A 72,089-nucleotide genomic window follows, 5' to 3' on the forward strand; every position below is an offset into this window, starting at 1 on the left:
TATCAGATAAATGCTAATTTTAATGGATGGAGGAGGTGATACTTGCAAAGTGATAAAATTTAACACTTTTTGTTCAATTTTCAAACTATGCTTAGTAACAATACAACATTAGTTACAATTAAATTTTCAGTTTAAAGCCTGCATTAAAAAGTATGCAAATACAAGAGAGTAAATAAAATTGACCCTTTTCCTTTTCTATTTAAGTGAAACTAGTTTCTAAAATTTCACATGTATCTTCTGAATGGTACCCAAGAAAAAGAAAGAGTGTAGATTATGTTTATTCCTTCTTAAGCAAGCAACTGTTAAAAATGAATGAAATCAAAGATTATCAAATCATCATTTTAAAAAAAATTATAGTAACATTCCTAAAGTCCTCAAATTTATTTTTTTTCAAAATTATTACAGAAAAATTATATCAATGAATAATTTTGAATGTTAGGATGTTAGTGCTGATTTAAACAGACCTGTAAAGATCATGTCAGATAGAAAGAAAATTAGAAGTGTTTCTGTGGTACAAAATAAAATCAATTTCCAAACACCTGATATGGATAGTTAACTAATTGAAAAAACATATCAATTCTCCATAACAAAGCATTGTCATTTATGTTGATACCACAGAATCTTAACTAATTTAGTTCTAAAATCACACGTGTAATTTGATGAACCGATTCCTGACTAGTTTTTTCAATTCACTTTAAATTTTCATGATAAATGGATTAATGAAAAAAACAATACAAAAATAATAAAAATGTATGTACTTATAACAAAAATCATATGATAACAAAAATATATATTTTTTTGAAAATATCAAAATAAACAAATGTACATCAATAAAATTTTCACAACCAATATAGAGTTATCTCGCATACGATACATGCACATTGAAAATCAGATCTAGAGTTATTTCCCTTGTTACATAGATTATCACAGAAGTTTTTGAGATTCTGAAAAGTATAAAGGCAACAAAAGCTAGTGTAATAAAAGACAGTACAGTTTGTGTCTACAAATAATGGTGGACTACATTTACTGGCCTTAAAAGATTATATCATACATCACTTAGTTTTTTTAATGAGTTTTATAATATTGTAAAATAGCACTTTTGAAGATTTACTGTTTGTTAAGATAAGTAATTGAAACATAAACATTCTCACTATAATGGTAAATGTGTACCATTCATACTGAATAAAAACTTAAATATATTTACTCTAATCAATCGACTGCATTCTTTCAAAAAATTCCACAATTGATGACTTTTGAATTATAGAATAATATACATTTTGTACTTCATAAGGTAGAATATACTTCATTAAGTTTTTATCATATGAAAATAGCAGGTATTTCATTTAAGAACAAGATTTACTGAAAATTTAAAAAAAATAACCGTCAGTTTTGATAAATTGATTATGCTTATTAATATTCAGATCATAATTTTTTTCTCTAACATTTATTACTTTGCATCAAAACATAATATAAATACAGCTGAACTATAACTATGACAGAATAAATTTTTTGATAGGATTTTTATTATTAATCTGGAATCCTGATAATTTAGGTCTTGTGTTAATTTCATTTGGCATAACTGAATAAGTAATTATTTTCAATCTTGTTTTGTTTTATCTCTCTCTCTACGAAATGAAATTGAGAGAGAAACTAAATAATTTAACTTCCTTCTTCTTTAAATAATCAAAATATTTAATTTTTATTATCCTCTTTTAAACAATAAATCATACATTAATTTTATAAATTTATACAATTTTAACCTTTTAAACAGACTTCAAAAATTATTACAGGTATTTTTTATTTCAAGAGTAATCTAAAGGAAACATTTTATGGTGATAAAGTATTTAATATGATTTGATAGTATTTTGGATTCCAATACAAACTTTCAAGGAAATATTTTTAAAAATCAATAAATTAGACCTATTTTGCATAGTATTTGTAATTCTGTACATGATCATTTTGACTAATTATGAGATATGTTATGATTTGCTACCTAGATGTAGGAGAAAACAATAAAATAAAAGGGTTCAGAATTTTTGAACATAAGATCATTCATTATTAACTATTTTAAAACAGTTATCTAACTTAAAAGCAAGATTTATTTTGATTTTTTTTCCTACCTATATCAAATGTTTTTGGCAAGGTTAAAATGCAAATTGGAACATTTTGGTTATTTTGAATGTCTAATAAAACTCAAACGATTCTTAAAATTTGTAAGAAAATCTGTACAACTTCTTCAGTTAAGAAAAATGTCAATACTAACAATATTCAGTCTTTTTTTAACCATAAGAGACCTCAGGGGCTATATTGGACACTGTATTACCTGGGAATCTGACAGCTTTGAACCCTGAAAGACTTAAGGGACCTGCCTACTGGACCCTGAGATACCTGGGAAAGTCTGTTAACTAAACCCTGAAAGACCTGTGAATCCACCTTTAATGGACCCTGAGTAACCTTGGAAAGTGCCTGTACTGAACCTTGAGAATAATTTCAACTCACAGACAATGTATTACTGAAAGAAGTTCTAAAACTGGTCATGTGGAGTTTTGCATAGGCCAAGATGTCTGGAACAAAGCTATCAAGGTTTTAACATTGACCTTCAAACCTACTTAAATGACAGAGCACTGGGAAAAGTCAGAAATTGTTCAGACAGCTAAAACTAACATTACCATTTCAACAATAAAATATTACAAAAATAAACAAATATATATAACTATAAATCACAACCATGAACATATAAAGTCAACATTCTCAGCACCGTAGACTTGCAGAATTTACATGTTAAATTCTTAATTCGTGTCACAACTCTTCCTCGGAATACAACTACTTCTTGATGTTCTTGGTCTGTTCCAACACAGTAGGTCAAGGCCATTTACTGATATTTTTCCTGTATTTAGTAATCGTCTTTTATCATCGATCAGCACTATTGTCACTTATCACAGAACTGAAAAAGAGAAATACAACAATACAGGAAACACAGAAATTTAAGCTTTCTTATTCTATTGTATACTGGAAATTCACTCTGAAAAAAAACCCCAAATCTTTATTTAAAACAATGAAGTATTTCCCTTGTTTGGAAGTATACTGGTAAAAACTTGACTGCAGTCCAGAGCAATGGTGGTGGATGTACATAGAAAACTAAGTTGTTAAACTGTTTTTAATGTGTAATTTTTGGGTCTTTTATAGCTTAATGTAAGCCAATGATACCTGTTGAAGGTTGCACTTAGACCTATAATTGTAAACTTTTTACTCATTGTGACTTGGATGGAAAGTTGTTTCATTTGATCTTATACCACATCTTCTTATTTATATTGAAATGGTTGTGACAGAAACAGGTTTCAATAAACAAGACTGAAGTATATCATTTCTTCTCAGTGCCAAAAGTGATTCAATTTAAAACTAAAAGTGCTTCTCCTTTAAATGTTTTGGTAATTTGTGTCATTGGGTTGTTGTCTAATTGGCGTTTAGCCTGCACCTCTTATTTGATTAAAATATTTACTACAGATATCATTTTAAAGAAGTTGTAAAATGAGTTAAAGGGTGCCATTATTTAAAGCAACCACTTAAAGTGGCTAATAACAGACTACCCTTTCTTCATATCCTGGATTTTTAATGATGTTCAATAGACAGATTCACATTTATACTTTTATCTGCCTAAAATAAACTAGAGTAAGTTTTTTTACTGACTTTATTATGAATTTGTCTGTATTTATAATTTTGTACTTTAAATTCCTCACAAAGAATAAAGAAGTCATTTACACCGACAACCACATACTTTATCTTAAAATGTTCTTAATCCCAAATCTTTTGTTGTATAAATACCAGTCCCACATATATTATAACAGTTAAATAAAAGCACTTATTATTTTAAACTTCTTAACATGTATCATCATTATCAATTCTCACGGCACAATTTTGTCACAACACAAAACTAATTGAATTGCCAAAATAGTTAAAAAAAAACCAAACATTTGGTCAAAATTAAGACTAATTTCTACATAAGGTTAAAATTAGGTTAAAATACAACTAATCTATTGAACTGGTTACCTTTTACTTTTCTTGTTAATTTTTCATACTCTCTACATTCTCTAGGTGCCCTTTTTATAAAATTTTGCGCACTCCAAATGCCCTTTTTCAATTAAATTAGTATGCCTTTTTTGTGGGAAACACTTAAAGAGTACCGTTATGTAAATGTTCTTTACCCTCAAAAGCTGTGCTTTAGTTTAGATACAACTCTGCATTACATTTGTCATAATCTTTACATCAAGCATTTGTACTCTCGGTATTGACCAATACAATGCTTACCCATGTTACAATGAGCCTAGGAATATGACACATGGAAAGATTAATTCAAGTCTTAAAACCTTAAAAGATATCCAGGTTTGCAATATTATCATCTGTACAATTAATGCTTATCCTTTAGTTTGATTGTTGGTGCAATGCTGAATGCCTCTAATGTTTTAACTTTCCATGTCTTAATTTGTGTTGCTTTGATATTTCTCCAATACACCTTATCGCTAATCCCGGCTGACCCGGCAGCTTGAACTTTTGACGCATACAACAATCACTTTTCCATTGTGGAGTCAGATATTTTGTTTTGTGATGTCAAAAATTTACGGGAACCTGTGTGATATCTAGTAATGGCGGACAAATAGCGATAAGGTGTATTTACCCCAAATCTCAACATTAACAAGTAGTAACAAAAAGCGTAACCTAACTAACCCAAAACATAACAAGTGTCATCAAAGATAAAAACCTTACCTATTATCTGAGGCAGCACTTTTGGTAAATCCTGGTGTGTAGACAGTTGTTACAGATATCTTAGACTTATATCCATAATTATCATTTGTGTCACCATTAACATTGTTCTTGGAAGCACTTAATGAAGCATCAGTTCGTTGTGGAGACAGTCCGGCTGAACTGTCCGATTCATCAGCTGAGTAAAAAGATGTCTTTTTAGAAGTACTAGCACCACTGTCTCCTTGAGAATTAGATTTAACGATTTGTTTCTTAGGTCCACTCCAATTGTTATAAACCTGATTACGCTTAGAATCATCTTGTTGTTTGTTTGGATAAGACAGTAGACTTGTTTGTGGCCAGTTTAGTCCTCCTTGTAACATGTAAGCATTTAATTGCTGAGGCGTTGATGTAGGTGTTGAGTTCTGAACACCCATCATTCGCATGTATTCACTCAGATCATAAGACATGTTTGGCACATTGTTATTATACATAGGACCTCCAAACCCTGATGGAGCTCCATAAGGTAAACCATACCCAGGTTGCTGAGCAAAGAACTGAGAGAATTCCACTGGGTTAAAGCCTTGTTGGAATCCATTAGGTGGAGGCAGAGGTGGCGCTGACAGCATCCCATACTGTTGTTGTTGTTGTAATAACTGCTGATGATACTGAGCCTGCATTTCTAATCTCTGCAAGCGTTCACGAGCTTCTAACTCACGAGTACGTTTAATATCAATATCAGCCTCCATTTCCCTGCGCCTTTCATCCTCTCTTTTTTTCTCCTTTTCTGTTGCATCCATGGTGATTTGTTCACTGATATGTTCTCTCTCTTTTCTACGAACAGTATTATCGAAAGTAAACTTCTTTTTCTTATTTTTAAGTTTTGGTGCATGATTATCGAATTCTCCAGGTCTCTGTTCACCTGGTTGTACTTTATCATACTCCGGTAAAACAACAATTTGTCCACTCTTACTAACGTATGCCACACCAGCACGTTTCAAATATTTCTGATCACTACCATCCTCATTATCAGTATCTTCGTTACTTTCAATGTGGCCGTTTGATTCAAACATGACATTGTTATTGACAATTCTCTCTTCATCTGAGCTTTCACTACTCAGAGACACATGATCTTGGTAACCATTAGGTACCATGTATTTAAAGGCACGATTTGACAACTGTCCATCACTTAGATTTGGTCGACTTTCTACCGGAGTGCCGGAGAATGATGGCGTAGATGAGGATGATGATAAAGTCCAGTTCATTGGTTGTTCATTAACATTATCTAAGTCCTCAGATTTATTTTTCTTCAATACCTTCCCAGAAGCTTTACTTATAGAACCAAATGCATTTAACACACTTTTGTGAACAGAGTTTTTGAATTTTTTAATGCTGCCATGTTTTTTCTTTTCATCGTTTTCGATGCTTTTCTTGAACTTTCTCTCCTTTCCTTTTTGTTTCTTTCCTTTATAATTAATTTCGTTAACTTTTGCTGGAAATACTGATGATTTGAAGCCATTAGACTTTCCAAGGCTTGATGTCAATACCTCACTGTCAGATATATTGTCATCAGAATCTAAATCTACTTCTGGAGTCCAGTCTTTTGATGCATAAATAGAATTACGGTAACTATCCTTCTGAGAACCGATGCCACCCCCAGGGGTCATCTGTCGGGGATGATGTATAATTTCACCCTTTTGTTCTACCATATTGCCGTTTGTTAAGACTGGAAGACTAGGCTTTTCACCTTTATTGGTGGTAAAAACTTCTTTTGGAGATTCAACTTGAACATTTGTTTCTTGTACACTAGTCTCTCTCTTTTTAGTATCCTCTTTTTTATATTCCTCATTCTGTTTACGAATGCTATCAGTTCGTTTCACAGTAACCTGATCTGTATAAAACACGATATTAGCTTCACTTTTTTCTTTTTCCTCTGCCTGAGCAGCTTTTAATTTTTCATCAATAGTTGGCCCAGTCTTTGCCCTATGATCACGCTCATAAGCAGCTTTTGCAAGTTGCTCCCGAAATGCCTGTGCTGGATCCATAGGTTTTTCTTTGACTGGTGTGGCATGTTTAACAATTTTAGTGGCCTTTGATTGTGCTGCTAGTTTTATATCATGTTGCAAAAGACTGTTAAGTCGACGAATTGCGCCATTCTGATCTTCACTGTTACTTGATGACTGCACACTATTTGCAGTGCTTGTTTCAGATGTAACAGAATTTTGACGCTCAAATGAAGATGATGATGATCTATTGGGTTTCAGTGCCACTGGTGGTGGTGTTTTTACGGGTAAATCTTGATTGTTATAATTTTTTGCACTTTCCAATGTGTTTGAAGTAGCATCAAAAATCAATTTCTCTTCAACTCTATTGTCTATATCACCATTAATTGGTGGTGTTGAAGTCATGACTGGTTCTGAGTTTTGTCGCCTCATGGCACGATTTTCTGCAGCCTTCTGAATTTGTGATAAAAATTTATTCTGTTCAGTTTGTAAGGCTGGCTTGTTGAAGCTATCTTGACGAACTGGTGGACTACGAACTTTTATAAAGTCACTAGCACTATTGGCCCTTGGTAGTTCTACCATTGATTTGTTTAATCTTTGATTAGTATTGCGTAATATCCCTGATCCCGGAGGTGGTGGGGGTGGCGGTGCGTTAGGCGGTGGAGGTGATGTAGCAGGAGCATATGACTTTCTGCTACCACTAGCAGAACTTGACGATCTATTAATAGAAACATTTTTCCTTGGTTGAGCATCATCATAATCTGCAGGTGGCTCCCTGTCCACTGAATATGATTTTAATATAGGTGGTGGCTTATTAGGTCTGGCAGGTGGTGTATGCATATTACTGCCTCTCGGTGTACTTGGGGCTGATTTAGATCCTGGTGCAGCTCTGGGTGTATTTGGGGCTGATTTAGACCCTGGAGGAGGAGGTGGTTGATTTGGAGGTGGTGGAGCTCGACTTTTCTTCTTACTGACAGCTGATCCAGCACTATGATAACTTTTGGCTGATCTAGTAGATGGCGCTCTTTCAAAGTTTGATTGTTTATCTTCTGCGTATGCTGATAGATCTTCAATCTTCCTCCCTGTTTTTCTTTCTAATTCAGCCAGAGTTTGATTACGTCGATATTCAGCTAACTGAGCATAAGTTAGGTTTTCTGAGTAAGGCATATCAAAGGAACTTTTAGCAGGAAGAGTTACCTTCCTTGGTCGATCATCATTATATTTAGGTTCATCGGGATGTTCTATAATCGTATTCTCTTTAGAGTAAAGAACAGATGAAGCAGAGAGTTGTCTGCGATGACCTTTGACATTAGTATTGTTATTACCACCACCACCATTAGTGTACATTGATACAGGTCGACGGTTCAAATCTCCATTTCTGTTGTCATTGGGTATATGTCCATTTGACCTTGGAGATAAGTTCCCATTTACATCCTGACTATTTATACCGTGTTTTGAACCATCATGAACCACTTCCCCATTAGTAATATTTCCATTATCATCTTCTAAACTTTCCGAACGGAAGATTTCTTTATATTCTGGATGAAAATCACTTAATTCCTGAGACACTGGTCTTAATAATGATTTGGCAGAGGAAGGAAGCACTATCGGCAATACTTTATTTTCAGGATTAACATAACTTGGTCCCTGTGGCCCTAACTGACTGAGTCCACGAGCACTTGGTTGTGCACTGGGTCTAGCTGGTGGACCTTTTGGTGTTGTTGGTATAGAACGAGAGCTTTGGTTCTGTCCCATAGTGTCTCAGCTCTCTAGTGACCTATAAAATATATAGAGTAAATCTAAAATTACAAATTTAATTTTAGTCTAATCAATTTTATAACAATGATTAGAAGGTGTTTCATATAATGTAACAAAAGCATAATGTATACAATGTACTCTATTGTAGACTACATACAACTTCAACATGACAGGTTAAAACACAGATTTTGTGAATTGGGTCCATTGCTATAAATGTTTACTATATAACCTTAACTAAAACCCTGCAAAGTTTGATGCTTAACCACAATATGAACAAATGTTTCAGAAATTGACTGGACTACTCAAGTTCAATTTATAAATAACAAGTAACCTAGCTTAGACCAATGATCAACACATCTTTAGACAGTCAAAAGAAGTACTTTTTTTTTTAAATTTGACTTATTAATTCAACCAAGTAAGTAAATTTAATAACAGGCAAAAACCTCTTTTAAATGCATTGTATTTTTACATAAACATCAAAACTATAATCGTTTGTTAAAGATGTCAATTCTGGAGAAAACTTCATATTTTCTCAACATGCCATAAAATGACAAATGTCTATATTTTATAATCTATCACGTTTCTTAAACATTCCTTCTATTGTAGCAAACTAAATGTTGAAATAAGCAATAGAAAGAGAGCTACACCCTGTTAATACTATACAACAATACAAGTATACATTAGTAATATAAAGACTTATCCAGGGTAAATGTCCAACTTATTATTTATTTTTAATTTAAATACATCTATTATTAGTTGTAGGACAAGTTTATTTTAATATCTGTTTATGAAATTTCTCATTTTAATCCATAAATAATAAAAGGGTGCAGCTACCGGCCTGGGATGAAATTGAAAACAAAAGTAATTGTGAAAAATAAACATAGCTTATACATTTGTAATTCAGTGGTAAGGGTTGGTTGTTGTCTATTGTATTTTGTTTCTTGTTTTTAGTTGAATGTTGTCTGTTGTATTTTCCTTTTTGTTTAATGATATATTATATATCAGGATGTTTCTTTTCGTGTCTGAATTGTTTTTATATTTGTGAAAATGATGTCAAAATGTTTTGGCCTTTTGATAATCTAACTCTAGTTTTTGTGTTTTGCTCATTGTTAAAGGTAAAGTGACCTATAGTTGTTTACATCCACATCATTACGTCTCTTTAACACTTAGACGACAAGTACCTATGGTATAGAGACAACCTAAGTTACTATAGTCATGTCCAATTTCCATTACTTGAAGAGGAAAATCAACAATGTTGGAAGTCTATTCCCTGAGTTACAAATCTTTGACATAACATAAGATAAACAAACTGAGTAGTAATTCAGGAGCTGTTATCATATTGACCACAATTGTAGTGAAATATAACAAATAAACATCTTTTAATTAATTGTTATTACAATGTTGACCTCAATGTGTCAATAGGTAGTCACAAAACAAATATAAAACCTTTCAATTTATTGTCACTTAAAACAGAAATTCATATTAAATATTCAAATCAACAATAAATATGATTTCTGAATACAAGATATGAGGCAATAACAAATATATAATTCTATAAATAATACTTAATTTGGAACGCTGATGTTTGCTATCAAACTATAAAAGATACCTAACTGAAACTGATAGAGATCATATATGAACATGTCTTAAATCTCTTTTCCTTCATTTTTTATTGATTCATTAAAAGCACTATTTATTTGAAAAATCTACAAAAAAATATTTAAAAAGGCTAAATTATGACAAGTGAAGTTTGAAGTTGACTCATAACACATAAACCCTATATATGTCACTACCATAACTTTACTGTGTGGTAAACATTTCATAATCTTGACATGTCAAGGAAATAGTCATTCTGGAGTGAAAAGTTGTAAATAAATTTACATAAAAATTAATTATAGTAACAAGAGTGCACACGCTGAAATGTCTCGCCTTCTTTACTAATCATTGATATTATGTTGATAGTCCGAAGTATAAAGCTTAAAGCTTTATTACAACTGTCTCATAAACTTAACATTAACCAAGATAACTAAACAAAGACCAATGAACCTTGAAAAAGAGGTTCAGGTCAGATGAACCATGCCAGGCAGACAGGTACAGCTAACAATGCTTCTATACAACATATATAGTTGACACATTACTTATAGTTTAAGAAAAATAGACCAAAACACAAAAACTTAACACTGTGCAATGAACCGTGAAAATGAGGTCACGGTTAAATAAAACCTGCTTGACTGACATAAAGATCATAAAATATTTCCATACACCAAATATAGTTGACCTATGGCATATAGCATTAGATAAAAAGACCAAAACTCAGAAACTTAACTTTGACCACTGAACCATGAAAATGAGGTCAAGGTCACATGACATCTGCCCCCTAGACATGTACACTTAACAATCATTCCATACAACAAATATAGTAGACCTATTGCATATGGTATGAGAAAAACAGAACAAAACACAAAAATTTAACTATAACCACTGAACCATGAAAATAAGGTCAAGGTCAGATGACACCTGCCAGTTGGACATGTACACCTTACAGTCCTTCCATACACCGAATATACTAGCCCTATTGCTTATAGTATCTGAGATATGGACTTGACCACCAAAACTTAACCTTGTTCACTGATCCATGAAATGAGGTCGAGGTCAAGTGAAAACTGTCTGACAGACACGAGGACCTTGCAAGGTACGCACATATCAAATATAGTTATCCTATTACTTATAATAAGAGAGAATTCAACATTACAAAAAATTTGAACTTTTTTTTCAAGTGGTCACTGAACCATGAAAATGAGGTCAAGGACATTGGACATGTGACTGACGGAAACTTCGTAACATGAAGCATCTATATACAAAGTATGAAGCATCCAGGTCTTCCACCTTCTAAAATATAAAGCTTTTAAGAAGTGAGCTAACGCTGCCGCTGTAGCCGCCGCCGCCGGATCACTATCCCTATGTCGAGCTTTCTGCAACAAAAGTTGCAGGCTCGACAAAAACCCAGCAATAATTGTTTAACAAACAATCTAAGCAATGAAATAACTTGTATAAAAGATGTAGGATAAATCTAAGAAGACAGCTGGCTGCAACCCAAAAATGCAGAAGAAACACAAAGTTACAAATAAAGGTCATCAAAGGAGAGGGGAAAGATACCAAAAGGAATTTAAACTAGTATGTCAAAAAAATACAAACTGACAATGTCAGGGCAAAAAATGTTAAATGAAAAGGATCAATAGACAAACTGTACATAAAATACTACATAGAAAACTTTCAACTGAGCGTCAGGAACCCCATAAAAAAAAAGGTTTAACATTTATAAGCACAGTACTAAATGCCAAAAACAAATTCAGTAAGTTCAAACTGTACATGCTCTTTATAAGTCTCTTTCTACAGTCACACTTCAAAACCTTCTACACAGTCACACTCCAAAACCAAGTTAAATATGAAACAAGAGATGCATGTGCCGAGAGTTAAGATAAACAAATGAATAAATGGGTACTGATTCTACTGAGATGCCTCACTCAAAGATAGAGAACTGTAACAAAATTGTGCAAAGGGAAGTAACTTTCTCAGAAAAAGATAAAAGGCAAATCTTCTGTATTCACAATTGCATTCCAACACCAATTATCTAGACTGCTTCAATTTGACATCATTACTTTTGTTGAAGTAAATACATTGACCTCTTCAAATATTACATGTTGTATTAGCTAGGCTAGCTGTTTTACTAATGTAAAATATCCAACAATATATTGCATGTTATTGATATCTATGACTTGATTAAGGGAAATAATCACTAAGCAGGGAATATAAAGTTTCCAATATAAAACATAAAACTGCCCTCATTATACATATATCAAATCCAATATTAATTTTTCTGACAGTTTATATCGGTCATCACCGTTAACTACAATACTTGTTATCTGAGATTTATGGGAGGACATTGTGATTGTGGTTTGTTGGTTTGATTAAAAATTTTAATACCCCACCTACAGGAAGGTTACTGACCGCTGTCCCCTCAATCACTGGTTTCAGGTTACTGAGCTTCATTATGGAATTAACAGTTCAATAGAAATGACTTTCACCAGTGTAGGAGTTATACATAAAGAATGTCAATCCCTATTAAGGATGAATCAAGCAAATATAAAAAAGAAGATGTGGTAGGATATTGACAATGAGACAACTCTCCAAAACAAAAGTCCATTTCTTAATATGTGGCACCCAAATTATAATTATTCTGGTAAAATGATAATAATTAATGTTTTACAAAGAGAACTAAAAAGATTGATACTTTAATTATCGTCCAAATTTAATAAAATAATTCAAATTAATAACTTACTTGCTTATTTGCCTTTATCATTATAACTTCAATATTACTTAAATCACCCAGTGAATCATATCTTAAATAAAATATTATAATTTAGTTACTATAAGAAAATATGCATATTAAATGGTGTAAGGAACACTCAAATATTGTTAGCTATTCATGTATTATAAAAGTTGGCTGCAAACTTGACTTTATATTAGGTTGTTGTCCCATTAACACATTCCCTGTTTCTATTCCCTATTCTATGTAAGTATACTGACCATTGAAACATTACAAACATTAAAATCCACAGTTCATCTATAGAATTGTCACTACTAAGTTTACCTATCCAAGTATATTAGCTAAACTAGGTAAGGCCCAATATCTAAATTCAATTACAGAAGTATAGACTGAGCCTTATCATTCAGTAAACAAACATACTCCTTCCTTAACTCATTAAGTGTTAACATAATTGATAAATAAAGTTAACCAAAGAAAGTAAACAAATCACCTTCCTATATACATAATAAATAACTGAAAACTTGATCAGCTTATAGATTAAAAGTTCAAACCCAGGTAGTGAGAACCACAAGATGTAACCGATTTACTTTAAATAATGAGAATTTGTCAACATAATATTTCTTTATTTAAAAATGTAATGCAGTGTGAAATGTATTAGCGTAAAGAAATTAACATTCTTTGACATTACGCCTGACCCAGGTCAGAGGTGCTGGTTGTTCCGTAAGCGATACACTCACACGGTCTGATACGAACTTTAGTGAACTTAAATATTCCTAATCAGGTTAACGAAATAAAAATTGGAATAATCTGTCAAAATAGAATTTATCAAATGATTTATTTTATTATAATATTTTGATTAACCCATAAAAACAAGTTTGTGGTATTTAAAACTTTGAAAAAGCTTAAGTTTAAAAATGTTTTAATCCCTCCTATGGCTTGAGGAGTAAAAGTAGCTAAAATATCATAATTTAAGTTTTTTTTTAATATTAAAGGGTTAAATCATACATGCAGATATCTATATAAAGATAAACTTCATGGAATTTGGTATTATTGCCATTTAGACAACTATCTACCAAAAATAAAACGAAGTAGATGTGAGCAAAAATAGGCAATTTCAGCATTGTATGACAGACATTTTGTGTTTAAATGACTGATTATGCTATTTTATGACATGCCTTGGCAAGAATATATATAGTAAATGTTGTCTATTTTTTATTTGTAAAATTGATTTATTTGTGAATGTTCTCAAACGAATGGAAATCAATTCGATCATAACAGAAAAAGAAATCAGTTTTTCCCTAATTTCCATCAGTCCTTTACATACCTTTTTTTGAAAATGAAAGTAGCCATTCTATTATTTTACAATTTGACAAATGTGTTTCCTAATCTGTCAGCCAGGGTAGATCTACTTCAGAAAATCGATCAGATATTTCTCTATTTTCCTGGTTTAGAAGTATTCAATTTATATAAATATTGACCAAATTAAATTTACAGTGACAGATTACACTTCAGTAAACGTTGTCATTTAAATTTTCACAAGTTCTTAAAAGAAAATATTATCTTTTCTAGACATTTATTTAAACAGCAAATATTGAAATCTTTGATTATTAAATTTATGTCTGGTCATTCAAATTTTGTTTTGATATTAATTAATTTTCTTTTATAGGAAGATTGTCATGTTTGCAGGTACTAGGGAATTTATATTCACAAAATACTTTTATGGTTTTACCTAAAATGGAGTATCTTCAATTAAGAATGACTTCAAATGAGACTAAACCATAGATATTTGTATTTCACTGTTAAGCTCAAGAGGAAATATATTTTTGGTTCTAGGATTTCTGACTTCAATTTGTTCTAACAGTTGACCTAATAACATTTGGAAAATAGTGATCATGTATAATGTTTTTTGGCATATGCTAAGAATTATGTAAAATATGATGTCAAATATCACTTGTAACAGCTTTATGTCTCTGCCATTTAAAAAAGATATTTTTGTGATCAATACAACTTGATCTAATGACAGACACAATATATCAATAATGATTTTGTATTCAGTTTTGATGAGGTCTAATTTCAATCTGAAATCAGTAAAAATACAAATTTCTGTCACTTGAAATAAAGTGATCAATCTCTTATTACATGCATTAAAGAAATAAAAATATCAAATATCAAATATAATTATTGTATTCTTTATACAAGGGAGATAATCCCTTTATGCATTTAAGCAACTCAACTTGAAATAAATCATATATGAGATGGTGTACAGACACAATGTTAAAGCAGGGGCTCCTGAGAAATATTAATTAGAGGATCTTATTTGACACAATATGCTTCAATAATAATAATGCATGTGTTTTAATATCAACAAAAACACTCTGAACTTCATACCAATGATAGACAAAACATCAATGGTACAGACACAACCAAATACAATGTACATGTACTACAAAAAAATAAATTCCTTTTAAAATTATTGATTGATAGATTGTTTGTGTTCCATGCCACTTTCAGCACTCTTAATCAGCTATATATCATACAGGCATTTTTATTGGTGGAGGAAGACAGAGCCACTTTCAGCACTTAATCAGCTATATATCATACAGGCATTCTCATTGGTGGAGGAAGACAGAGTATCATCAGATATATCCTAATGTAACAATGTACTGTTTTCGTGCTTTAACTTAACATTCTTGAGAAAAAAAATACAGATATGGGTTCTCATGCAGTCATAAAACTTTACTCAGTTCACAATTTGTGCACCAAACACTAAATCCAGTGTCTTGATTGGTTGATTTCTAAGTCTGTGTATGTTAATCGTACTTCAATTTTTAATGACTGTAAGTAGATATAAGAAGATGTGGTATGAGTGTCAATGAGACAACTCTCCACAAGTCATAATTTGTAAAAGTAAATCATTATAGGTCAAAGTACAGTCTTCAACACTGAGCAAGTTGGCTCACAGCAAACCTGAAAGGCCTGGTTTGGATTCAATAATAATAAAATGCAGTATGAATCCCTTTTTATTTATTTTTAATGTGACCTCATTGGGTTAGATTCAACAGATACTTAGACTATTCAGCCATCTAAACCCCTTATTTACCTTCAAGGCAGTGACCTAGTTATACTGTAGACTTAATGTCAAAACTCCATAGACATCAAACCAGCAATGTTGTACAAAAAGTTAAATCAGTTTCTCAAAATATATTCTCCTGAGCAATGTTCCATGTTGTTAACTTTGAAAGAAAACAAAAATCTAAATATAAAATAAAAATAAAAAAATTGTATACCATTTTCTGAATTTATGCTCTTAAGCGATGTTCATGTTGTTCAAATTGAAAGAAAGCGAAAATCTAAATATAACACATACAAAAATCCATTGTATACCATTTTCCTAATTTAAAAAAAGTAATTATATATATTATAGAAACTTACAGTATAAGAGATAGATTATCAACGCTCTATAATTCATGCTTAAACACAGATAATTTAAAATCACAGTTTGAAATATCAGTCTGTCTTTTTTATTTTTCCAATACAATTGATGGACCTCCTACTCACGTATTATCACACTATGATGTGTATAATACCCCGTACATAATCAGCACTTCAACAAATCATTCAGTTTACCACAACCTATTAAACAGGAGATTTCAATATTCACCAACTATACAGTCTGTTCTGATCTCTTATTGATTAACGATTTTATTAACAAAGTTATTGATACCATCAAAACAGGTTTATATCCGAAGTAGCATCTAAAAGAACCTTAATAAACTTATCTGATCGTTGACGCTGAAAGGTGCGATAAAAGTCATTATAAGACACTTTTTTATCGTCTTATTAAAGATTTTGTCAATGTCTTCTATAGTTGATTGACTGGAATCACATGGAAATCAAAGGACTGAGAATAAGAGTAACCAGACAAACTCTGTTCAAGGTCAGGCAAACTGTCCAAGGTCAATAAGTGTGTATGACTTTAAACAAGCTCTGGACCTTAAGATGTATTATGAAAAAAATGACTTGTGAACCAATCTAAAAGACCAGTCATACAAAATTTAATAAATGACTATAAGAACTTAGTGGGTGAAATGCATATGACTTAAAAGACACAAAATCTGTTTAGGACTTAAAAGCTCCTTGTCAGCCTTATAACTTTATAAGCAATGGCTTGAAAAAACACTGAAAATTAATGACTTGAGAGTTACAAAGTTTAATTATATTCTCTCAGTAAGTCAGTATGTAATATGACTTACTTAATATCTAGTCAGTGCAATGACTTACAAGTGGGATACCTAGTAATTTGGAATAATTAAAAACAGTAAACAGTGTAATAAGCAAGAGAATGTTCCTTCATCCATGCATATCTTGGATGTGCAGGATGAAGGTCATTCTTAGAATATGAGCCTGAGGCTCGAAAGAAATTAATTAATTCATTACTTGAGCCTGAAGACGAAATATGAATAAGAATCTCTATGCCTGTTTATGAACCACATATAGTCCATAGGTAATCTTTGTTTAAGATATTTCATGTTTAATTAACAGATAATTTTCTACCACTGTAATGAACTTCAGACATGAATGTTTACAATGAGGATCTACAGCAAGGTTGTGTAACTGTTTTACAGTATTTATAAAATCCAATAATGAACCTATCTTTTTAAAATTAGCCAAAAAAATTAAAAATTTTGTTTCTTTTTCCATATATCATATATATAATACAAATTTTTTTTCTACAATTTTCTTGTTTAATGTAATGATTTCATTGTAAGTAAAATAAGTTATAAGATTTTTTCGGACCAGTAAAGCCATTATTTAATTGTTATGGAAGGAACGGCCAGTCCTTAAATTATTGTCTATATCTCACCTTTGCAAGTAGTCAAAGTGTCGCTATCAGGCAGACATTACTCCATTAACTGGTTAAACGGTGAGGACTTGTTTTGACAGTTGATCAAATTAAATCATTCAAAACAGTGAAAGAAGATCCTTTCTATTAAGAAAATCTATATTTTAAATCTTGTTTTAATACTTAGTGAGTCTATATTCTATAATTTTACTAGGGAATAGATTTACCAGATCTCATAGTCTCGATATCAAGTCTCTTTAAAGTCAATTGCCTCTGGATATATATATCAGTCATATATATCAGGGTTTGGCTAAATAACAATTCTTTATTTTTTAAATATGCAATTTAACAATTAAACTTTATTTTCTAAATAATGGGAAAGGTAGTGGTGATAGATACCAAGAGACCATTAAAATCTTATAAGTTGAAGACCAACTGATGATACCATGGCAAAAAACAAAAGGCTACAAACAAGACCCTATAACATAGAAAACTAGACTAAAATACACGAGCCCCACCAACAACTTAACATGCTTATTGTGGTCTTCTCAGATTATTTTCCAGAATCTAAGGTAAACAGATCCTGCCTCATCAGTGTCACCAGTCATGTTGCTTATCTACTTTGTTATTACTGTCCTGTACCAATGTTAAAATGTTAACAAGAAATGCTAACACAAAAGTGGTGATAGTCTGGATTGGGGAAAGGAGGGGGGGGGGGGGGGGGGGGGCGGTTCTAGAGTATTTCATTCTCTAACAATGTCATTAAAAGAGACCCCAATATAACTTTTACAATTTTAATTTTTATCAAGTGTTTAACACATAATCATTAAAAAAAAGATAATGAAAATTTCAATGATTTCAAACAATTCAGCATAATCCAAAAAAAGGACCCTGCTTTTCAGGACCCCTGTAATATCCCGTTCTATGATGTTCCAACATCTTATAGTTTTGGTAATTCTATGACCTTTTTATATTAAATGGCTTTAACAAGTATGAAATTTTCTATCCATAAGTTACCAAAGTATCAATGTTGTCTATTATGTATATGTTCTTTCTTTCAATTTATAAAGCATTCAAATCAAGTTATCCCAAATCATTCAAATTTATCGAATTTTTTTTTATCAAAAATTGATCAATCGCTGTCAAATGTGTCATTTTCTACCAACTTTATACAACAGTTGCTTTAAAATTATCAAATTACTCTGAATCAATTCATCCAATGTATATTTATGGATTTTTGAAGGGGAATTTTCTTTGATAACCTTAATTTACTGACAATGTTTTATTTCATTATTTTTTAAATGTAGTATACATCAAATAAATGTCTAACCTTATTCCCCTCTTTTGCTCCCCATTAAGACCAATGTGTCTTTACTATAGTTGTTAATATGAACTTAATAATATGTGGATACTCCTTTTGTGGTATGTTATTTGAACTTGTTCTCAGTTATTCAGTAATAGAAGAACTAATATTTATCATACACCAATTACAAAAGTGGGTGTAGAAATTAAATTTAATAGTCTTAAAGTGTCCCGTATTTAAACTCATGGGCAAATGTTAAACCACTTTAATTGAGTGAAAATTTCTTTTTTTAATTTTCTTGACAAGGTTATTAAATTACAAAGTACATTAGATATATAATATATCATGATTTTGGAACCTAATTTTTTTTCTTTGCTCTTTTAATCTCAATAACTCTAATTTACATGCCAAATATGCAGTAAAGGGAGAGAACTTAGTAAAATTGATCTATACTTTCCCAGAATAACACTACTTTACAACTTTTCATCGACCATCAATGCAGACAAAATCTTATCCTTTAATTCATAATAAATGTTTAGGTAAAGTCCCTGATGTATAATTAAAAAAGGGTCAGATTTAATCTGAGGAGTATTGCCATAACCTTCTCTCGCCGGATGATCCATCAATATTCCTTAAAGATTTCTTGTATAATATCTATAAAACCTTACTTACAGTGGTATAGAAGTAACGTCCTGACATGAAGTTGGCAAACTCAGTTATAAAATGACCTGTTGGTTCGTAACATTATTTACACCTCAGTGCAATGCTTGGGCTAACTCCAAGTCTTATAGAGACTATGACAGGCTTGTAATACCCTAGTTTGTTATCATTATCACCACACACAGAAGGTCACAATTAAAGAATAATAGAGGTATCATTTGACAGTTTATAACACCCACTTATATAGGTCAAAACTAGAACTGAATGATACCTCAGGTCTGACCGAGAACCAGACAAATATTCAGACAAATTTAGCCTTCTATTCAATTTCTGAAACATATCTGTCTGCTTTTACTACATATTAGACATGTCCATTTGACACAATGACCTGCTCCATTTATTATGTCTGTGTTTAGTGAACCATAAAATACAGGTCAATTTTTAATTTGGCATAAAAACTCAAAATCTCAGATCATAATGAACATGTGTACTTAGTTTCCTGTTGGTGCGACCACAAATTCATGGTAAACTAACGGAAAACCAAAAAAATTAAACTGGGAATGTACTCAATTGTGTACTATCACTTTTCGATGTTCAATTAATCATGAAATCAAGTTCAAATCCATAATTCGGTGTATAATTACAGAAGTTTGTATGAGCATTTGTACTATGTTTTAAGTAGATGTGAACTTAAGGGTAACCACCTACCCTTAACTAATAACTAAACCTTTTAAAGAAGGGACTGTCTAGGAACCAATGAACCAACAGCTAGATGGATGCACTGACTAGAAAATATAATTACCACTGAATTGTGATAGAAATTTAAAGAGATATGTTTTTCTTTCAAGATAAATGAAGTTGAACACATGTATAAACCACATATATGCATTTCAAGCAGTTTCTTTCTTTCTTTATGCAATGCTTTTAAAAGTGTTTTAACCGTAGAACCTAGAGGGGTTCTTAAATCAAAAGCCACAAGAGATAAGAGTATTGAATACTATTGGAAGGCAAAATATTTTATTTTTTTATGCTGGTGACAAGCAATTTTTAAACTGGGTGTTACAAAGAGGTACATTGGCCCTCCCCATCTCTGCTGTACTTTTTAACAGTTCTTAACACCAACAATTGAATCCTGAATAAATATTTGATGAACAAACCTCTTTATATTGCTGAGTTTCAGGTACTGTAATGACCAGTCATATCGTAGTATACAGGAACATATCTGAAACAAAAATGTATTCTATTATAAAATTGTTATTAGAAATAGGGAATGTGTCAGAGTCACCAAACCCATCAAACAGATGAAAACAGCCCAAGGCCAGTTATGGCTCTTCAACACTGAGTGAGAAAATCAGGCATCCAGAGGTGGGCTTTTGCTTTAGCTGGCCCCTTTAACAAAAATGTGAAATAGTTCAGTGAAAAAGGACATCCCACTAAACTCTGTAACCTATAAATGAACTGAAATTGTTTTGCTGTAAAGATTACCCTTTCTGCAAGGTCACTTATTTCATTGTGTTGAGGTAACCCTTTTTGCGTCAATAATCTAATCATGTATGTCTGACGAGGGTATCGTTTTAAAGATTTTACAAATTCCAGACCATGGTTATTCGTAATTATACATAAACAATGGTACATTGAAAGTACATATATATATTGAACAAAGGTTACAGACAAGGTCAAATAACTAAAAAGAATTACATGAAAAAGTTCTGGTCAAGGTAAAATAATCATCAATGAAAACATATCGTCATTGAGATCTTCCCACACTTAGAGAAAAATAACAACTATAGATCACATTATATCACAATGAGGCTCAGAATTTAAAAAAACTGGTCTTTTATCCCTCTTGTTTAAAGGAACCATTCAAAAATAAATACTGACACATGACTTTAATTCCATGTCTATTATAACCCCCTGAACAAACAAGGCCTGACAAATATACTTATAAACATTCATACAGTTATTCTTTTCTACTAATTTTTTTATATAACTTAGGTCAAGTAACTTTGAGTAAGTAACAACGGAAATTCCTTTAAATGAAAACAAAAATTCTGATCATTCCTGGTTACTAAGTACCTATAGGAAAGGAAAACAACATTTTTGGAGTAATTTTTATTCTTGTAAAAAGTTTGATCAGTTTATACTATTATCTCTATTGTGTATCTAGCTAGTGTCAAAGAAAATAGTATTCAGTGCGGGTTTCGTAGACCACAATATAAGACATTTTTTGGTAAATTACAATGCTTCAACTATAAAATATGTCTTGAAATGTATGGATGCTATTGTGTTTGACACAATGTCAATGACTTTACAATCAGTTGGTGTTTACAATGGCTGGGTTTCTTTTATTGTGAATTGTGATTTTGTTTTTTGCAGGCTGTCCTCTACACTGTTAATCAAGTTTTAGTGTGCTGTGACTGTTTTTTTCCTAATAACATTGTATTCTGATGTGTTGTGACTGTTTTTGTTTTGATATTGTGTTCTGATATTTTGTAACTGTTAGTGTGTGTGATCTGTTGAGTTTTGACTATTTTTGAGTGTGATGCCTTGTGACTGATCATACTTTGATGTTTTTTGTGACTGATTCTTTGTGTGATCTGTTTGTGTTATGACTGTTTTTATGTTTGATGATATTGAATTCTAATGTGTTGTGACTTTTTTGTGTGTGATGACATTGTGTTCTGATGTGTTGTGACTGTTTTGTGTGTTATGACATTGTGTTCTGGTGAGTTGTGACTGTTTTTGTGTGTGATGACATTGTGTTCTGATGTGTTGTGACTGTTTTTGTGTGTGATGACATTGTGTTCTGATGTGTTGTGACTGTTTTGTGTGTTATGACATTGTGTTCTGGTGAGTTGTGACTGTTTTTGTGTGTGATGACATTGTGTTCTGATGTGTTGTGACTGTTTTTGTGTGTGATGACATTGTGTTCTGATGTGTTGTGACTGTTTTGTGTGTTATGACATTGTGTTCTGGTGAGTTGTGACTGTTTTGTGTGTGATGACATTGTGTTCTGATGTGTTGTGAATGTTTTTGAGGGTGATGACATTGTGTTCTGATGTGTTGACTGTTTTTGAGGGTGATGACATTGTGTTCTGATGTGTTGTGACTGTTTTTGTGTGATGACATTGTGTTCTGATGTGCTGTGACTGTTTTTGTGTGTGATGACATTGTGTTCTGATGTGTTTTGACTGTTTTTGTGTGTGATGACATTGTGTTCTGATGTGTTTTGACTGTTTTTGTGTGTGATGACATTGTGTTCTGATGTGTTTTGACTGTTTTTGTGTGTGATGACATTGTGTTCTGATGTGTTTTGACTGTTTTTGTGTGTGATGACATTGTGTTCTGATGTGTTGTGACTGTTTTGTGTGTTATGATATTGTGTTCTGGTGAGTTGTAACTCACAGTTTTGTGTGTGATGACATTGTGTTCTGGTGAGTTGTGACTGTTTTGTGTGTGATGACATTGTATTCTGATGTGCTGTGACTATTTTTGTGTGTGATGACATTGTGTTTTGATGTGCTGTGACTGTTTTTGTGTGTGATGACATTGTGTTCTGATGTGCTGTGACTGTTTTTGTGTGTGATGACATTGTGTTCTGATGTGTTGTGACTGTTTTATTGTGTGATGACATTGTGTTCTGGTTTGTTGTGACTTGTTTTTGTGTGTGATGACATTGTGTTCTGATGTGTTGTGTCTGTATCTGTTTGTGATGACATTGTGTTCTAATGTGTTTTGATAATAACTTTTTAATGTGTTGTGACTGTTTTTGTGTGTGATGACATTGTGTTCTGGTGTGTTGTGACTTGTTTTTGTGTGTGATGACATTGTGTTCTGATGTGTTGTGACTGTTTTATTGTGTGATGACATTGTGTTCTGATGTGTTGTGTCTGTTTCTGTTTGATGAAATTGTGTTCTAATGTGTTTTGATAATAACTTTTTTGAGCAACCATACATTATTTATGGTATACTGTATACTTGTCTTTTTTGTTGAGTTGTTATGTCGCCTTTTATTTATCTGATGATATCTTGTCACAGATTCTAAGTGTTTTGTATAAAGATACCTTTTAATGTGCAAACTCATTGTGTTTTGTTATAATGTTTCTGGTGCTTTTGATGTTTGTGATGTTTTAATGTTATTTGTCATCTATTTTTAGATGTGCTGCAACTTTCTGTTTTGATATAGCTGTACTTAATATTGTAGTGGAATAGTGCTTTGGTGTATCGATATCATGACAATGGTAAACAAAGTCAAATATAAAATAAAATAATAAACATTACTTGGTATTCTTAATCATAAGGAGATCTAGAGGACATAAAAAAAGTTTCACTTCAATAACAGTGTAGTAAATCAAATTTAATATATAATTGTCAAAACTTTTATGAACTATTCAAAAGTATGTCACATACCCAATAAAAACTGACATAGTTTAACCATGCAGAGGTAAACAAGCAGTATTCTTTTCAATTCCAATGAATTTTTTTTTTCATTCATATCAAAATGTGACTATCTTTTATTTCCCTAGATTTTTTTAAAAGTAAAATTTGGGCATCATTCTTTTATTTTGATTTTCTGTGTTTTAACACTACTAATTAGAACCAATTGTGGGCTATTTGGTGGCAGCCAGAGCCCAGATAAACCACTGACCTTAGGTAGGAAAACTGACAATCTTAGTCAATCAAGATTTGTGTCCAGTGCACCTGCACCAGTGGGGTTTAAACTCACAACCTCAGTGTTGATTGGTAAGTGACTACAGTAGTAACTACTATAGACATCATCCTTTTAAAAATAATACCTCAAGAATCATCAATGAAACATTCATAATTTTTTTGCTCAGAAATGAACTCCCTGAGAATTTGGAATTTATGAAAAAATTCAAAGCTGAAGAAAAATGTACTGTCTATATTTGTGTATGTGTGACTTAGATATAGGGTTCCTTTTATTAATCTGGTCACATTGGATTCACTCCCTTTATATATCTGGTCACATTGGATTAACTCCTTTTATTTATCTGGTCACATTGGATTAACTCCCTTTATTTATCTGATCACATTGGATTAACTCCCTTTATATATCTGGTCACATTGGATTAACTCCCTTTATTTATCTGGTCACATTGGATTAACTCCCTTTATCTATCTGGTCACATTGGATTAACTCCCTTTATATATATCTGGTCACATTGGATTAACTCCCTTTATTTATCTGGTCACATTGGATTAACTCCCTTTATTTATCTGGTCACATTGGATTAACTCCCTTTATATATCTGGTCACATTGGATTAACTACAATAAATCATAGCTTACCTAATGTCATTAAAGTCTAAATGGTCTTGAGTTTGGTGAGAAGGAAATTTCTGAATTCTTCTTTTACAACATATTCCAAATATTCTGCAAATAAAATGAATTACAATAAGAAACAGTTAAGTTTTGTAAACCTTTCAAAAATAGCAACTACAAAAAACAAGAAATAAAAAAATTCTTCAAAGGTACCAGTGAAGCATTACCATTCTACCACAAAAAAGTCATCTGTGGTGCTAATTGGAAAACTAGTTCAATTGAGAAGTTGTCAATAGCACTAAAAACCAAAAATCACCAAAAAGTGCTTTGCTATCCAGTGGCTTATGATTGATTGATTGTGTTTTAATGCCACTTTTGAAGGCCATTTGTGGGCTATTTCGTGCCAGCCAGTTTTTATTGGTGGAGGACGCTGTAGCGCTCAGACCTTTGATAGGAAAACTGACAATCCTAGTCAATTATGAATGGAGTAGTGTGCACCCGCACAAGCAGGGTCAGTAGCTTATGATTATGTGTTCATGTCCTGTTCAACTTTTTATGGGATTGAAATATTTTCATATCTTAATACCATTTCTTGGGAATACAGAAATGTATGTAATGAAAAAGAATATAACTATATGTGACTAATTTTCAAATAAGATAAAATAAAGAGGGGTGATTTTTTACAAATGAGACTAAATAGAAGTTAATATTTTTTAAAACCTTATTCCATGGCAAATTTGTACTTACATATTAAATTAGAAAGTTATCCTCAATTGAAACATTCTACATACCACAAGTCAAAAATATCATATCTATATATATATATATATATACAGAGAACTTAAAATCCTTGTATGAAAAACACAAAACACAACAAAACTACTATAAATATAAGATCCTTGAGCTGACACAATTCACAATACATCAGATCTATATACTGAAATTATGAATTTATTCATTGAATTGTTGATCCACGTCTCAAATTTCCAGTTTCATTCATAAAATTCACCACAGGTTTTTCAAAATCATCCAACGTTGACAATATAAGTATATTTTTAAAGAAAGTTTGTGATCGTCAAACACAAAAGCTTTAAAGCTAGCATAATGACTTCCTTTTTTCTGACTGGGTGAGAAACATTATGTTTTTCCAGACTATGGGGTACTCTGACCAAAAGGTATTGTAGAGGCTTACCTGTTTTCGTTCATAAAACTCAATTAAAAATTTTACTGAATGAAATTCTAGTTTATACTGAATAATAAATGAAAAAAAAAGTTATGACTAAATAAGGATAGCATTATTAACCTCAGGAGGCCATATATGAATGAGGTCCAGTGAACTCAAGGCTTAGAGGGACAAAAGTCACTCACATTAATAATGCAAAATGTCTTTACTTGACTAACAAATTATGATATTCAAATTTGTTTACCTCAGAATTGCTCCAGTTTCAACCTTTTCTACAAATTTCAAATTAATTTTGTAATTTCAATGTATTTATGAAATTTGAATGGTTCATGACCTCAACACTATATTTGATCTTTTCCCCGTGAAATGGTTTTCAGATAATGACCATGTCGAAAGACAGATGTGTTATAATGTAGGTATCAGTTGGTGACAATATCAGCTCCTTTATCAACTAAATTAAAGTGTCTTACATACCAAAATGTAGGGAAAGACAATCTAATGATATCCATAAAATTCTCCTGAACCCCATTAAGGCAGTAAATCTGGCCCATTCAATCTTATTGTGGACACTTCTTTACACACTTTAAACATACATTAGAATTTATGTTGACTAAACTGAACTATAGAATAATATAATAGACAAGTTGTCCTAAAATTTAAGATTGTAATCTAAGAACATGTCCACAAATGTGTTTTCATTCTCGTTTTAAAACCACATGTACTATGTCCTGAAAGTTTAAACTCATGGCTATTCAATAAAGACAATTTAATACCTATTAATTAAAGTCATAAGTTCATAGAGATCTAATTATAAAAGTAATAGCGATTTTTTTCATTTCAGAATTTGGTCACCCAAGATATGATGAGTGCCACAATAAGTCAAGGGATATACACATCTTAAAATTTTCTTACCGGAATGCATCTTGAAATTATGCATATAACTGTTTAGAGCACTTAAAAAATCTTTGTAGATATCTATACTAATTTTGGCTTTTTACTTCAAATATGTTCGATCTTTGAAAGGGTTTGTACATTTGTCATTTCATGTAGATTTGATAGTTCTTTGATTTTTTTTGGTATTTCAACTACCATTAAAAAAAAATATAAAAAATATATACTTGTTTCCGATGTATCATTTTAAAAATATTGGCATCAAATATATCCAATGTTTTGTTTGATTTTTGAAATTAAAAAAATTACACTAGAATATCAATGTCCCCTTAAAATTTTATATCAGAATATCCGACCTTCATGTGACCTTCTGTTTTTTTCAACATCACCCTTTAACTTGCCTCACTTAGTTTCAAGTGCATATATTTGTTCAATATTATTAAAGGCTTTGTATGTTCAGTTAACAATTTCAAGTGTTATATATAGTTTAAATATTTACCCAGGAGAGATGAATATCATTATAATTACTGTTTATCTTCAAATTCCAAGCATGTTCAAACTTTTCACACTTTGGAACTAGAATTAACTTTAAATTTGTTAAATATTCGTTTCAAAATGGATTTGGAATTGATTTTTTATTGATAAGCCAATAACACGTGTTAATTATGCGATTTACTAATAAAATCACAATTATCGTCAGCAATTATAGGTGAAATGGTTTTTGATAATTCACCATTTAAAAGAGATAAAAATCAACATTTTTACCATTTTCTAACTTTTGGATTTTGTACACAGAATTAAGAGAATGGTTTTATATATTTATAGTACTGATAACTGAATGTCAATTCATTTTTGTATACATTGGATCAGGAACCTAAGTAGCATGTTTACTGTTAGATGTTTGGAGAGTTGGATTGGAAAAGGATATGTACCGTAGTCCCCCGGCTCCCCTCCCTCCTCCCACTAAACCTCATTTACCTCTAAGATATGAAAGTTCAATTACCTTGACTTCAAAATGCTTGACAAGAATTATTTTGCTAAATAAATGTTTCTATTTATATCATCAATGTGCTCTGTCTCTGTGGAAAATTTAGATTTACTAAGACACCAAAATTGCAAACTTATTGATTGCCTCATAAAAATGACAAAACAACAGGACCGTTTACACGAGTAACAACTATGAAAGTTAAACCAGAACATAGAATTCTATATTCTTCCTCATTCCCATATCCTTTCTTATTTATGCTCTGTTATTTCTAGTTCATAAAATGATGTAATATTGTAAACTAATGCAGTTAAACTTCTCTTACATGTGTGAAGTTGATCTTGGGGTTTTTTATAATGATTTCTTCTCTTATGGGAAGTTGATCTCTGGCTGGTTTTGATTTTCTGTTTATGTCCTTGTTATTTTTTATGCTCTCAAAACTTTTACATTTTTGGCGTGCCAATCTTTTGACATGAATCATGCTTTAATAATATAATTCCAGAAACACGTACATTATTGCGCTCAGTAAACATCTCATACAGTTTTTAAGATTGTAAAATATTACATAATGACTTTATCAATTTTCTTCATCTTAATGGATTTTCCACTTTACCATGTTTGGTACAAAATTATCACATGAGTAATTATATATACAGTAATTTTACCCTTGCATTATAATGTGGCCTTCATTATTGTGAAACTGGTTTGGAAATCTTTTCAAAATAACCATTTTTTAAATACAGAATTCATTTAACGCTTTGTTAGAATGAAAATGTGCACCAACTGTACAAAGTGTATATAGATTATAATAGATAGAAATATAAATTTCTGAGTCAGCACGTTATGATTGTTATCTACTGAAAACATGTACGATTTAACACAATATAAAACTTAATGAAACTTATGTTTACTAAGTATAGAAGAATAAGAATTTAAAGAATGGAAAATTAAAACATCAAAGGAAACTAAAATGTTTAAGTATCTATGGCCCAGTTGGTATGTCAGGAACAGATTTAATAAAAACTGTCACATACTCAAGATTATTTTCAATTTACCATTATAGGTAAAAGGAGAGCTGGGGTTACATCAATGATACAGCAACTCAACAACAAAAATAATCAATAGCTAGAAGGTTACAGAAAGTCTTTAACAATTAACAGGTGTCTATAAAGTATGTCGGGCGTATGACATTTGCGCCGATTTTGAAATTTTGCATTCTTTCATTTGCGCCGATTTCATTTTTTCATTTGCGCTGATTTTATATTTTCTACTAATTGGATTTACAGGTAAGTTACAGGTAAGTTAATACTTTTACATCTTTTACCAATTATATACGTTACACGGCTGTAAAAATGGCAATTATGTTCCTCTTATGTATGCCCTCTTACCATCAAAAGATGAAGAGTGTTACGAAATCATGTGGAAAATGATTTGTGATCTATGCCGTCAAAAGCAACTTTCCTTTGTGCCTAATGTTATACATATAGATTTCGAACAAGCAATGCATAATGCAATTATGCATGCTTTCCCACAATGAAAAATAGATTGCTGCCGTTTCCATCTTGCTCAGAGTTGGTGGAGGAAAATCCAGTCCGTTGGGCTGAGTACCGATTACAAAGACAAATCCAGTGAGATAGGTAAATGGTTATCCCAATTTTTTGGGTTACCATTCCTTCCCCCAAATGAAATTGAGGACTGCTTCACGTTTGACATCATGTCTGACGCTCCTTCTGATGACAAATGCAATACATTCTTAGACTACGTACTAAATACATATATATGCACAACGTCACGCTATCCACCTCATTTCTGGGCAGCTGCATCTGTTGAGAACTGCTAGAGGACGAATAACGGTCCAGAATCTTTTCATTCTCATTACAACGAACAATTTTATTCACACCATCCCAACATATATGTTTTTTATGGATGTTATCAAGAAAATCCAGGCCGTTACGTATGTAAAAATGCGAACTCTAGACATGCCAGCATTCGTACGCAAGCCAGACAAAGAAAAGATGGACTTCGTTATCGACAAGTATGCCAAATATAGAAGTGACGAAATAACAAGAAAGGAATACATTAGATCTATGTGTTGCCTACAAATACTCTGCAAGAACAGATTTATAATTTTAATGTTTTCCGTTTTTATGGATTTTAATTCGTGATTTTAAGATAACAGAGTGATTTTACTTCTTCATTTTAAAGTATGTGAATAAAGTGCTATAAAATTGACTTATCCTGCTCGAAATCCTACTTCCACATCCCCGTGGTGAGCAGGGGACAACAGTTGTATACATGTTATGATTGACAATTCATAAAATGTATACAACTGGCTAACGGAAGAGGTCTTTAATGAAAATAAAAAAAAAAAGTGTTGTCTCATTGACGTATTTTACCTGTATTTTACCTGTAATTTACCTGTAAAAAAATCGGCGCAAATGAAGTGCAAATCGGCGCAAATGCAAAACGCCGAGTATGTCAACTTGTTACAAATCAAGGCCAGAAAATTTGTAAACAAATTCACATATCTAGCAAAATTAGTTCTTTAAACAGATACCAAAAAAACTTATAACAGTGGAGATAATAAGTCCACACATTAATTGTGACTACACCTTTATGTCAAATGTTAAAAATCCTGGTCCATTGTATATTAAAAATGAAATTTGGACCCACTTTTTTATACCATATAGTATGTAGGAAGTCTGTATAAACTAAAGTATATAATCTTTATCAAAGTGGTCTATATATCCCAGATATCCTTCAACGGGGATTAAATGTGATCAAATATGACTAATAAGTTTCACTTTTAACAGATTAACTTGACGGCTAATCCCTTAATATAGTTTATTATGGATTATCAGAATTCATATGTTCATACGGGTCGGTTCATACAAGTATTCAAATATAACTGACGCTGACATAAACAGAATTATAATTACCAAATATAATCCCACTGATTCTAACAGATTATTTTGGGGATGTCAAACAAATAAAATTATTAAGATCAGAACACTAAAACTTGTTGATCAATTTGAAGTCTTTTTTAGAACTACAATTAAATTGAAATTTGTACAAAGCAATTTATATTAATAACTCTTAATTTTTTTTTAAAAGTGCCATAAATCCTAACAAATAAATTCTATAGAACTTTACAGATATTATGTCAAACAAATTTTTACTAGCCTTTCGTTTTGTTATCGGAAGCTGTAAACCACCCTGCTAATAATTCCTGAAGACTAAAAAGTCATTCTATGATATATCTTTTCCTTGACTTGTCTTTGCACTTTCACAAAAAATGTACAAAACTGGAAACTTGTCAAAATATTTCTGCTTATCTTTGATACTGAATCATAAAATTGTCTTTTATCAATCTATAATGTCCACAAATCTTAGGTTGACCACCGTTTCATCGCAGTAAAAATCTCTTCAAATCACATTTCAATTCACAATAAATCTCTTAACTTTTGTCAACAAATCCATCATGATTTCCACCTGACCTAAAATTAGGTCGTTTGAGAAAACTTTCACCTGGACTTTTAACCATCAGTCAAAAGTTTAAGACACCAACATTTTTTGATGAATTTCATTTAAGACGTAATACTTCTGCTTTTAATTTACATATGCCTAACATGTCTTACATATTTTTTGGTAATTTTGTAAAAGATATTAATAAATAGAGAAAATTTAAGGTCTATTTGTTGATGTCATGTTACAGTCTACTATATACAATGATACATGCACTAGCAAACTCTTCATTGCCAACACAAGGTCAGTACAACGTTAGAAAATACTTTCAAGGGAGATGACCAATTATCTGTGCCTCACTGCAATTTCAATTTTTAAAAATAAATTACTCCTAAATATTAGATGGTTTACAGTACTTTCTTTTTGCAGACAGCTTTTTGACAGTTTGCAGCATTTGGCATTTTTGTTTATATAACATGGACATAGTCACATAAGACAAGTAAGGAAGGCCAGCAGGTCCAGACAGATAGTACAAATCTAAATGGAATAAAACGTCTCCATTTTCCAACAGATTTTTAAAATGTGCTTAAGTGAAATTTTTTTTGGAAACAATATCTTAAAATTGGAAAACTGGTAACATAAGACAATCTTTATCAATTATTCCTTTCAGGTCATTTCAAGGTTAAATTCCTAATTTTAAATGATCCCTACCAATGGGTGTCACTAATCCCCTTTACATAACATACTTAGCCTTAGGATTGCTTCAGACATGCTCCAGAAGACACAAGATCGTACAACATGACCTTATTAAAGTTCCAGGTCAAACTAATTTGTTACAAATACCATTTTTGGTATATATATCATAATACAAAAGATTCCAATTGAATTTCTTCTTATGAATGAACTGCTTCAGGGAGAAATAGTGTCAAAGGACATTGTGATGTTAAGACATTTAGATATTTGCTTGGTGAAAACAAATTTTTGTCTGGGTAAATCATTTTCTATATTTGAGGTAACGAATGTTGAGTGGAGTGCACTTACTCCACAACAAAGCTTCGTATTTTGACTAACAGCTAATATTTTACAATACCAATATGCAAACAACAATGTAATCTATGTATAGGCTTGAACTTGCATATTTTGTATTATTGAACCAAGTGTTTTCTTATTTTTTTTCACCAGCAAACCTCAAGATTTTGACTTGATATATTCCAGTAAAACTTATCAATGTCTGTTCTGATAAGATTTATTATCATTTGTACTTTTCACTTATTTGACATCATTTACAGGGTTTTGTATTGCTGTTCTTCATCTGAAAGTCATCCTGAGGCCTTCAACTGGACTAGCTGTAGCTCATCTCAATGTAAATTTAACACTGATCAGAGAGGAATACATATCTTATAATCACTATTTTGAGTGATTTATAGTATTCTTAATTCATAGAATAAACATAAGCTTGATTTGTAACAAAATGTAACTTTTTTTGTAAATAATAAGAATTGTCCATCATATGATTTTCAAACAATTATCCATTTTGTAATAACTATAATTACCTACTTTTGTCCATGTTTTTTACTTTACATATATTCTGATTTCATTTGACATTAGTTAAATTGTTTTATTACTATTTATATATATATCCAGAAGCTAGCTGTAAAACTGAGAAAAATCTACTAAACCAAAAAATAGCTAAAAACGAGAAAAATTTGGCAATCCTTGTAAACCATCTAACATGTCCTATGGTCATTGTTAAAATTAGAGGATATGTGTTTAAAAACGATAGATCCTTCATGATAACAAATTTGATAGCTGTATGTTGACTAATAACTGGTTTGTAATTCATACACCCTTCAAATATTCTTTGTTGTCCCCCCTAAAGCCAAATTGTTGGATTGTCTTAATACTGATCAATTATGACAACTTTTATGACAAGATAAAAAGACAAACTCATTTGAGGATTAACTGGTCTTTGTTTGTTGTTTTTTTAATTTTATTATTTCTGGTTTACTTGACATCAGTTTGTTGGTATTGTTGGTAGTATGATGCAGCAAACTGAATTCCAAATGTAAATTGCAAGAGTGTCACTTATTTACAAAATTATGTGCTAAAGCTATCAATTTTGCTGTTTGGAACAGCATGTTCTATAATATGTCCATCAGGTTTATATCTGTGCAATTACAAAAGCATGTAAAATTTGAAATAATTTACAAATAAATAGAACTCAACAACAATGAGTAAGGTAGAATAACATTTAGATTTTATGGAAGTTTTTAAAATGTTAAAAAAAAAAGACATTTAAATTTTAAAGTATATTATTTGTTAGATAAGTACATATCCATTATAGACTCTATGATTTTTAGATTGCATTATGACTCACCATGTATGTCTGGTATACCCTCCATGAGTGAACAAAAACATATCAAAATAGCCAAACCTGAAGACCATACCATTGCCTTAATAATTGCTTACATCCACTTTATTTTGGACAGTAGATAGTTGTATCATTGGCAATCATACCATATCACCTTATTTTTATACTGACCCTTTTGTTCTTAAAATTCAATTATTATTGTTAGAACATAATTATATTGTATCAATTCTGCTTATCTTTTCCTTGTATAAATATCTATTTGTGGAAGAATTAGGGCGCTAATAAAGATATTATATATGTAAATAAAGAGGGTTTTACATTATTAATCAGCATCCAATCAAACTTCACTGAACCAGGAAATTATATTTTTATATTCAAACAATTATCTTCATCCCCAGGATAATGTGTTTTGTGACATTTTTTTACCATAAGCAATTTAATCAAGAAATAAATTGCATTAGATGATAAAAATTGCCTAGTTAAATTGTAATACTGTGCATTTAGAATTCCCATAAGACTCATGAAATTGTAGAGCAATCATAAAGTTTCAAATGAGTTTATCTGAAAATGAGTTTTTCTAAATGTCAATCTAGTCTGTATGCATAGTAAGTTAACAGGTATTATAAATATGCTGTATGGGTAAATCATTAGAAAGAATAAAAATCAACTTCAAAGCCACTTTTCCTGCAGGAATTTAATTCATGTAACTGAATTTGAAATGAACAAAAGGTGTAAAGACATTTAGGAGTTAGACACAGTACATCTGACTGACAAACATCGATATCAGTGGAACATTATTGTGAAAATTTTAAAAGATATAAAATAATTCTTTTTCATTTCAGTCAGTGGCAGATCCAGGGGGGGGTTTCTGAACCCCTCTTTTTTTTTTATGAACAATGCATTTGAAAGGCTGACATATAATTGGAGTACCCCTTTTAAAAATGGCTGAATCTGCCATTGTCAGTGATATCTATACTGTTAAAGAAGCCATATTTGATTTTAGCAATTAAAATACAGAAGTGGGGGTTAAACAACATTCACTTAGAAACAGCAACCCATTAATACAAATTGATAAAATTTAAAATGGAAACAGGGAATGTGCTAGACTAATAGTAACTTATGGTTGCTTTTTAACCTTTCAATCACTTGGTCTCTAGTGAAAAGGTAGGAAGTTGTCTATGATAACTGATTTAAAATGATTTTAACAACAGATTCAATTCTACATGTTATTCATATTTGGATTGAACAATTTTCAATTATATATGTAATTGATCATAACAGGGGCATTTTAGAAGGGGGTTTCCCAACCCAGGATAAAGGGGGTTGGTTTCAACCATATGTCCACATTCAAATGCATTGATCGGCCGAAAAAAGAGGGGGGGGGGGTTCCTACCACCGGAACCCTCCCCCTGAATCCACCACTGCATAAGAACATCAATAAAATAGACACATCTACAATTTTTTAAATACCAAAAGGACATTAAGCAAATCACTGAAACCACATAATTAATCCAAATGTGTACCTGTTCTTACTGAGAATTACCACTGAATTAATTGCTAACATTTAACATTGATTATGTATCTTTTCCTCCCACAATATTCTGTATGACACACCCAAAAACAGTAAAATCTTGCACTGTATAAATCTATTTTAACATGTTTAATGGAAATATATCACTTATCAATATGAATGCATTAATTTCATATCTATTTATTATTCATAAAAGCTAATGTTTCAAAATATTATGAAAAATGAAATTGATTTTTCTGTAAAATTGCAACAAATGTTACAACAACGTAGATGTTATTTCATAAATTTATTGAGATAAAACATGTATTATGATGTATATTGTATCAAATTCAGTAATACAATACTTTTATACTTGTCAAATAAGACTGTCTTATATTTCAGAATGTCAAACATCTTTTCAGTTTAAGTTGGTCAGACAGAACTAATACAATATGGGGAAGTTCCTCAGATAAGGGATTAACTGACAATATAGTCCTCAATCCAAAACAGACAAAGGGTTACATTTACCAGATCTATATTCATATATTTGTGGAACAAAGTTTTCTCAAAGAACATCAGTAAACCTTTGCTTCATAATGTATTTGAAATAAGTTGTTTATAGATTATTTAGCATGTTAAGTAACCTACATGTATTGACACATGATTGATGCCTCATATTTCTCATAGAATTGTAATTCTACTTTCAGTTTCATAAAAAAAAATATTAGGCCAATATGAAAGTTAAAGGTTTCTACTCTCTTTGATTTGATAGATTTCAAATTACAAGATATTTGTTTAAGAAAGTTTTTTTCGTTGTCTGTAATCACTGCATTTTAAAATAAAGGTCTACGTAAAAATCTCTTATCAATCATGTTAATATAAAATATCCATTCCAGAAGAAAATAAAACCGTTTTATAAAAATAAAAAGTGTGACTCCCCTTGTTTTAGTGAAGAATTCCAAATTTGTTAAAAACTTTATACTATCATATTCCGCAATACCTTAAACTAGATGGAGAACCGCAGTAGCTCTTAGGTCTTTTGGTCCACAAATTTTCAAAATATATCATTAGGACCTAAGAGCTACTGTTCCTCAGCTACATCTAAAAATCTAAAACATGTTCAATTTGGTAAACAAAATTGCTCCAAATAAGTTAATCATAATTTTATCATTTTTAAAAGTAAATATGAATATTAATGGAGCTCAAAATGATATGTTTAAGTTATATACATTATGATGGATTGAATTCCATTTTTATTAAAAAAACTAATTTATGTTCTTGACAACAGGCTAAGAATAAATTATTTGATATTCACTTCAAGCAACCCAGGACAAGTAAAGGAATGACCCTGTCAATCATAAGACATTTCTCTATTGTCAAACTTTTCAATAGTAAGATATAAAATGTCCATTTTATCATGCTGTAACTAAGTGAATCACAACTTCAACAATTAAAATTGAACTACATAAGATTAAGAAAAAGGATCTGTTTAAATATTCAATTTATAACATCAAAGAATTGTACATTGGTAAGATTATAGAAATGTGTATTGGTATAACTACTTAATGTACCTACCCGGATCGTGTATTACACCTGGAGGAATTAATCACTTTTCTCCCATTTAAAAACAAATCCTTGAAAAAAAGTTTTTGTTTTCAAAAAAGTCACCTCTTAAACAATACATCCACCATTTAATATTCCAAACAAATAAATCCCGGGAGATACAATTGCAGAAATTCCTCCTTTTTCTCACCAAACGATTTACACATCCAGTAGCGAAGAGATTAAAACACCCAATAGTCTACCCCTCACCCAATCAATACTATAGTATTTACCTGGTGATCACTGAACCATGACATCTTACCTGAACCATATAACAATACATATCTTTACCTGAGCATGTCAATATGGATTAATCAACTTCTTTGTTCAATTAAATTATCAAATTAAACTAATTAAGATATGTGATCTAGAAAACAAAGTAGGACTTGTGAACACTGATTATTTTTCAGAGAATTACTTTGATTAATTAACAAATTGTCCTTTTGACATATCATTAAACAGAGGGTCACCTGAGACACTAATCCATGTTTAATCACTAATCAGTTGTTTAGCAAACTTAAAAAAGTGTGAGCAGTACTGGAAATTTAGAAATTTAAGCAATGTTTTTATTATTGCTAAAAATTGTGACATCATTCTTTACGATAAGCTTTGAATCCAGAACCCCAAGGCTCACTTTTATGATTTCAGTTTAGTTTGATTCAGTTGGCTTGTAGAAAATTTTACAACTCTGAAATCAATTTACAAGCTTGGGCCGGTGGTCTTATAGAAATGGCTAAACAGCAGATTTTAAAATTGCATACTCGCTAAAACTCAAACTGACTATGCAGTATGGGCTTACCTTTGCTCATTGTTGAAGGCAGTACGGTGACCTATAGTTGTTAATGTCTGTGTCATTTTGGTCTCTTGTGGAGAGTTGTCTCATTGGCAATCATACCACATCTTCTTTTTTATATATACAAGCTGCAGACAAGATATTAAATCATTTACTAGCATAGAAGTCAAGAAAACTTTGAGGAAATCTGTCTATCAGACAAACAGACTGAAGGTTTATACAGTCATACTATTGACACATGCAGGGATGATTCCACTATATAGTTTAAATCGGCCAGCGGCCCCCAAAAATTGTACATAAAAATGAATTCCCAATTCAGGAAAATAAAATAAAAATCGATATTTCCAGAAAAGTTTCTGTCACCAATTAAGGCAACTATAATTTTTCATAGTTTGTTATCAAAACGTTTTAAAATCCGTTTAAGAATACTGTTTACGATCACATTTTATTAACAATGATTTGATTATGTCAAAATGTTGCAAACAATTTTATCAGTCGAATTCAATTGATTAATATGTATAGGAGTATCCGATCTTGTAAAAGCAGATCGCCCAGCAGGTTGATAAAAATGGGTGTCAAAGCAAACCTCGGCAGAGAGAAAATTCAAATTTTGATTTATTATTAACATTGATGGATAAAGTTTAATGGACGTCGATCTCGTAAAAGCAGATCGTCCAGCAGAGCCTGTTATATAATATGATGAAAATTTGTTTTGTAAAAGTTATGTCCTCAAAAGACAAATGTTTGACCGTTTTTTTTAAATAATGTTGATGATAGACCATTCATGAAAAACGATGTCATCATTATTATCAGTTTTGAAGATGATTCAAATAATTTTAAAGAACACTAGTTCAATGCTTTAAATATCTTATCAATTAAGTATATGAACTTTTGCAATTGCTTTTCTGAATTTGACAATTGACCAGTTCAATTTGAAATCTATTTGAATCAAGGTAAATTTATAGAGATGACCTGCTGTTGAAAAAATACCCGATGAATTATTTTGTTCAGTGGTTTATGTTAGCTGAAATATATGTTTTTGTAATAGGCCTAGGTAACTATAGCTAAGATGATGGACTAGTGCATCATTTTCAATGATATTCATGTAATAACAGTAGCCCATCCAGAATTATTCAAAATGTTACAACTTACATGAACCTCAGTGTACAGGTTAAACTTAATAATATACATTTTCCGTTTTTTATACAGGAAAATAATATTATTTCGTCTTAGATTTTATGCTTAAAAAATTCCCAATTAGAATAAAAATTCCCAATTTGATGTTCAAGGGACCCATTTGAAAACACCTGGAATCATCCCTGACACATGAGTATTGATTTATTGTAAGGCAAAAGATCCTACATGAAGATAGAGCTTGTATTTTGCATTTCCTTCCATTAAGAGGTGACTGTGTTGGGTAATTTTAACCTTTTAATTAACTTCTAATTAATGTCTCCTGATTTGAAGAATAGTCATAAATAAGATATCCATATATTATTTTCAAAAAATACTTTGTAACCCGAGTCTTACAAATAGCAAAAGTACCTATCCTAACTTATAAAAGACAAGTAGACTTTATGCTTGATATTCAATACAATACATAAATCAAAATATTGTAGGATTATCAACCTGAAACAAATCAATTTGTCATATCATCTGTATACAGCCTAATTCAGATGTCTTTTTGTTATTTGTGTTGATGGGTAGCTGTCTCATCAAAGCATAACCCAATCATTTTATTTTTAAATTAATTTCAATCTTAACAATAAGTTGGTACCAACCTGAAAGTTTATCAACAATGTCAGCAAGATAGGAAACACAATTATCACCAGACTTTATTTTTACCATCAGCACCGAGTCCATTTAGGTTCAGTGGAAGGTCTCCTATAGACAGTAGTCTTTATTCTAAACCTCTCACACCTCTTGACTGGTCACTTATCTACAAAAGAAATGATTGATTGAAGACCGCCTTTTTAAATTTTTAAATCTTTAAAGATTACTCTTTTTTTTATAAAGTATAATGGACACATGCCCTGATGGAACTTTCTCTTATTTCCCCTGAAATATAAATAAAACTAGATGTGTCAAAGCGACAGAAATGGCCCATCTCAAAAAGTTGAAAAATCTGCAATTTCAATAACACATGTGGACATAAACATGATGGTAGTCTCATTTCAAAAATTAGCTTAAAATCTGGAGGAGTATATATAGAAAAAAAGTCCATATAATTGTGGTTTTCAAAGTTGTAAAGCCTTAATTTTGGCAAAAATTAGTGGATCGGAACGTAACTTAAACTTGATCTGTAACTCATCATGATCGAGTAACTCACATACCAAAAATCATCCCAATATCTGAAAGCGTTTAGAAAAAAGTCTGTATAACTGTGATTTTCAACAATTTGTCCATAGTCTGTAAATTCGGCAAAAATGAGTCGAGCGGAAGAAAACTTAAACTTGATCTGTAACTCATCTTGGTTAACTCACATGCCAAAAATCATCCCAATATCTGAAAGCGATTAGAAAAAAAGTCCGTATAACTGTGATTTTCAACAATTTATCAAAGTCCAAAGCCCGTAATTTCAGCAAAAATTAGCGGAGCGGAACAAAACTTAAACTTGATCTGTAACTCATCATGGTTAACTCACGTATCAATATATCAGCCCAATATCTGAAGGCGTTTAGAAAAAAAAAACTCTGTATAATGGTTTGTTGCGGAATGACGGAATGACAGATTTACAGAATTTCTGACAAGGATTAAACTATATGGCACCACCAACTTCTTTGCCATAAAAAGCACAGTATACAGCCAACATCACAGTAGACACAGCAAAATTAGCATCAATATTTGTTCATAAACATTTGTAACCACTTCATACAGGCTACCAGTAATTTCAACAAGCTTGTGGTGCATATATCATTGTATTTTCTCATTTTTCGTTTTTATATAGATTTTAAGACTGTTGGTTTTCCTGTTTGAATGGTTTTACACTAGTAATTTTTGGGGATCTTTATAGCTTGCTGTTCGTTGTGAGCCAAAGCTCCATGTTGAAGGACGTACCTTGACCTATAATGGTTTACTTTTATAAATTGTTACTTGGATTGAGAGTTTTCTCATTGGCACTCATACCACATCTTCCTATAACAGCACTTCATCAGATTATTTTTAAAAGTGAGAACTTGTTTCTCTCCCTGACCTTGACTTTAAATTTCATAAATGTTCACGGCTCCATGAATTTCAAAGTTTTCATTTGTATATAGAATGTATGTAACAGTTATGATACAATATACACCCAATCTAGTGTGAAATTACAATCTTCATGTTATTTATAAAAATTTCAAATTTAATAAATTTCAAATAGGATTATGCAAAATAAATTTAAATTTTGACACCTGATATTTTTGTTTAATTTAAATGCTTATGGATTTAGCTGCAAGAAATACTCTCTTAATGACTTCATTTTCTAAATAATTTGAAAATAAATCCATTAAAAAGATGCGACACATTTACAGTGAATTCTTGGTATATTTAACTATTACAGGTATTTCTAACACCTTCCACCAGGGAAATCCTAAATAAGTTTTATAAGTTTAGTAAATTGATTTAACAAAGCTCACATATTTATCCATCCCAAACAACCCAGCTGTTATACTCATGATACTGTCAACCTGCTTTTAAGTTGTCATTTATTTTTTACTAGTGTAAACATGCATGGTAAAGCAAATTTTTATTGTGATTTTCTTTTCAGCTATCAACACATACTTGTCTACAAATTATTCATAAATAGTGGTCAATGCCATTCTGCTTTTAGCTAGCACTTACAGCAAAATACACATGTTTTAATGCCATTCTGCTTTTAGCTAGCACTTATAGGAAAAACACATGTTTCAATGTCATTCTTCTTTTGCCTAGCACTTAAAACAAAAAGCACATGTTTCAATACCATTCTGATTATAACTAACACTAAGAAACAAGCACCTGTTCCATGCCTGACATTCTGATTCTAGCTAGCACTAAGAAACAAACACCTGTTCCATGTCTGACATTCTGATTCTAGCTAGCACTAAGAAACAAACACCTGTTCCATGTCTGACATTCTGATTCTAGCTAGCACTAAGAAACAAACACCTGTTCCATGCCCGACATTCTGATTCTAGCTAGCACTAAGAAACAAACACCTGTTCCATGCCTGACATTCTGATTCTAGCTAGCACTAAGAAACAAACACCTGTTCCATGTCTGACATTCTGATTCTAGCTAGCACTAAGAAACAAACACCTATTCCATGTCTGTCATTCTGATTCTAGCTAGCACTAAGAAACAAGCACCTGTTCCATGCCTGACATTCTGATTCTAGCTAGCACTAAGAAACAAACACCTATTCCATGTCTGTCATTCTGATTCTAGCTAGCACTAAGAAACAAACACCTGTTCCATGTCTGACATTCTGATTCTAGCTAGCACTAAGAAACAACACCTATTCCATGTCTGACATTCTGATTCTAGCTAGCACTTAGAAACAAGCACCTGTTCCATGTCTGACATTCTGATTCTAGCTAGCACTAAGAAACAACACCTATTCCATGTCTGACATTCTGATTCTAGCTAGCACTTAGAAACAACACCTATTCCATGTCTGTCATTCTGATTCTAGCTAGCACTAAGAAACAAGCACCTGTTCCATGTCTGACATTCTGATTCTAGCTAGCACTAAGAAACAAACACCTGTTCCATGCCCAACATTCTGATTCTAGCTAGCACTAAGAAACAAACACCTGTTCCATGCCTGACATTCTGATTCTAGCTAGCACTAAGAAACAAACACCTGTTCCATGTCTGACATTCTGATTCTAGCTAGCACTAAGAAACAAACACCTATTCCATGTCTGTCATTCTGATTCTAGCTAGCACTAAGAAAAAAGCACCTGTTCCATGCCTGACATTCTGATTCTAGCTAGCACTAAGAAACAAACACCTGTTCCATGCCTGACATTCTGATTCTAGCTAGCACTAAGAAACAAACACCTGTTCCATGTCTGACATTCTGATTCTAGCTAGCACTAAGAAACAAACACCTGTTCCATGTCTTTCATTCTGATTCTAGCTAGCACTAAGAAACAAACACCTGTTCCATGCCTGACATTCTGATTCTAGCTAGCACTAAGAAACAAACACCTGTTCCATGCCTGACATTCTGATTCTAGCTAGCACTAAGAAACAAACACCTATTCCATGTCTGTCATTCTGATTCTAGCTAGCACTAAGAAACAAGCACCTGTTCCATGCCTGACATTCTGATTCTAGCTAGCACTAAGAAACAAACACCTATTCCATGTCTGTCATTCTGATTCTAGCTAGCACTAAGAAACAAGCACCTGTTCCATGCCTGACATTCTGATTCTAGCTAGCACTAAGAAACAAACACCTGTTCCATGCCTGACATTCTGATTCTAGCTAGCACTAAGAAACAAACACCTGTTCCATGTCTGACATTCTGATTCTAGCTAGCACTAAGAAACAAACACCTATTCCATGTCTGACATTTTGATTCTAGCTAGCACTAAGAAACAAACACCTGTTCCATGTCTGTCATTCTGATTCTAGCTAGCACTAAGAAACAAACACCTGTTCCATGTCTGACATTCTGATTCTAGCTAGCACTAAGAAACAAACACCTGTTCCATGTCTGTCATTCTGATTCTAGCTAGCACTAAGAAACAAGCACCTGTTCCATGCCTGACATTCTGATTCTAGCTAGCACTAAGAAACAAACACCTATTCCATGTCTGTCATTCTGATTCTAGCTAGCACTAAGAAACAAACACCTGTTCCATGTCTGACATTCTGATTCTAGCTAGCACTAAGAAACAACACCTATTCCATGTCTGACATTCTGATTCTAGCTAGCACTTAGAAACAAGCACCTGTTCCATGTCTGACATTCTGATTCTAGCTAGCACTAAGAAACAACACCTATTCCATGTCTGACATTCTGATTCTAGCTAGCACTTAGAAACAACACCTATTCCATGTCTGTCATTCTGATTCTAGCTAGCACTAAGAAACAAGCACCTGTTCCATGTCTGACATTCTGATTCTAGCTAGCACTAAGAAACAAACACCTGTTCCATGCCCAACATTCTGATTCTAGCTAGCACTAAGAAACAAACACCTGTTCCATGCCTGACATTCTGATTCTAGCTAGCACTAAGAAACAAACACCTGTTCCATGTCTGACATTCTGATTCTAGCTAGCACTAAGAAACAAACACCTATTCCATGTCTGTCATTCTGATTCTAGCTAGCACTAAGAAACAAGCACCTGTTCCATGCCTGACATTCTGATTCTAGCTAGCACTAAGAAACAAACACCTGTTCCATGCCTGACATTCTGATTCTAGCTAGCACTAAGAAACAAACACCTGTTCCATGTCTGACATTCTGATTCTAGCTAGCACTAAGAAACAAACACCTGTTCCATGTCTGTCATTCTGATTCTAGCTAGCACTAAGAAACAAACACCTGTTCCATGCCTGACATTCTGATTCTAGATAGCACTAAGAAACAAACACCTGTTCCATGCCTGACATTCTGATTCTAGCTAGCACTAAGAAACAAACACCTGTTCCATGTCTGACATTCTGATTCTAGCTAGCACTAAGAAACAAACACCTATTCCATGTCTGTCATTCTGATTCTAGCTAGCACTAAGAAACAAGCACCTGTTCCATGTCTGTCATTCTGATTCTAGCTAGCACTAAGAAACAAACACCTGTTCCATGTCTGACATTCTGATTCTAGCTAGCACTAAGAAACAAACACCTGTTCCATGTCTGTCATTCTGATTCTAGCTAGCACTTAGAAACAACACCTGTTCCATGCCTGTCATTCTGATTCTAGCTAGCACTAAGAAACAAACACCTATTCCATGTCTGTCATTCTGATTCTAGCTAGCACTAAGAAACAAACACCTATTCCATGCCTGACATTCTGATTCTAGCTAGCACTAAGAAACAAACACCTGTTCCATGTCTGACATTTTGATTCTAGCTAGCACTAAGAAACAAACACCTGTTCCATGCCTGACATTCTGATTCTAGCTAGCACTAAGAAACAAACACCTGTTCCATGTCTGACATTCTGATTCTAGCTAGCACTAAGAAACAAACACCTGTTCCATGTCTGTCATTCTGATTCTAGCTAGCACTTAGAAACAACACCTGTTCCATGCCTGACATTCTGATTCTAGCTAGCACTTAGAAACAAGCACCTATTCCATGTCTGACATTCTGATTCTAGCTAGCACTAAGAAACAAACACCTATTCCATGTCTGACATTCTGATTCTAGCTAGCACTAAGAAACAAACACCTGTTCCATGCCTGACATTCTGATTCTAGCTAGCACTAAGAAACAAACACCTGTTCCATGTCTGACATTCTGATTCTAGCTAGCACTAAGAAACAAACACCTGTTCCATGTCTGACATTTTGATTCTAGCTAGCACTTAGAAACAAACACCTGTTCCATGTCTGACATTCTGATTCTAGCTAGCACTAAGAAACAAACACCTGTTCCATGCCTGACATTCTGATTCTAGCTAGCACTAATTATATAAGAAACAAGCACCTGTTCCATGTCTGACATTCTGATTCTAGCTAGCACTAAGAAACAAACACCTATTCCATGTCTGACATTTTGATTCTAGCTAGCACTAAGAAACAAACACCTGTTCCATGTCTGACATTCTGATTCTAGCTAGCACTAAGAAACAAACACCTATTCCATGTCTGACATTCTGATTCTAGCTAGCACTAAGAAACAAACACCTGTTCCATGCCTGACATTCTGATTCTAGCTAGCACTAAGAAACAAACACCTGTTCCATGTCTGACATTCTGATTCTAGCTAGCACTAAGAAACAAACACCTGTTCCATGTCTGACATTTTGATTCTAGCTAGCACTTAGAAACAAACACCTGTTCCATGTCTGACATTCTGATTCTAGCTAGCACTAAGAAACAAACACCTGTTCCATGCCTGACATTCTGATTCTAGCTAGCACTAATTATATAAGAAACAAGCACCTGTTCCATGTCTGACATTCTGATTCTAGCTAGCACTAAGAAACAAACACCTATTCCATGTCTGACATTTTGATTCTAGCTAGCACTAAGAAACAAACACCTGTTCCATGTCTGACATTCTGATTCTAGCTAGCACTAAGAAACAAACACCTATTCCATGTCTGTCATTCTGATTCTAGCTAGCACTAAGAAACAAGCACCTGTTCCATGTCTGTCATTCTGATTCTAGCTAGCACTAAGAAACAAACACCTGTTCCATGCCTGTCATTCTGATTCTAGCTAGCACTAAGAAACAAACACCTGTTCCATGTCTGTCATTCTGATTCTAGCTAGCACTAAGAAACAAACACCTGTTCCATGTCTGACATTCTGATTCTAGCTAGCACTAAGAAACAAACACCTGTTCCATGTCTGTCATTCTGATTCTAGCTAGCACTTAGAAACAACACCTGTTCCATGCCTGTCATTCTGATTCTAGCTAGCACTAAGAAACAAACACCTGTTCCATGTCTGACATTCTGATTCTAGCTAGCACTTAGAAACAAGCACCTATTCCATGTCTGACATTCTGATTCTAGCTAGCACTTAGAAACAAGCACCTATTCCATGTCTGACATTCTGATTCTAGCTAGCACTAAGAAACAAACACCTATTCCATGTCTGACATTCTGATTCTAGCTAGCACTAATTATATAAGAGACAAGCACCTGTTCCATGTCTGACATTCTGATTCTAGCTAGCACTAAGAAACAAGCACCTGTTCCATGCCTGACATTTTGATTCTAGCTAGCACTAAGAAACAAACACCTGTTCCATGTCTGTCATTCTGATTCTAGCTAGCACTAAGAAACAAACACCTGTTCCATGTCTGACATTCTGATTCTAGCTAGCACTAAGAAACAAACACCTGTTCCATGTCTGTCATTCTGATTCTAGCTAGCACTTAGAAACAAACACCTGTTCCATGTCTGTCATTCTGATTCTAGCTAGCACTAAGAAACAAACACCTATTCCATGTCTGACATTCTGATTCTAGCTAGCACTTAGAAACAAACACCTATTCCATGTCTGACATTCTGATTCTAGCTAGCACTAAGAAACAAACACCTATTCCATGTCTGACATTTTGATTCTAGCTAGCACTAAGAAACAAACACCTGTTCCATGCCTGACATTCTGATTCTAGCTAGCACTTAGAAACAAGCACCTGTTCCATGTCTGACATTCTGATTCTAGCTAGCACTAAGAAACAAACACCTGTTCCATGTCTGACATTTTGATTCTAGCTAGCACTTAGAAACAACAGCTATTCCATGTCTGACATTCTGATTCTAGCTAGCACTAATTATATAAGAAACAAACACCTATTCCATGTCTGACATTCTGATTCTAGCTAGCACTAAGAAACAAACACCTATTCCATGTCTGACATTTTGATTCTAGCTAGCACTAAGAAACAAACACCTGTTCCATGTCTGTCATTCTGATTCTAGCTAGCACTAAGAAACAAGCACCTGTTCCATGTCCGACATTCTGATTCTAGCTAGCACTAAGAAACAAGCACCTATTCCATGTCTGACATTCTGATTCTAGCTAGCACTAAGAAACAAGCACCTGTTCCATGTCTGTCATTCTGATTCTAGCTAGCACTAAGAAACAAACACCTGTTCCATGTCTGTCATTCTGATTCTAGCTAGCACTAAGAAACAAACACCTGTTCCATGCCTGACATTCTGATTCTAGCTAGCACTAAGAAACAAACACCTGTTCCATGTCTGACATTCTGATTCTAGCTAGCACTAAGAAACAAACACCTGTTCCATGTCTGTCATTCTGATTCTAGCTAGCACTAAGAAACAAGCACCTGTTCCATGTCTGACATTCTGATTCTAGCTAGCACTAAGAAACAAACACCTGTTCCATGTCTGACATTCTGATTCTAGCTAGCACTAAGAAACAAACACCTGTTCCATGTCTGTCATTCTGATTCTAGCTAGCACTAAGAAACAAACACCTGTTCCATGTCTGTCATTCTGATTCTAGCTAGCACTAAGAAACAAACACCTGTTCCATGCCTGACATTCTGATTCTAGCTAGCACTAAGAAACAAACACCTGTTCCATGCCTGACATTCTGATTTTAGCTAGCACTAAGAAACAAGCACCTATTCCATGTCTGTCATTCTGATTCTAGCTAGCACTAAGAAACAAGCACCTGTTCCATGCCTGACATTCTGATTCTAGCTAGCACTAAGAAACAAACACCTGTTCCATGCCTGACATTCTGATTCTAGCTAGCACTAAGAAACAAACACCTGTTCCATGTCTGACATTCTGATTCTAGCTAGCACTAAGAAACAAACACCTGTTCCATGCCCGACATTCTGATTCTAGCTAGCACTAAGAAACAAACACCTGTTCCATGCCTGACATTCTGATTCTAGCTAGCACTAAGAAACAAACACCTGTTCCATGTCTGACATTCTGATTCTAGCTAGCACTAAGAAACAAACACCTATTCCATGTCTGTCATTCTGATTCTAGCTAGCACTAAGAAACAAGCACCTGTTCCATGCCTGACATTCTGATTCTAGCTAGCACTAAGAAACAAACACCTATTCCATGTCTGTCATTCTGATTCTAGCTAGCACTAAGAAACAAACACCTGTTCCATGTCTGACATTCTGATTCTAGCTAGCACTAAGAAACAACACCTATTCCATGTCTGACATTCTGATTCTAGCTAGCACTTAGAAACAAGCACCTGTTCCATGTCTGACATTCTGATTCTAGCTAGCACTAAGAAACAACACCTATTCCATGTCTGACATTCTGATTCTAGCTAGCACTTAGAAACAACACCTATTCCATGTCTGTCATTCTGATTCTAGCTAGCACTAAGAAACAAGCACCTGTTCCATGTCTGACATTCTGATTATAGCTAGCACTAAGAAACAAACACCTGTTCCATGCCCAACATTCTGATTCTAGCTAGCACTAAGAAACAAACACCTGTTCCATGCCTGACATTCTGATTCTAGCTAGCACCAAGAAACAAACACCTGTTCCATGTCTGACATTCTGATTCTAGCTAGCACTAAGAAACAAACACCTATTCCATGTCTGTCATTCTGATTCTAGCTAGCACTAAGAAACAAGCACCTGTTCCATGCCTGACATTCTGATTCTAGCTAGCACTAAGAAACAAACACCTGTTCCATGCCTGACATTCTGATTCTAGCTAGCACTAAGAAACAAACACCTGTTCCATGTCTGACATTCTGATTCTAGCTAGCACTAAGAAACAAACACCTGTTCCATGTCTGTCATTCTGATTCTAGCTAGCACTAAGAAACAAACACCTGTTCCATGCCTGACATTCTGATTCTAGCTAGCACTAAGAAACAAACACCTGTTCCATGCCTGACATTCTGATTCTAGCTAGCACTAAGAAACAAACACCTGTTCCATGTCTGACATTCTGATTCTAGCTAGCACTAAGAAACAAACACCTATTCCATGTCTGTCATTCTGATTCTAGCTAGCACTAAGAAACAAGCACCTGTTCCATGTCTGTCATTCTGATTCTAGCTAGCACTAAGAAACAAACACCTGTTCCATGTCTGACATTCTGATTCTAGCTAGCACTAAGAAACAAACACCTGTTCCATGTCTGTCATTCTGATTCTAGCTAGCACTTAGAAACAACACCTGTTCCATGCCTGTCATTCTGATTCTAGCTAGCACTAAGAAACAAACACCTATTCCATGTCTGTCATTCTGATTCTAGCTAGCACTAAGAAACAAACACCTATTCCATGCCTGACATTCTGATTCTAGCTAGCACTAAGAAACAAACACCTGTTCCATGTCTGACATTTTGATTCTAGCTAGCACTAAGAAACAAACACCTGTTCCATGTCTGTCATTTTGATTCTAGCTAGCACTAAGAAACAAACACCTGTTCCATGCCTGACATTCTGATTCTAGCTAGCACTAAGAAACAAACACCTGTTCCATGTCTGACATTCTGATTCTAGCTAGCACTAAGAAACAAACACCTGTTCCATGTCTGTCATTCTGATTCTAGCTAGCACTTAGAAACAACACCTGTTCCATGCCTGACATTCTGATTCTAGCTAGCACTTAGAAACAAGCACCTATTCCATGTCTGACATTCTGATTCTAGCTAGCACTAAGAAACAAACACCTATTCCATGTCTGACATTCTGATTCTAGCTAGCACTAAGAAACAAACACCTGTTCCATGCCTGACATTCTGATTCTAGCTAGCACTAAGAAACAAACACCTGTTCCATGTCTGGCATTCTGATTCTAGCTAGCACTAAGAAACAAACACCTGTTCCATGTCTGACATTTTGATTCTAGCTAGCACTTAGAAACAAACACCTGTTCCATGTCTGACATTCTGATTCTAGCTAGCACTAAGAAACAAACACCTGTTCCATGCCTGACATTCTGATTCTAGCTAGCACTAATTATATAAGAAACAAGCACCTGTTCCATGTCTGACATTCTGATTCTAGCTAGCACTAAGAAACACAATCTCCGGCGCAGAGCTCACATATCCGTTCCGTTCAATACTCTGTAACACTACACTCAATATTAAGTGCAGTATTGCAAAGCATGTATGGAACGGATATGAACTCTGCGCCGGAGATTGTAAGAAACAAACACCTATTCCATGTCTGACATTTTGATTCTAGCTAGCACTAAGAAACAAACACCTGTTCCATGTCTGACATTCTGATTCTAGCTAGCACTAAGAAACAAGCACCTGTTCCATGTCTGACATTTTGATTCTAGCTAGAACTAAGAAACAAACACCTATTCCATGTCTGTCATTCTGATTCTAGCTAGCACTTAGAAACAAGCACCTATTCCATGTCTGTCATTCTGATTCTAGCTAGCACTAAGAAACAAACACCTGTTCCATGTCTGTCATTCTGATTCTAGCTAGCACTTAGAAACAAGCACCTGTTCTATGTCTGTCATTTTGATTCTAGCTAGCACTAATTATATAAGAAACAAGCACCTATTCCATGTCTGACATTCTGATTCTAGCTAGCACTAAGAAACAAGCACCTGTTCCATGTCTGTCATTCTGATTCTAGCTAGCACTAAGAAACAAACACCTGTTCCATGCCTGTCATTCTGATTCTAGCTAGCACTAAGAAACAAACACCTGTTCCATGTCTGTCATTCTGATTCTAGCTAGCACTAAGAAACAAACACCTGTTCCATGTCTGACATTCTGATTCTAGCTAGCACTAAGAAACAAACACCTATTCCATGTCTGACATTCTGATTCTAGCTAGCACTTAGAAACAAGCACCTATTCCATGTCTGACATTCTGATTCTAGCTAGCACTAAGAAACAAACACCTATTCCATGTCTGACATTCTGATTCTAGCTAGCACTAATTATATAAGAGACAAGCACCTGTTCCATGTCTGACATTCTGATTCTAGCTAGCACTAAGAAACAAGCACCTGTTCCATGCCTGACATTTTGATTCTAGCTAGCACTAAGAAACAAACACCTGTTCCATGTCTGTCATTCTGATTCTAGCTAGCACTAAGAAACAACACCTATTCCATGTCTGACATTCTGATTCTAGCTAGCACTTAGAAACAACACCTATTCCATGTCTGTCATTCTGATTCTAGCTAGCACTAAGAAACAAGCACCTGTTCCATGTCTGACATTCTGATTATAGCTAGCACTAAGAAACAAACACCTGTTCCATGCCCAACATTCTGATTCTAGCTAGCACTAAGAAACAAACACCTGTTCCATGCCTGACATTCTGATTCTAGCTAGCACCAAGAAACAAACACCTGTTCCATGTCTGACATTCTGATTCTAGCTAGCACTAAGAAACAAACACCTATTCCATGTCTGTCATTCTGATTCTAGCTAGCACTAAGAAACAAGCACCTGTTCCATGCCTGACATTCTGATTCTAGCTAGCACTAAGAAACAAACACCTGTTCCATGCCTGACATTCTGATTCTAGCTAGCACTAAGAAACAAACACCTGTTCCATGTCTGACATTCTGATTCTAGCTAGCACTAAGAAACAAACACCTGTTCCATGTCTGTCATTCTGATTCTAGCTAGCACTAAGAAACAAACACCTGTTCCATGCCTGACATTCTGATTCTAGCTAGCACTAAGAAACAAACACCTGTTCCATGCCTGACATTCTGATTCTAGCTAGCACTAAGAAACAAACACCTGTTCCATGTCTGACATTCTGATTCTAGCTAGCACTAAGAAACAAACACCTATTCCATGTCTGTCATTCTGATTCTAGCTAGCACTAAGAAACAAGCACCTGTTCCATGTCTGTCATTCTGATTCTAGCTAGCACTAAGAAACAAACACCTGTTCCATGTCTGACATTCTGATTCTAGCTAGCACTAAGAAACAAACACCTGTTCCATGTCTGTCATTCTGATTCTAGCTAGCACTTAGAAACAACACCTGTTCCATGCCTGTCATTCTGATTCTAGCTAGCACTAAGAAACAAACACCTATTCCATGTCTGTCATTCTGATTCTAGCTAGCACTAAGAAACAAACACCTATTCCATGCCTGACATTCTGATTCTAGCTAGCACTAAGAAACAAACACCTATTCCATGTCTGACATTTTGATTCTAGCTAGCACTAAGAAACAAACACCTGTTCCATGCCTGACATTCTGATTCTAGCTAGCACTAAGAAACAAACACCTGTTCCATGTCTGACATTCTGATTCTAGCTAGCACTAAGAAACAAACACCTGTTCCATGTCTGTCATTCTGATTCTAGCTAGCACTTAGAAACAACACCTGTTCCATGCCTGACATTCTGATTCTAGCTAGCACTTAGAAACAAGCACCTATTCCATGTCTGACATTCTGATTCTAGCTAGCACTAAGAAACAAACACCTATTCCATGTCTGACATTCTGATTCTAGCTAGCACTAAGAAACAAACACCTGTTCCATGCCTGACATTCTGATTCTAGCTAGCACTAAGAAACAAACACCTGTTCCATGTCTGGCATTCTGATTCTAGCTAGCACTAAGAAACAAACACCTGTTCCATGTCTGACATTTTGATTCTAGCTAGCACTTAGAAACAAACACCTGTTCCATGTCTGACATTCTGATTCTAGCTAGCACTAAGAAACAAACACCTGTTCCATGCCTGACATTCTGATTCTAGCTAGCACTAATTATATAAGAAACAAGCACCTGTTCCATGTCTGACATTCTGATTCTAGCTAGCACTAAGAAACACAATCTCCGGCGCAGAGCTCACATATCCGTTCCGTTCAATACTCTGTAACACTACACTCAATATTAAGTGCAGTATTGCAAAGCATGTATGGAACGGATATGAACTCTGCGCCGGAGATTGTAAGAAACAAACACCTATTCCATGTCTGACATTTTGATTCTAGCTAGCACTAAGAAACAAACACCTGTTCCATGTCTGACATTCTGATTCTAGCTAGCACTAAGAAACAAGCACCTGTTCCATGTCTGACATTTTGATTCTAGCTAGAACTAAGAAACAAACACCTATTCCATGTCTGTCATTCTGATTCTAGCTAGCACTTAGAAACAAGCACCTATTCCATGTCTGTCATTCTGATTCTAGCTAGCACTAAGAAACAAACACCTGTTCCATGTCTGTCATTCTGATTCTAGCTAGCACTTAGAAACAAGCACCTGTTCTATGTCTGTCATTTTGATTCTAGCTAGCACTAATTATATAAGAAACAAGCACCTATTCCATGTCTGACATTCTGATTCTAGCTAGCACTAAGAAACAAGCACCTGTTCCATGTCTGTCATTCTGATTCTAGCTAGCACTAAGAAACAAACACCTGTTCCATGCCTGTCATTCTGATTCTAGCTAGCACTAAGAAACAAACACCTGTTCCATGTCTGTCATTCTGATTCTAGCTAGCACTAAGAAACAAACACCTGTTCCATGTCTGACATTCTGATTCTAGCTAGCACTAAGAAACAAACACCTATTCCATGTCTGACATTCTGATTCTAGCTAGCACTTAGAAACAAGCACCTATTCCATGTCTGACATTCTGATTCTAGCTAGCACTAAGAAACAAACACCTATTCCATGTCTGACATTCTGATTCTAGCTAGCACTAATTATATAAGAGACAAGCACCTGTTCCATGTCTGACATTCTGATTCTAGCTAGCACTAAGAAACAAGCACCTGTTCCATGCCTGACATTTTGATTCTAGCTAGCACTAAGAAACAAACACCTGTTCCATGTCTGTCATTCTGATTCTAGCTAGCACTAAGAAACAAACACCTGTTCCATGTCTGACATTCTGATTCTAGCTAGCACTAAGAAACAAACACCTGTTCCATGTCTGTCATTCTGATTCTAGCTAGCACTTAGAAACAAACACCTGTTCCATGTCTGTCATTCTGATTCTAGCTAGCACTAAGAAACAAACACCTATTCCATGTCTGACATTCTGATTCTAGCTAGCACTTAGAAACAAACACCTATTCCATGTCTGACATTCTGATTCTAGCTAGCACTAAGAAACAAACACCTATTCCATGTCTGACATTTTGATTCTAGCTAGCACTAAGAAACAAACACCTGTTCCATGCCTGACATTCTGATTCTAGCTAGCACTTAGAAACAAGCACCTGTTCCATGTCTGACATTCTGATTCTAGCTAGCACTAAGAAACAAACACCTGTTCCATGTCTGACATTTTGATTCTAGCTAGCACTTAGAAACAACACCTATTCCATGTCTGACATTCTGATTCTAGCTAGCACTAATTATATAAGAAACAAACACCTATTCCATGTCTGACATTCTGATTCTAGCTAGCACTAAGAAACAAACACCTATTCCATGTCTGACATTTTGATTCTAGCTAGCACTAAGAAACAAACACCTGTTCCATGTCTGTCATTCTGATTCTAGCTAGCACTAAGAAACAAGCACCTGTTCCATGTCCGACATTCTGATTCTAGCTAGCACTAAGAAACAAGCACCTATTCCATGTCTGACATTCTGATTCTAGCTAGCACTAAGAAACAAGCACCTGTTCCATGTCTGTCATTCTGATTCTAGCTAGCACTAAGAAACAAGCACCTGTGCCATGTCCGACATTCTGATTCTAGCTAGCACTAAGAAACAAGCACCTATTCCATGTCTGACATTCTGATTCTAGCTAGCACTAAGAAACAAGCACCTGTTCCATGTCTGTCATTCTGATTCTAGCTAGCACTAAGAAACAAACACCTGTTCCATGTCTGACATTTTGATTCTAGCTAGCACTTAGAAACAACACCTATTCCATGTCTGACATTCTGATTCTAGCTAGCACTTAGAAACAAACACCTGTTCCATGCCTGACATTCTGATTCTAGCTAGCACTAAGAAACAAGCACCTATTCCATGTCTGACATTCTGATTCTAGCTAGCACTAAGAAACAAGCACCTGTTCCATGTCCGACATTCTGATTCTAGCTAGCACTAATTATATAAGAGACAAGCACCTATTCCATGTCTGACATTTTGATTCTAGCTAGCACTAAGAAACAAGCACCTGTTCCATGTCTGACATTCTGATTCTAGCTAGCACTAATTATATAAGAGACAAGCACCTGTTCCATGTCTGACATTTTGATTCTAGCTAGCACTAAGAAACAAGCACCTGTTCCATGTCCGACATTCTGATTCTAGCTAGCACTAATTATATAAGAGACAAGCACCTGTTCCATGTCTGACATTTTGATTCTAGCTAGCACTAATTATATAAGAGACAAGCACCTGTTCTATGTCTGACATTTTGATTCTAGCTAGCACTAATTATATAAGAGACAAACACCTGTTCCATGTCTGTCATTCTGATTCTAGCTAGCACTAAGAAACAAACACCTATTCCATGTCTGACATTCTGATTCTAGCTAGCACTAAGAAACAAACACCTGTTCCATGTCTGACATTTTGATTCTAGCTAGCACTAAGAAACAAACACCTGTTCCATGTCTGTCATTCTGATTCTAGCTAGCACTAAGAAACAAGCACCTGTTCCATGTCTGTCATTCTGATTCTAGCTAGCACTAAGAAACAAACACCTATTCCATGTCTGACATTTTGATTCTAGCTAGCACTTAGAAACAAGCACCTATTCCATGTCTGACATTTTGATTCTAGCTAGCACTAAGAAACAAACACCTATTCCATGTCTGTCATTCTGATTCTAGCTAGCACTTAGAAACAAGCACCTGTTCCATGTCTGACATTCTGATTCTAGCTAGCACTAAGAAACAAACACCTATTCCATGTCTGTCATTCTGATTCTAGCTAGCACTAAGAAACAAACACCTATTCCATGTCTGTCATTTTGATTCTAGCTAGCACTAAGAAACAAACACCTGTTCCATGTCTGACATTCTGATTCTAGCTAGCACTAAGAAACAAACACCTGTTCCATGTCTGTCATTTTGATTCTAGCTAGCACTTAGAAACAAGCACCTATTCCATGTCTGACATTTTGATTCTAGCTAGCACTTAGAAACAAGCACCTGTTCCATGTCTGACATTCTGATTCTAGCTAGCACTAAGAAACAAACACCTGTTCCATGTCTGACATTTTGATTCTAGCTAGCACTAAGAAACAAGCACCTGTTCCATGTCTGACATTCTGATTCTAGCTAGCACTAAGAAACAAGCACCTATTCCATGTCTGACATTCTGATTCTAGCTAGCACTAAGAAACAAACACCTATTCCATGTCTGACATTTTGATTCTAGCTAGCACTAAGAAACAAACACCTGTTCCATGTCTGTCATTCTGATTCTAGCTAGCACTTAGAAACAAGCACCTGTTCCATGTCTGACATTTTGATTCTAGCTAGCACTTAGAAACAAACACCTGTTCCATGTCTGACATTCTGATTCTAGCTAGCACTAAGAAACAAGCACCTGTTCCATGTCCGACATTCTGATTCTAGCTAGCACTAATTATATAAGAGACAAGCACCTATTCCATGTCTGACATTTTGATTCTAGCTAGAACTAAGAAACAAACACCTGTTCCATGTCTGTCATTCTGATTCTAGCTAGCACTTAGAAACAAGCACCTGTTCCATGTCTGACATTTTGATTCTAGCTAGCACTAAGAAACAAGCACCTATTCCATGTCTGACATTCTGATTCTAGCTAGCACTTAGAAACAAACACCTGTTCCATGTCTGACATTCTGATTCTAGCTAGCACTAAGAAACAAGCACCTGTTCCATGTCTGACATTCTGATTCTAGCTAGCACTTAGAAACAAGCACCTGTTCCATGTCTGACATTCTGATTCTAGCTAGCACTAAGAAACAAGCACCTGTTCCATGTCTGACATTCTGATTCTAGCTAGCACTTAGAAACAAGCACCTGTTCCATGTCTGACATTTTGATTCTAGCTAGCACTAAGAAACAAGCACCTATTCCATGTCTGACATTCTGATTCTAGCTAGCACTAAGAAACAAACACCTGTTCCATGCCTGACATTCTGATTCTAGCTAGCACTTAGAAACAAACACCTATTCCATGTCTGACATTTTGATTCTAGCTAGAACTAAGAAACAAACACCTGTTCCATGTCTGTCATTCTGATTCTAGCTAGCACTTAGAAACAAGCACCTGTTCCATGTCTGACATTTTGATTCTAGCTAGAACTAAGAAACAAGCACCTGTTCCATGTCCGACATTCTGATTCTTATAGCTAGCACTATGAAGCAATGCTTAGCCATGCTGCAGTTTTCCCTATATAATCATCAAAATTTTTCCAACAAAAGGGGGACGCCTATGGCACACCACTGGTTTTACTGTCATTCTAAAGATAAGATGCGATTTTTCTGGTTGGCGAAACTTATTCATGTTTTATTGTTTATAATAAATCAGTGGCGTAGCTTGCATGTATGCTCAGATGCTCAAGCATCCACATCATTTCGGAATTTTTTTAATTTTTTTTTTAATAAATATATGATTGCATGTGTTCACAGCAGATACAAACGGTGGTATCCGAATGTTACAAGGGTGAGGATTTGAAAATATCGTCTAATCATTTACGAAGCAGTATGCGTGGTCTAGGATCATTTAGTGTATGTAAACAAGATGGATAAATCGCAAAAAAAGTGTTCTCTACTTTTTCGTGAAAAGTCTACGTCGTAGCTTGTCGTCGGCTGCGACAAGCATAGAGGTTGGTTATAACAAATCTGCATGTTTAGTCTGAAATTGAGCTAGTTGACAATCATAAACCATCATATCCTGATTACATTTCCTGTGACGCGAAAGACAACGTGATAAAAAACTGTATTTGTATAATGGAGTGTTATCATTTCTTTGCTAATAAATTCCTTCTCCATCTAGACTGAGTTACAAATATTTCAATTTTATTTTCAAGAAAAGAGTACCTATGTCCCAGCATTACACTTATTTTATTTATCGAAGATACACAATATCTGGAGAGAAATAACAGCTTCAGAACAAATGCAATTGGATTTCAGTTATGATTTATATTTCCAATGGGTTCAAAATGAATGATCAGGACTTATTTTCGCAATTGTCAAAGACATTGCTGATGATACAAGTTTCACAAAAAGATGGCAGGAATTGTATACATGACAGTGCTAACAAGACCAGACGGACACAGGCCGCCCGGTATTTCCATGTCCATGCACTGCAACGCTTTAAGACAATTAATAAAAAAAAAACCATTGTGAGGCTTATAATATTCCGAGAAAGGGGATCACTTCGGTTCCTATATTCCGAAGTTCCATGAACAGAGGTGCCGCTATACTTGTTATATTTATGTGATGTCAAGTGTGAAACTTTAACATTGAATATTTTTGAATTGAATGAAGGTACTTTCGAGAAAACAATAAAATTCTGATGGAAAATGAATACATATTGGTTGGTATTTTGAAATTAAACAAAAAACTAACTAGTGTCGGATTCTAGGGGAAAACTCATGCATGAATAGAAAAATGTCCAAAAAAATATAATTTTCTGCATAATATGGTCCCAAAATTTTTTTTCGCCTCGCTCCGTTCGGCGTCAATTTCGCATCCACATCGTTTCAACCCTGGCTACGCCACTGTAAATATAGCAATTTCTGTATTTATACCCAAAATCTTCTACATCTTATATTGAGAGTTCTTTAAACAACGTGACACCCGTTCCTTTCCAGTGCTATTACTCCTGTTTCCGTATTCTTTCCACACTATTAAGTTTTTTGTTATATACTTTTCGTTAACTTTGTAAGACCTCTTTCTAATGTACCACGAGAGAATGGGGAGGGAAACATGCCCTAATAGTACCGTATTTAGTTTCATGTCTCGTGCAGCATACATATTGCGGATATAGGTAAATAATCGTCCCGTGGATAACGTCGTGTCAAGTATTTACAAGTTCAAAAGGTTTCCCTTTAGTCACCCTCATCGACCCTAGTATAATACAAATTAAATCCCAAATTCCAATGCCCCCGCGATGCACATATTTTAGAGGACAATAATTAAAAAAAAAAAAAATATGTTCTAAAAATTTTTTTATAAATATTTATTTTAGAAATTGATCATGTGCATACTTGAAAACAAATAATTGTGTATCTTTAATTGTGTGTACAGTGTAACTGCATAATGCAGGTAAATCGAGATAAATTCCAAAGCATTGAAATTGAAAATTAAGCAGTTTAGAAAGTCTGTTTTGAATTATTATTTGGTGATAATACCAAACTTTTATTGCTGCTAAGTCTGTCTCATATATCTTGACTCACATCTAGAAATTAAATTTATGATTTCAGCTATCCAATTGTGAACTTTCCATATCTATGGTGCATATTCCAACAGCGTCTGAACATATGAAGTATATATCTCCCATGCAGTTGATCGATATTTCAGGGCATTTATCATAGGCGGACCCAGCGGGCTGGGGGCCCGACCCCCCCCCCCCCTTTTCGTGGGAAAAATTTGGTTGATTATATAGGGAATCACTGAAGCATGACTGGAGTGCGCCCCCCTTTTAGGTCAGTTTTTTTAATTGGGCCTAGTGAAACTAGTATTGAGCAACCGTCGATAAACTTTATAAAGAAAAAATATAAGGACACGTTACAAAACATGGTCGATGTTACAGATGGTCAGACAACCTATGATTTGATATAAGATTATAATCTCTTTATTTTGCCGGCCTGGCTGCAAATCTCCAAGCGCAGATGCAGTGTGTTCGAAATCTATGAATTTAATATGGAGTTTGTACTCACATGACCAACAGGACGGTTGTGGAGCAGAATCTGTTTACCCTTCCTGAGCATCTGAGTGGTTTTTTTTTTTTTTGTGGCGTTCGTGTTGATCAGTCTTGAGTTTTGTATATTGTTTTATTTAGACTGTTTCGTTTTTGTCTTTCGATCGTTTTTCGTTTTTGGTCATGACATTGTCAGTTCATTTTCGATTTATGAGTTTGACTATACCTTTAGTATCGTCCGCCTATCTATTTCTCTATTGTATATTTGAATTTTACTATATCTCCTATACAGATGGCGTTCTTTATTGCTATCACCGGTATTAATTGACAAGAATGCCGCGAATTTTAGCTTGTTAGGATCGATCTCATATATATTTATTCAGAATGGTTTATAAACATATATCCATCTTAATTATATGCACGTCTTTCCAGTGGTATTAAGAGACAAATGTTCTGATTCATTTTTAATAAAATGCAAGTTCACTTAAACCATAGCCCAGAACTATGCGGAAATTGATTCTGTTATGTGTGTTATTAAGGCAGAGCATTATATATATAAGACTACGTACCAAAGCGGTTTATTAAGTAAATACGCATTACATTGAGTAAAACTGATTTGTTTACTTGTACGTAGGTATAAGTTTATAAACCCTTTAATATGTAATAATGATATATTCTAACTGATAAATATAATAATAACATATTCTTACTATTTAATGATTGGCGTGTTTTACAATACCAAATGAAAAGTCATCTTCAAAATTATTTTTGTGACATTTAAAGCTATCGTAAATTATTGTTTATAACTTTATATTTTAAAATTTCTAAGGAACTTTATATGACAATTCTGAGACTTCTAATACTATGGGACAATTGTACCAGTACATACGTTTTATACAGAGTTTTGGATAAGTGCTCGTGTTTGATTGAGTACAAGTATTTCAATTATAACAAAGTGATCTATTCCATTTAATAAAGTATCTAAACGACATGACATTTGAGAGATAATACTGGAATGCTCCTTACAACCATTCAGATTGCATTGACTTCAGCGGTATTTGATGGTATGCCATGTAAAAATTGATAAATGACCATTATGATTTTTTTTCAAAGATGACAGGAAAACGTTAACAACTTAAGACAGCAACCTAATACCGCTCAATGAAAACTAGAGGTCTTTAGTGATCGAGTACAAATGTTTTCTACTTAATATGTTTGAAAAATACTCAATTAAATATAAAACCAAAAATGTTCCATCGAGTAGAAACACGAATTTAACTCCGTCTATCGATTTGTCCTTGATATGGGTCTTGTTTCTCTGTCTTTAGGTATATGTGTTATATATATCTATAATACTAAAATTACGAGGTCCAATTTGTCAGCCGTCATCACGTAAAAACGACGAATCAAAGAATTCAACTTTATATATAACTAATATAGTACAAAGGTGTAGATTAAAAATTACACCACTCCAGGCCCTTTTGTTTTCCACGTAATTAATATTGCCAATAATTAAGAAGTTCCGGGTCGAGTCCGATACCGATACCAATAGTATATTCACCTGTTACCGATTACCTTATCTGTACGTTCCGCATCTGACAGGCGCACCACCAAACGGTGTATTCAGGATTAATATGCTATATAGTATTAGACGGGTCATAATCACAGGGTTGACACTACTTAATTGTCAAATTATTACCTATTGTAGTATTTTAATCAGTTAAACTTTCTAAGATAACAATACGAATCTATAATACTAAAATTACGAGGTCCAATTTGTCAGCCGTCATCACGTAAAAACGACGAATAAAAAAATTCAACTTTATATATAACTAATATAGTACAAAGGTGTAGATTAAAAATTACACCACTCCAGGCCCTTTTGTTTCCCACGTAATTAATATTGTCAATAATTAAGAAGTTCCGGGTCGAGTCCGATACCGATACCAATAGTATATTCACCTGTTACCGATTACCTTATCTGTACGTTCCGCATCTGACAGGAGCATCACCAAACGGTGTATTCAGGATTAATATGCTATATAGTATTACACGGGTCATAATCACAGGGTTGACACTACTTAATTGCAGTCAAATTGTTACCTATTGTTGTATTTTAATCAGTTAGACTTTCTAAGATAACAATACGAATACTAAAAATCTGGACTAAAAGAAGGCGTATAGGTACAGTTTTCAATTTGTTAGCGGGCATGACGTAAAACAGCGAATCTAAGAATTCAATATTTATAACTAATATAGGACAATGCTGTTGATTAAAAAATACTCCATTCCAGGACCTTTTGTTTTCCAAAAAAATATTATTATCAATAATTGATAAGTTCCAGTTCGACGGGTTCAAACAGAAAGATTTGAAAGCAGAGAAAACTGTGTATCTTATAATCAGCATGACTTTATCAGATGACAATACTAATACTAAAATAAGGCTTGCACATAGTTATATACTTTAATTCAGTCACGGACCCGCGATATACGGTTGTGTTCTAGTATATTTTAAAAATGCATCTATAAAAATGGCTGACACAAACTTACTGATAATTTTGACAGTATTCAATTTTTTATATTTTCAGCTAATAGAAAAAATAAACGAAAATAGCGCATGCATATATTATAAAGAATTTAACGCTATATTTTATATTATAGAATTGAGATTGAACAAAGAGCAAACAATTGAGAATGAACAAAGAGCATAAAACACCCCAAGGCCACTAATTATGACATCAAATTATGCATTTTGATTTAAACGACATGGGTTTTGTTTTGTTTTTTTTTACATAAAAAATGGCAATACAATTGAAACGATTGAGTCTAGCATGCCAGACCTTACTGTTTCATAAACATGTTGATTTTGAGGAATTTTTCCGTTAAGTTAAATTGACAAAACAATTACGCACAATGATTATCTTTTGAAAATTTTCTGACTTGTTAAAACAAGTTTTTTCAATAACCTGAGAAAAAAGATCAAAACAATTAGAATCGTTGTTTTTTTAAAATATAGATACTTAACATAGGTCACCCTGATAAAAGATTAATTGTAAGGTACACTCTTACGTTCAATTTACAAAACTATTTCTTATTCTAATTCAAAAAAATTGTAACATAAGCCAACCCCTTTGTTGTTTAAACCCCCTAATTTATCACTACGTCTTTATAACCGTTATTGCTGAGTCGACAATATGATTTGTTGACATGCACACATCATCAAAAAGCTACAATCGTACTTCATTGAACTTTAAGCACCCTATCGAACCACTCCATGGTGGTCGACCTCTTGTAGAAATGGTTATTCTCCATATTTAACCAATAAAATGTCAATGAGTATTTCGATTCATAAATTTCCAAGTGTCAATATGAGCGTATTACTTTAATTTAACATATATTCAATCACTATTTAAGTAGGGACAGTTCAACAGGTTCAATGGTCACTACAACTTACACTTCTGATTGTCATGGTCAAACCAATGTGTATTTTATAAATATGTGGACAAAGGGAAAACTAAATGTTTGATTTCTCCGAAAGAAAGAAAAGTAAATCTCTTTGGAACAAATAACGACTTCATTATGTCCATGAAAACAAACAATTTAAGTTAAATATAAAATAAGAATTTTTGATATGATTGCCAACGAGACAAATCTGCCAGAGACAAATTTAACCCATAGAAGTAAACCACTCATATATGTCACCGTACGGACATAGAGTTTGTAGCTGAGCTGAATCTTTTTGATTAGTATGATATCTGTGATAATTCCGATCAAGTGTTTTTCTATTAATTTTATTAAAGGAACTAAACACTTATATAACAGAAAGTTAAGCTTTGTGCCCCTAAAACTGAAATAGATATATTTCTTATAACTATACATAAACGAAGATAGAAAACATTAAGTGTTTCCAATGAAAATCACTCGATTTTGTAGATCTTGACTTGAGTTATCGATCAACACCGAGATAAGTAATACATCCCATTTATTTAAAACGCCAATAATATGCCCTAACAAAATACTGAAATAATTTCATCTGGTTAAAGCCTTTTATAACTGACTATATATATTATATGGATATTTTCTCATTGTGGAAGGCCGTCTTCTTTTATTTGTTTATCTTGATTTTTTTACATAAGTTGTCTCCCTGCCTTTTATTTGCCAAGATGCTTTTGAAGCTTTTTTTTAATTTCATCCTACTTGCACCCTCCCCCTAAAATCTAATGGTAGCTCCCTAACCGTAGACGAAATCTATTGTTTACATGCTGACTCAACTAGACGAGTATAGATTATAATGGTTTAAAGGACAATGTTTGTAGAAGAAGAAAAAATAAGTGAATCAAATGATGGCATCTTCCATATAGTTGCAATATGTACAGAAGATTTTTTCCTTGATTCTATCTTGTTCTTCTTGGGTTGTTTTAAAAAAAAAAATTGTAGGGGTTTGGTTGTGTGTAGAAAGTGTCTACGCACTTGTTAAACTTAAAAGACAGCGATTGACTTAAATATTTAAAGATAGATTGAATTTGCAAAAGACTATTCCACTGTTGTTTTGCACAAATGCCCCATTATATATTTTATGTGACATGTTTAAGATTTAACACACACAAGAGAGTGCATTAACATTCATTATGTCCTTGAAAAAAGCTGACAAAATCCTAGTATTTGTAAACGTGCCAATCTTTATCAACTTCAAAGAGGTTTTTACTGGGTTTTTCTTATATTGATAATATAAATATATATATACATTTTGCAATGGATTTCGATTTTTTATTTTATATTGATAGTTCAATTTTATGTCAAAATAATAGTTGCCATTGAATGTGTCTATCAATGATTATCTGTTGTGATTGACTAAGTTATGGTATATACGTTTTTATACTTATCATTAGACTGAGGTATGTAAGTCAACAGGTCTTTAAATCTGTGTTTTCCCAAGTCATGCCCCACGTATTTAGGACTGATATCTATCCTAAGTTCCTCTTCTCCCAAAACTAAAGGAAAAGAACAAAGAATAAGTTTATGCATCTGAAGTGCATTTCTGGTTTTACAAATTCTTTAGGAAGACTTGAAATCGAATATTTGAAAGCCAGGGATGTATAAGAACCGAAACAGATGAAGAGCTATATTACAAAAAAGGAAATATAATAGCCCTAGGTAAACTTTGCCTTTAGGGAGTTGAAACTCTATTTTACCAACAAATTATAAATATATAAACGGCTCTGTGATATATAGAGCTTGTAACATACATGGTAAAGACGCTTGTTCAACGTTAAGCCCTTATTGTTCGCTTTTTAATAATTTTGAATAAAAACGTTTAAAATCATCTTCCCTTTTAATTCTGAATTTTCAGGTGTAAAACAGTACCTATTCTAACAATCGCTTTTCGATAGCTAATCAGATTTACAAACTATTCCTCAAAGAAGTTTTAATAGATATAGGAAGATGTGGTGTGAGTGCCAATGAGACAACTCTCCATACAAATAACAATTTAAAAAGTAAACCATTATAGGTTAAAGTACGGCCTTCAACACGGAGCCTTAGCTCACACCGAACAACAAGCTATAAAGGGCCCCAAAATTACTAGTGTAAAACCATTCAAACGGGAAAACCAACGGTCTAATCTATATAAACAAAACGAGAAACGAGAAACACGTATATATTACATAAACAAACGACAACTACTGTACATCAGATTCCTGACTTAGGACAGGTGCAAACATTTGCAGCGGGATTAAACGTTTTAATGGATCCAAACCTTCTCCCTTTTTCTGAAACAATAGCATAACATCACAACAAAGAAAAACATACGATAAAATATCAATTGGCAGACTTAACTCAATAAAAAAAGTCTTCTTATAATCTATTCATTTTGATAAACGAAAACGCAATATCGAAATGATAAATACCAAACTGCCTTTTCTTTTCTTTACATAATTATACCTTTCAAATTCAACTTTATGAATAATTTAAATGATTTTTAATCTAAAAATCTGATGTGAAAGTGACAATCAGTTAAGACATTTCCTAATCAAATCAATACTGCTACATTGTACCCGGTCTGATTAATGAGAGTTGTGTTTACACTAAAATGTCAAGATTAAGATCCAAAAATGTAAAACACAAAATTTATCACCATACCTTTATCTTATTAAAATCAAAATAAGTTTGGGGAAAACAATCTTAAAAATATCTTTTGTATTCCTATTAAATAATTTCAAACTTATTAACGAGGGAAGTAAATTCCAAGACGTAACACCCAATGAAGTCCAAAATTACTGGCAGAACGGACACATCGGACCTTTTATAGCTGACTATGCGGTATGGGCTTTGCTCATTGTTGAAGGCCGTACAGTGACCTATAATTGTTAATGTATGTGTCATGTTGGTCTCTTGTGGGCAGTTGTCTCATTGGCAATCATACCACATCTTCTTTTTTTACATAAAGAAGATCAAAATTACTGGCAAAGCGGACACATAATTAAGTCAAAAATTACTGGCCAAACGGACACATTATGAAGTCAAAAATTATTTACAAAACGGACACATAATAAGTAAAAAAATACTGACAAAAAGGACACATAATGAAGTCCAACATTACTGTCAAAACAGACACATAATGACGTCTCACATAATAAGTAAAAAAAAAAAATACCGACAAAAAGGATACATAATGAAGTCCAACATTACTGTCAAAACGGACACATACTGAGGTAAAAAAATACTGGCAAAACGGACATAAAATGAAGTCCAAAATTACTCGCAAAACGGACACATAATGAAGTCTAGAATTTCTGACAAAATGGGCACATAATAAAGTAAAAAATTACTGGCAAAACGGACACATAATGAAGGCCTAAATTACTGGCAAAACGGACACATAAAGAAGTCTAAAATTTCTCGCAAAACGGACACATAATGAAGTCTAAAATTACTGGCAAAACGATCACATAATGAAGTCTAAAATTACTGGCTAAATGGGCACATAATGAAGTCAAAAATTACTGTCAAAACGGACACATAACGAAGTCTAAAATTACTGACAAAATGGGCAAATGAAGTCTAAAATTACTGAAATAACGAACACATAATGAAGTCCAAAATGAAGTTGAAAATTGCAGTCAAAATTGTTGGCAAAATAATCACAAAATTAAGTCCAAAATTACTGACAAAACAGACACGTGAAGTCTAAAATTACTAGAAATATGGACACATAAGGCTGTCCAAATGAAGTTCTAAATTACTAAAAATGGACACTATGAAGTCAAAAATTACTAGCAAAACAAAAATGAGATTCAAAATTAAATGCAAAGCGGACACTTATCTAGTGAAGTTCAAAATTATTGGCAAAATGAACACAAAACGAATCGCAAAATTACTGACAAAATGAACACACAATGAAGTTCAAATTTACTGGCAAAGGGCAAATTGAAAGTCCAAAATTATTGGCAAAAAACACAAAATGAAGTCCAAAATTCCTTGCAAAACAGACACATAACGTCAAAAGTTACTTGAAATACTTTAATCATATACAAGATCTTATTTTTGCTAATTACTTTATTTAGCGAACATATACTACGTATGGCAGTGAGACATCTGTTATGTCTGAAAACATGAGTCTGATACTAAACACACGTGGGAGTGACTGGAAACCACAGAGCGTGATTTTTATTATAAAATCACATTGTCTCCACCAGGACTCGTACCCGGGAGGGAATATATGTGTTCAAAGTCAGCGATTTAAACAACTAATTGTATGAAGTACTTCACTAGCTTAATGACTACAATGCTCACGACTGGCGAAGTATCTACTACTTAAAGGAAGCACTCCACAGTGTCAATGGCTCATTGTTCGCGACTGGCTAGGTATATTTTACTCAAAGGAAGTACTCCCCAGTCTCAATTGCTCAGGACTGAATAAGTATCTATTACTAAAAGGAAGCACTCACCAGTCTCAATGGCTTCATTGTTCACGGCTGGCTAAGTATCTACTACTCAAAGGAAGCACTCCCTTGTCTCAATGGCTTCATTGCTCACGGCTGGCTAAGTATCAATTACTCAAATTAAGCACTCACCAGTCTCAATGGCTTCATTGCTCACGGCTGGCTAAGTATCTACTACTCAAAGGAAGCACTCCCCAGTCTCAATGGCTTCATAGCTCACGGCTGGCTAAGTATCGACTACTCAAAGGAAGCACTCACCAGTCTCAATGGCTTCATTGCTCACGGCTGGCTAAGTATCGACTACTAAAAGGAAGCACTCACCAGTCTCAATGGCTTCATAGCTCACGGCTGGCTAAGTATCGACTACTCAAAGGAAGCACTCACCAGTCTCAATGGCTTCATTGCTCACGGCTGGCTAAGTATCTACTACTCAAAGGAAGCACTCACCAGTCTCAATGGCTTCATTGCTCACGGCTGGCTAAGTATCGACTACTCAAAGGAAGCACTCACCAGTCTCAATGGCTTCATTTCTAACGGCTGGCTAATATCAATTACTCAAAGGAAGCACTCACCAGTCTCAATGGCTTCATTTCTCACGGCTGGCTAAGTATCTACTACTCAAAGAAAGCACTCCTAAATTATCTCAATGGCTTTATCGCTCATGGCTGGCTAAGTATCTACTACTCAAAGGAAGCACTCCCCAGTCTCAATGGCTTCATTGCTCACGGCTGGCTTAGTATCTACTACTCGACGGGAGCACTCCCCAGTCTCAATGGCTTCATAGCTCACGGCTGGTTAAGTAACTACTAATCAAAGGAAGCACTCACCAGTCTCCATTGTTCATTTCTCACGGCTGGCCAAGTATCAATTACTCAAAGGAAGCACTCACCAGTCTCAATGGCTTCATTGTTCACGGCTGGCTAAGTATCTACTACTCAAAGGAAGCACTCCTCAGTCTCAATGGCTTCATAGCTCACGGCTGGCTAAGTAACTACTACTAGTACTCAAAGGAAGCACTCACCATTCTCCATGGCTTCATTGCTCACGGCTGGCTAAGTATCTACTACTGAAAGGAAGCACTCCCCAGTCTCAATGGCTTCATAGCTCACGGCTGGCTAAGTATATACTACTCAAAGGAAGCACTCCCCAGTCTCAATGGCTTCATTGCTCACGGCTGGCTTAGTATCTACTACTCGACGGGAGCACTCCCCAGTCTCAATGGCTTCATAGCTCACGGCTGGTTAAGTAACTACTAATCAAAGGAAGCACTCACCAGTCTCCATTGTTCATTTCTCACGGCTGGCCAAGTATCAATTACTCAAAGGAAGCACTCACCAGTCTCAATGGCTTCATTGTTCACGGCTGGCTAAGTATCTACTACTCAAAGGAAGCACTCCTCAGTCTCAATGGCTTCATAGCTCACGGCTGGCTAAGTATCTACTACTCAAAGGAAGCACTCCCCAGTCTCAATGGCTTCATTGCTCACGGCTGGCTTAGTATCTACTACTCGACGGGAGCACTCCCCAGTCTCAATGGCTTCATAGCTCACGGCTGGTTAAGTAACTACTAATCAAAGGAAGCACTCACCAGTCTCCATTGTTCATTTCTCACGGCTGGCCAAGTATCAATTACTCAAAGGAAGCACTCACCAGTCTCAATGGCTTCATTGTTCACGGCTGGCTAAGTATCTACTACTCAAAGGAAGCACTCCTCAGTCTCAATGGCTTCATAGCTCTCGGCTGGCTAAGTAACTACTACTAGTACTCAAAGGAAGCACTCACCAGTCTCAATGGCTTCATAGCTCACGGCTGGCTAAGTAACTACTACTAGTACTCAAAGGAAGCACTCACCATTCTCAATGGCTTCATAGCTCTCGGCTGGCTAAGTAACTACTACTAGTACTCAAAGGAAGCACTCCTCAGTCTCAATGGCTTCATAGCTCTCGGCTGGCTAAGTAACTACTACTAGTACTCAAAGGAAGCACTCCTCAGTCTCAATGGCTTCATAGCTCTCGGCTGGCTAAGTAACTACTACTAGTACTCAAAGGAAGCACTCACCATTCTCCATGGCTTCATTGCTCACGGCTGGCTAAGTATCTACTACTGAAAGGAAGCACTCCCCAGTCTCAATGGCTTCATAGCTCACGGCTGGCTAAGTATATACTACTCAAAGGAAGCACTCCCCAGTCTCAAGAGTCATATTTTGGTAGATTGTTTACCACTATTTAGAATTTGTTTGAAAGGAATGCATCAATGCTATATATTTTGATAAAGTCTGGATTGTTTCAGAGAATATGTCTAATCGATTCAAGGATTATGTACTCAAGTGCTTGTCTTTATCGTCCTGTCGTATATACATTTGTTATTATATTGTACGTGTTTTTTTATGTGAATTGCATTATTTGATTAATTTGACTAAGATAATGACAAGTACACTTGTACTTTTCGAATTTTTCTCACTGAAGCTACATCATGGAATTTTCTTCATTATTTAAGGCCGTTAACTATATATGATAGCAAAGGAGTGTTAGATGTTGCCGATCTCCGAAGAGGCCAGTTTGGAATGTCACACAAGGAAAGAAAAGTACGGAAAATATTTCTGATGTTTTATCTGACATTACACAATACCGTGATCCTATAAAATAAATTCTATAGAGTTCAATACGGTAGATTATAGATCATTGTGGTGATAAACTAAAAACACTTTCAGGAGTCGAATTGTTTATGTGCACCGCTTTTCACTAAAACACGAACAAATGATATTTATCTTATATATTGTCAGTATAAAGTTTAAATTTTATTGCTTTTTATTAATACATTTTACATAATTGAGAGCGAATTTAAGTCTGGCACATCTAAATAACGTGTTATAGTATTTTGTTATTCATCTTTGTAATTATTAACCTTTACTGTTTTGTTTTATCCTTTTGGCGTGGCTCGGTACTTATGCATCCCGTTAAATGTTTTTCTGTGCTGTAGTCATTTATTGTAATCTTGTCTTTTATTTTTGTTTTTTTCCCTTTTGCTATTTGCTGTTTTACTATCAATTTGCCGTCCCGTCGTTCCAAAGAAATGCAAAATGTAAATATCGATTGGAAAACTTTAAACATTGAAGGAGATTTTTTTATATGTACAACACAGCTGGCAGTCATAATTGTAACATAGTACTCAGTGGCGGATCCAGGGGGGGTCCGGGGGTTGGAGCCCCCCTTTTTTTGGACGATCAATGCATTTGAATGGGAGCATATAGTTGCCCCCCCCCCCCCTTTCACTCTGGGTTGGGACCCCCTTTTAAAATAGCTGGATCCGCCCCTGGTACCCAGTGGCGGATCCAGGGTGGGATTCCGGGGGTTGGAACCCCCCTTTTTTTACAACGGGACGAAAGATACCAGAGGGACAGTCATTAACTCATAAATCGAAAATAAACTGACAACGCCATGGCTAAAAATGAAAGAAGACAAACAGAGAAACAATAGAACACATGACACAACATAGAAAAGTAAAGAATAAGCAACACGAGTCCCACCAAAAACTAGGGATAATCTCAGGTGCTTCGGAAGGGTAAGCAGATCCTGCTTCACATGTGGCACCAGTCGTGTTGCTTATGTTATAACATTCATGAAAGGGAAGGGGATTGTAGTTACGACGTAAGGAACATATCCGATATCTTTTGTGAAACGGTTATTCCATAACGGTCAACCAACTCGTGATGGCGTCCTTAAAATTTTCGATGGGGTGATTTCTACTTCATAAAATATTGATAGAAACTTATTTTCTCCTTCATTGAGATTTTAAGTTGGCTGATAACACCGACGTTCCTTTACAATATGTTGCAACTCTTCTACACTGAGAAGCCTTCCATTGGAAATCTTTCCATGCCTCATATTGTAACATTACCTGGAAATGCCTACAATACACGAAAGGTATACAATGAGTTTACAACAGATGGAGATAAAGGAGAGGTGATTTTCTTGGATAGGCAGAAGGTGTCATGTTATGGCGGTCTCTTAAACGATTTCAAATTAGGTAGAAATGGAGG

The 72,089-nt window shown here is 34.0% G+C and overlaps 2 protein-coding genes across 4 annotated transcripts; both read right to left on the reverse strand.

Moving 5' to 3' along the window:
* Positions 1-379: 379 nt before the first annotated feature.
* On the reverse strand, positions 380-59,157 carry LOC139529745 (uncharacterized protein DDB_G0284459-like). 3 transcript variants are annotated; one of them, XM_071325618.1, is made up of 6 exons: positions 59,000-59,157; positions 39,495-39,652; positions 24,941-25,024; positions 20,789-20,853; positions 4,762-8,517; positions 380-2,944 (listed from the first exon to the last, which is right to left on the reverse strand). In XM_071325618.1, the coding sequence occupies exons 5-6, from the start codon at positions 8,493-8,495 to the stop codon at positions 2,911-2,913; spliced, it is 3,768 nt and encodes a 1,255-aa protein (XP_071181719.1). In that variant the 5' UTR covers positions 8,496-8,517; positions 20,789-20,853; positions 24,941-25,024; positions 39,495-39,652; positions 59,000-59,157; the 3' UTR covers positions 380-2,910. The 3 variants fall into 3 exon arrangements, with proteins under 3 accessions (XP_071181719.1, XP_071181718.1, XP_071181720.1); XM_071325617.1 differs by lacking the exons at positions 39,495-39,652; positions 59,000-59,157 and adding an exon at positions 36,894-37,175; XM_071325619.1 differs by lacking the exons at positions 20,789-20,853; positions 24,941-25,024; positions 39,495-39,652; positions 59,000-59,157 and adding an exon at positions 13,086-13,295.
* Positions 22,339-23,265, reverse strand: LOC139482568 (uncharacterized). Its single transcript, XM_071266480.1, has one exon. It carries the CDS (start codon positions 23,263-23,265, stop codon positions 22,339-22,341), a length of 927 nt encoding a protein of 308 aa, XP_071122581.1.
* Positions 59,158-72,089: the final 12,932 nt, after the last annotated feature.

Source organism: Mytilus edulis, chromosome 7 (genome assembly GCF_963676685.1).
Source record: "Mytilus edulis chromosome 7, xbMytEdul2.2, whole genome shotgun sequence".
NCBI classification, from domain to species: domain Eukaryota; kingdom Metazoa; phylum Mollusca; class Bivalvia; order Mytilida; family Mytilidae; genus Mytilus; species Mytilus edulis.

Bases quoted from the DNA above. Each gene is read 5' to 3' on its own strand.
- LOC139482568 (XM_071266480.1), bottom strand. From the start codon at position 23,265: ATGTCATCACACAATAAAACAGTCACAACACATCAGAACACAATGTCA.
- LOC139529745 (XM_071325618.1), bottom strand. From the start codon at position 8,495: ATGGGACAGAACCAAAGCTCTCGTTCTATACCAACAACACCAAAAGGT. The intron at 2,945-4,761 runs GTAAGGTTTTTA...TCTCTTTTTCAG, and splicing joins AGTGCTGCCTCAGATAATAG to TTCTGTGATAAGTGACAATA.